This window comes from Centrocercus urophasianus, unplaced genomic scaffold, assembly GCF_019232065.1.
Source record: "Centrocercus urophasianus isolate 14NV4802_14NV808 unplaced genomic scaffold, USGS_Curo_1.0 seq_10, whole genome shotgun sequence".
NCBI classification, from domain to species: domain Eukaryota; kingdom Metazoa; phylum Chordata; class Aves; order Galliformes; family Phasianidae; genus Centrocercus; species Centrocercus urophasianus.
Genome location: NW_024884142.1, coordinates 32003481 through 32075569, shown reverse-complemented (window position 1 = coordinate 32075569; position 72089 = coordinate 32003481). Strand labels below are relative to the sequence as shown.

At 40.0% G+C, this 72089-nt stretch overlaps 2 protein-coding genes across 5 annotated transcripts; both read left to right on the top strand.

Moving 5' to 3' along the window:
* The first annotated feature begins 6689 nt into the window (after nucleotides 1-6689).
* NDUFAF4 (NADH:ubiquinone oxidoreductase complex assembly factor 4) lies at nucleotides 6690-11565 on the top strand. The gene is made up of 3 exons (XM_042825225.1): nucleotides 6690-6832; nucleotides 7248-7345; nucleotides 9528-11565. The coding sequence occupies exons 1-3, from the start codon at nucleotides 6706-6708 to the stop codon at nucleotides 9822-9824; spliced, it is 522 nt and encodes a 173-aa protein (XP_042681159.1). The 5' UTR covers nucleotides 6690-6705; the 3' UTR covers nucleotides 9825-11565.
* Nucleotides 11566-39534: 27969 nt separating this feature from the next.
* On the top strand, nucleotides 39535-67242 carry GPR63 (G protein-coupled receptor 63). Of its 4 annotated transcripts, none has more exons than XM_042825347.1 (3): nucleotides 39535-39553; nucleotides 56828-56944; nucleotides 61723-67242. In XM_042825347.1, exon 3 carries the CDS (start codon nucleotides 61867-61869, stop codon nucleotides 63124-63126), a length of 1260 nt encoding a protein of 419 aa, XP_042681281.1. In that variant the 5' UTR covers nucleotides 39535-39553; nucleotides 56828-56944; nucleotides 61723-61866; the 3' UTR covers nucleotides 63127-67242. The 4 variants fall into 4 exon arrangements, with proteins under 4 accessions (XP_042681281.1, XP_042681271.1, XP_042681290.1 ...); XM_042825337.1 differs by lacking the exon at nucleotides 39535-39553 and adding an exon at nucleotides 39746-39930; XM_042825356.1 differs by lacking the exon at nucleotides 39535-39553 and adding an exon at nucleotides 40327-40345.
* The last annotated feature ends 4847 nt before the right edge of the window (nucleotides 67243-72089 follow it).

Sequence of the window (72089 nt, the reverse complement as noted above, 5' to 3'; positions counted from 1 at the left end):
TGTGCCAACTATCTCTTCCTTTGTGGACTAGCCAGTCAAACCTCACCTTTTTTACTTACGTTAATGGGCACTGCTGCATCAGCTGTAGAACAAATCCTTTGTAGTGGGTATCACTGCTGTTAGAGCTGGAAAATTTCTGCAATATGTTGCAATAACTGACATTGTACTGCTCTTAAGTTAAAAAAATATATATACATATTTTTTTTTTTAAATCATCCTAGTGAATCAAGTGGAGAATAGTCAGGGGAAAGTCCATTTTTCCCTGACCATCAATATGAGTACATGTAGTCTCAATATCTCTGATAATGACTTGCACAAGATGTTTCAGATGAAGATGCAGAACAAACAAACAAACCAGCCCATACAGCAGATAACAGAAGATAGTAATGAGAATCTTTCCTCACAAGGATTTTCTTCCTCAGCCTCTTTGGATTACACCCTAAGCCTGAATTTTTGATCTGTTTCAAATATGTTTTTGTCTACAGCCTTGGTCTCCTTCCCATTCTTTTCATTCTTACTTATCTTGTTTTCTATTAATGTTAATGAAGTCAGTGGGGGTTTATGTATTAGTTTCTATCAGTTCAAGGTAGCCTCTAAACAGCTTATTACATAACATATGTTAGCAAGTGAACATAATGAAAATTTAAGATAAATGTTTGGGTTTGAATCAGCAAAACTTACCTTTTGTAATCCTAATGGTGGCTGCATATCTTAGAAAAGTTATATGATGGTTTGACATTTGTTTCAAACTAAACGCTACATTAATGTGACATATTTCCCAAATTGTGCACTGCATCTCACTTTCTGATAATGTAACACTACACATTCTGCTTTACTTTAAGGTTTTAACTTAAAGGTTTTATGTTGTGACCCTATCCATATTTTCTTTGTTCTGCAGTACCTTTTTATCTTTCTCTAATGAAAACTACTTCTACCATTAATGAGGATACACTTGCTTCTTGGAAAAAAAAGCATATATATTCTATACTTAGAAGTATAGAAATGGCTGGTGGAAGCACAGACGGAAAATACTTAAGTTAGTGATTTTAAAGAATGAATTACTGTTTAGCAAAAACTAAGATGGAGGGCATTGCACTGTTTGTTTTTTTTGTTGTTGTTGAATTTTATTATTTTTAATGTGCTTCTAGTTTAAGACAGCTGCATATCCTTGGTTTTTACCAGTTTATTTCAGAGTAGGTCTTTATAACATGAGCTTAGTCATAAAAGGTGTTTTTAGCATATGGAACTGAATCCTGTGAAGAAAAATGAAGACAGTGCTAGTCTAAGTCTCTCAAAAAATAACATGACAAAACACACATCTCACTGCTACAATAAATTCCAGTATAAGCATGCTTCATTTTCAAATATGCTATCTCCTACTCCACATTTCCAAGTCAAAGTAACCTGTTAATTGAGAGCATAATGATTAGATAGGAAAATTATAAAGGATGACATCAAGTATACAAAGCCAGTCAGTCAGGAGAGCATAAACGTAACATCTTTGAAATCAAAGTTATTTGACAAGAAACTAGTAACCTGTGTGGGTTGGTGTGTGAGCCTGTAAATGTGGGCTTACTATATTCTTCATAAGCTTCATCCAAGCAAGGACGGAAAAAATTCCTTTAAAGAAAGCACTGCAGCCATCTAGCCTTGAAAAGATGCAAGTGTTTAGTAGCTCTCTGATCATAGCGTGGAATTAAGGAAGAATCTCCCATACATTCATAGGTATTTCAGGACTCAGTCACAACTGGATCAGTTGAAGCCAAAAACATATAAGCAAACTGAATGCAGTAACACATCATCCAGAAATTACTTAAAGGCAACAGTGATCTAAAAGTTCATTTTTCTTGAGTTCTTCTTTACAAAACTGCAGGACATTTCTCCCTGGCTCATAACCAAGTCTTGCTAATGCTGTGTTCTCTAGTTATTCCTAATGCTGATGAGATAAGGAACAAACGGATCAATGCTCTCATTGTGTTTACTGGGAAACCAACAATCAGGACAGAGGACTGAATTCCCTGAATCGTAATTACACGTGAACTTGCTGAAGTATCCCTCTATGTTGCTCCAATTTTTATGAACAATCAGTAACAAAAACATGAGGAAAAAAACAAACAACAGTGTAAATTATAGAAAAAATGGACAGAAAATATGACAGCATACCATGAATGAATTCTAGCTGTCCCCTGCTTTGGCCTCTGGACATTCTCAGTTCATAAATCACATGTCAGATCTCACCTTCACTCCTCTCAAAAATTCTCATGTTTGGCATAACCAGGAAAAAAAAAATCTTATTTCACTGAGATTACCTGCCAACCTGAACTATTACCATGTATATTAAAGAAAGTTGAGAAACCTTGATATTACCTCACAGTAAAGTTAATACCAGGTATTCCTATTGTCCCTTATATGAAGGGAATTTGAAATAGATCCATCAGCCTTTTGATGCTAGTGAACTACTCAGCCATCCAGCTGCAAAACTGACTGAAAATGGAAACAAGAAAATATTTCATAAAAGGAAAACTAGGATGAAAAACTGAGACAAAAGGTTTAAAGAATGGTTTAAAGTATGCTTTATTTACCAGACATACAATAGTTTAGGAATTTCTTGCTTTGACATGTAAAAATGTTAAAAACGAGATCTAGTACAGCAGCCCATGACACATGCTTGTTGTGCAAATTCCTCTATTTTTCTCTGATATGTTTGATTGCTGTCCATTGTTGACAACAGACTTCTAGTACAAAGGAACTCAGTTTGGTAGCCTGTGTTGTTCCCCTTGGGCTGTTTTGCTAAAAAGAGATACTTGGGGACTGACTGAATTCTTTTGTTATTTTTAAATTCCCTGGGAAAATGCGGGCTCTCCGATCAGGAAAACACGTAACATTATGGAAGCTGAATGCAGGAAGTTCCTATGATTTAGGGAACTACACATTGTTTTTTTCAGTAATCACACTTTTGCAGATACATTACACAGAAAGAAATTTCAGGCTCTTGATTTCTGATAATTCTTTCAACATGGTAACACTGGTAAAAATAACAAATGATTTTAAAAAGTGTTGTTTAATCCCAATTTTTCTGCCTGCTGTATTATAAATGAAAGATTCTCCAGAATAAAAGTTTTGCACTTCAGATCCTTCCTTAGATATAAAAAAGAACAGCCTTGTGCCATCCTCAGTGATAGCAAGTGACAGGCTGAGAATGACATCACTCTTTATTTTTAACCGCCTGCCTTCTGGTGAATTTATTTCGCTGTCAAATATTACAACAGTGTTAGTCACATTCAGGCTTTACAGAAACAGAATCATTTGCTGGGTTTGACCCCAGAAGGCAGCAGTTCTTCCCTTTTGAAAGAGAGAATATTTATTTTCAAATTTGCAACAGCAGCTTGCCTCAGCAGCCGGATTACTAGGAATGTCTTAGAGAAATGCTAATATGTGTCAAAGGTCTACAACAACCAAAAGCATCCATGTGAATTTTGCCATTAGAGTTATGCTGAACATAGACTCAAAGAACAGGCTAATCACCTGCAAACATAGCAAACCCTGTGCTCAAGAACACAAGTCAGCAGCTAATTTGCTACAGGTATTTAATTAGACATGCCACAAGTTTGAGTCCAGCAGCTTTAACAGCTAGACTATACCTATTACCACTAATATCACTTATCCTCCTATTACTACATATCCAATGCCTAAAATAGGACTGGGTTAGTAAGTTCGTTGCCAGAGAATGCGAGTTAAAGATGTGCTTCCATCTTTGTACAGAGTGAAAGCCTTTAAGGTGAGGAAGCAGAGAAACTGCCCCAAGAGAGCAGAATCCAGTGCAGATCATGTTCATGCTACCTTTTCTCCACCACCTTTATAAATCTATTTGCTTTTTGTCATCCACTAGCATATCTTTTGAGTTCCCTCCAAGGGGAACACTGTCACTCATTATTCAAGCACATTGTGGCATTAATTACTATCACATCAGCAATGTTATTACTAAATAATGCTGCTACCAGTAGAAGTCCAAGTTTTGTATGAATTGCTCTCCTAAAAAATAGAACACAGAAGTTTGACCTCTGTCGTCCTTTCTAACACTCCCTCGCCAAATCACTCATTTCAGGCAACTGCTACCACACGTGAAGTCAGCAACAGCACGTACACAACTTAAAAGCACAGAACAATTATTGGTTAATTCACACAGGAGCTATTAGATTTTTAATACGCTTTTCTCCTTTAGAAAGTCGCCTGATGGGTCTTCAGTCAGTCATCGACCAGTAGAGAAGGGCTAGCCTTGTTTCCTGCTATAGACTAGCCCTTAGTCATGCTGTTTCTGTCCTTACTTTTCTCTCAGAAAATTAGTATCTTTCATGCTTACATTTTTTGTCATGAAACAATTTTATCTTTATTTCCAATTTTACCTTTCTTATCTTGTTTGCATAGTTCAATACTAAGTACTTTCTCACAACACTTTCTCACCATTTAGCAGATTTCTCAGAAGTCAGAACTGTTGTTCAGCTGAGCTGCGTAAAAACAAGGCTTGGAGTAACAGACAGGTAAGAGACTGCACTCACCATAGCTGAATAACATAGTTTGGCGTACAAATTCTGAACAGCACTTGTTCTCCTAGTTTCCATTTAGGGTATATGTTCTGGATGATATCTGCTTATAAATTACTCTGCTGACACTGAGAAAACCAGCAATATGCCTGTAAGGAAATACTCTTGTTGTGGTTTAACACCAGTGGTTAGCTCAGCAGCATCATGCTGCTCTCTTGCTCACTCTCCTCAAAAGGATAGGAAGAGAAAACACAATGAAAACAAAAACAGCTTATGGGTTAAGATAAGGAGAGGGAGATCACTCACCTATTACAGTTATGGACAAAACAGATTCAGCGTAGGGAGATTAATGCAATTCATTGCTAACTAATACTAAACTGGAACAGTGAGAACTGAAAGTAAACAGAAAGCACCTTTTCCCCATCCGCTCTCTTCTACCAAGTGGTGCTAGGGAATGGGTCATTCCATAACGCTTCGTATCCGTCGCGGTCACTCTGCCCCTACTCCACGCGGGTCCCTCTCACAACATCCTTCCTAACTGACCCCACGTGCCCTTCCCACACGCTGCAGCTCTCCCAGCACCACCCCAACAAGGCTCCGTAGCGCCGGGCCCACCCTTCGGGCACCGCTCCACTCGGGTCCCCACGGCCGCAGCTCCCCCGGCCCTCCCGCCCCAACGCGTGTACTGGGAGGGGACGACCCGCTCCTCCGTGGTCGCTCCATGAGCCCGGAGCTCCTGCCGCGCCGAACTCGGCTCCCGCGGGGCCGTTCTCTCCCATCTCGGCTCCCCTCTCCCGGCTGCTGTCGCACGGCGGTTCGTCCCTTCCTTCCGTCCGCTCTCGCAGAGCGCACCCGGCGTCGCTCACGGCTCAGCTCTGGCAGCGGCGGTCCCTCTGGAGCAGCTGGAGCTGGCTCTGCTCACACATGGGCAGCGCTGCTCACTGAGCACAACCCTGCAGCCCACCACTACCAAACCGTGACACGTAGGCTCAATACACATTAAGGACAGCATCCACAATTACTTCCATGTTGCCATTATTTGCCAGACCTGTTGAAGCAGGTCCAGAGGAGAACCAAAGATGATCAGAGGGCTGGAGAACATTTCCTATAGAGAAAGGCCCAGGGATTTGGGTTTATTTAGTTTGGAGGAGGCTATGGAGAGATCTCACTGTCGCCTTCCAGTACTTAAAGGAAGCTTATAAGCAGGAGGGAGGCTGACTTTATGTTAACATAGTCTGATAGCGATAGGGAAAAGCGGAATAGCTTTAAACTAAATGAGGAAAATTAGGTTCAGTGTAGGAAATATATTTTTACTCAGAGGACAGTGAGGCACTGGCACAGCTGCCCAGAGGAGCTGTGGTACCCCATCCGTGAAGGTGTTCATGCCAGGTTGGACAGGTCCTGGGCAGCTGAGTGAGGGGGCAGCCCTGCCCATAGCAGGGGTTTGGAATTAGATGGGCTTTAATGTCACTTCAAACACATATCATTCTATGATTCTATCATCTTTTAAGCCTGTGAATTCTGAAACGCAGCTTTTCAGTGTGGATAACATTAACCTACCCAATCCACATTTTCGCCTTGGGTTCCACTAGGGCTTCCTATATTTGTATCGAATATAACCCTGCTTGTAAATCAAGTGAATACAATTAGAAAATAGATACAAAGTCACCTATCAGCCAGCAATTCCTGTACCTCGCACCAAACGCTGCAGCGAGGGGCGCCCACGTTACCGAGGCTGCGTGCAGGAAACTCGGGACGAGCCTGCCACCTGGAGGACGCTCCTCGGCAGGAAGCAGCCGGCCCTGGCTGTCGCTCACACACACGCAGCCGAAGCCTTTGGCTCCGGAGGAGGCGAGCCCGCAACCACACGGCAAACAAGCGCCAGCCTCGCGCTGTGGGGCTGCCCCTGGCCGACGTGGCGGCGGGGCCGAGCTCCCCGGAGGCACCTAGCCAGCGCCAGAGAAAACGGTGCCGCAAAGAGCTGTGAAATAAACAGCAGGCTCGTCTTTCTGCGTTTATTTGTTAGCTGTCTCAGCCAGCACCAACCACAGAGTCAACCGCAACCAGCGCTGTCAGCTCACCCCACCCCGGCGTCGCGCCAGCGTTTTGCGCATGCGTCCCGCCGCTCTGCGCAGGCGCAGAGTGGGACGCGACAGCGGCGGCGATGGGCGGGAGGTTGGCGCGTGTATTCCGGACATTCAATGTGGAGAGCCGGGCCCGCCGCGAGATCAGCAAGGAGAAGCCCACCCCAGCGCCGCGCCACCCCACCAGCCGCTTAGACGAGCTGACCGGTGAGGGCCGGCTTCACCGGGGCGGCTGCAGCTAGGGGTGCCGCCCGCGGGAGAGCTGGGCCTGCGGTACAGGCTGCGCGGGAGGAGCGCCGCAGAGCGGGACCGGGCGGGAGAGGCGTGGGATCGGGGCCGCGCGGTGGGCTGAAGCGGCGCGGGGCCGTTGACATTGAGCGGGGTGGCGCGCGGGGCATGCCGGGAACGCGGAAGGCGGCGTTGGGCGGAGCCGTCGGTAGGGCAGTTGCTAGGGGACGCTCCGCTGTGTGTGTGGGGAACTGCGGGTAACGAGCTGTAACGGGGACGGGCTGGTGCTGGGGCACGGCTAACAGAAAGGGAAGTTTTGTGACTCGCCTCTCTGCTTTTTTTTTTTTGTTTGGTTGGTTTTTCTTTTTTTTGTTCTTTACCCCTTCACCTTCAGACCGCCCTGAGATACAGCAAGAAATTTCCAGGAAGGACGACAGGCTCCTCACCTTGTTAAAAGATGTTTATGTGGAGTCCAGAGACCCCCCGGCACAGGTGAGTGCTTATATGTCTGTAGGAGGCATACGAGCATTAGCTCTGTTGTTTTCAAGTCCAACACAAATTCTAAGGCATTTTTCTTTTTAAAGGGTAATGCTCTGTTAATGCCTAGAAGCTTTGCTGTTGGTAGATAAACGTGATGTTTTCAGTGCTCAGTTATACACCAGTGGCACAGATTGTGATCATGCAACCTATATGCTTACAGTCCTCCACTTTAACATAGCAGTGATCTTCTTTTGTTCTTCACTGAAGTTTCAGTTTCTGCTCCCTCAGATGCAGAGGGGCAGTTGGCCAACCCCTCTGAAAGATACTGTTTGCCAGAGATGTCCCATGTGGCTCTTAGAAGAAAAGAAGTTGGGACTGATGTTGAGGCATGATATGGTAGATAGCAAAGGCATTAAAAGATTTCTGATGTTAATGACATCTCATACAGAGCTTTTTCCTTATGTGGCTCAGGAAATGCCCGGGTTTGTTTATTCTTGTACAACCTTGTGGACTGTTTGGCCATCAGGTTACTCACTGCAACACTGCCGTCTTTGACTTGGAAAGCAAGGCATACCCCATCCAGTAACAGGATGTCTGGGGCGTAGTCTCCTTTTTTTTCACCTTCTTCCACCTTTTTACCTGTTGCATTATTGGACCATTTTATTCTAGCTCCTTCTTTCACTAGTAAAAGCTTTATACTCATCTAGCAATAACATTTCTAATTATTCCTAAGTATTTCTGATTTGCCACATCCACAGTACCATCCATTTAAGGCTAAAGTATTTTAAAAGACGCTCTTTCCTGAAGCTTCCAAATAATCTCTATCCTTAATTTTCGTAATAGAGGTTAGGACTCTTAATCTTGCAGAGCTGAAAGTTTAATTGCAGTATAGAATCATAGAATATCCCAAATTGGAAGGGACCCGTGAGGATCAACAAGTTCAACTTCTGGATCCAAACAGCACCACCCAAAAATCAGACCATCAGCATCAGCAGAAACCAGCATTGCAGCAATATCTTTAAACGTTTTCATTTGTAAGCCTGTCAGGAGTAGTTTCAGGAAAAGCCACAAGTGGAACAAATCTCAGTGCTTCATTCTGTGCCTCCTGCAAGACAGCTGCCACATAAGACTTGCAATTCTGGTGTGTCTGCCTGAAGTTGTTAGGAAAAGCATGGTTAATGTGTTAGCAGAGAGGCTTGTGAGCAAAAGTTTCTTTCTAAAAGCTTCCTTCTTGTCCTGATGTTTTTTTTCTGAACACTTCTTTCCTCTGAATACTTTGTGCAAAGTGTATACATATTTGGTGTGTCTGTGTTACATGAAAAAGTATCAGCTTTCAGTCCTGTAGTGACAGATACCTAAAGATAGGTCATTTTGTTAAGGCTTGAAAAGTTATTCATTATCTGAGCATAACAGGCAGTTACAGATGCTATAGCATCCACATTAGTTTTTTCAGCTTTGGGTTAATACAGTAGCTGCACACACTTTCCTTTAAAAGTATTTCTTAAGAAGGTTTCCATTGTTTCTTTTTTTGTAGTGTCATTCATCAGTGAAATCTTAATAAAAAGCAATATAGGGAAGGTAGAGCAGGTTTGGAAATGATTTAGAAAAGGAAATACAAAAGGACTTGAAAGAAGAGACTTTCTGTGTCTGAGTACTGCAGTGGTCTTGAGATTTAAATTGCACATGATGGTGCTAAAGTTTTTCTTTGTTCAGCAGAGCTTGTTCTAGAGACAGCATGAGAGGTGATAGCTTTCAGTTGCAAAACTGAAATACGAAAATGAAGGAGAATGAAAAGGATACCAGTTTTCAGTGTGATTTTTTTTTTTTTTTTTTTTTCCCTTCTCCTCCCCACTGGCGTGAATCAGCATCAAATATTAGGTCATCTGCATTTACATTTGGCTGCCAGATGGCTTGTATGAAGGCTGCTGGGTCTGTACAGCACTTCAACAGTACTGGATTGTAGCGTTTCATGATGCGGATAGGGAGTTGGCCCTCTATATGGAGTGGCTGTGCAACAACTAGCTGTAATGTCTTTGACATTAAGAAGTGAGGGTGGCTAAGCTAAACTTTTTATGGCTGTAAAAATGGGAAAAATTAATGGGCAATGCCATATTTAGAGAAATAGCTTAACTGTTACAGTATGCATAGTAAAAGGAACTGCTGTTAATCTCTTTGTTTTTCTTCCCACAATTAGGTAAAAGATGGAGGAGGTGAACATCTTCCGCGTAAACAGGTGGAAAAGAGATTGACAAAACTAGGTCACTTGGAAGAGCTAGATATTAAGAAAGTTCCCAAAGGCAAAATTTCTATTGTGGAGGCTTTGATGCTTCTTAATAATCATAGACTTCATCCTCACATATGGACTGCAGAGAAAATAGCAGCAGAATACAGTCTGGAACTGAATGAAGTCAACTCTCTTCTGGAATTCTTCATTCCTTTTTCCCTTCAAGAGTTTCCTAAAGAAACAAGAAAAGCTATAAAACCAACATAAGAATATTTACAAAAAACTTGTGTGATCTTGTTTGTGTCTTAATTATACTCCTGAATATATTCAGTGTCTGAAAAGTGCTGGTAATGTGTTATTCAGCAAGGTTGCTGTCTTGTACCAAAAAGATGTATTCAGGCAATTCCATTCAGTATTTGATAGCTTCAGTTAAATCTGGTAATTACAGGACAGAGTTTGTAAAACAGATTTTAACAACTGAGTTGTATGAGAGCCTGTCACAGGATTCTGATTGTTGCATTCACGTTTTTTTCATTCAGTTAAAATACTCAAGTTCTATTTAGAAATTTAACTTAAACAAACAAACAAAAAAACCCCAAACAGGTTGTCTTTCTTAACAGAGACTTCCTGGCCTCCAGCAAAATCAGTGCTCTGTGTGTATTAGCTTTGTAATTCATGTTGCAAGGACTTGCTCTCAAGGTGTGTGTATGTTAAAGCAGCTGTATTTCTACTGTATAAAAGTTTAATACTTATGCTTTATAAAGAGCGTTAGCCATAAGAAGATGTAGGATGCTCAGCTGTGTCAAAATACAAAGGTGAATAGCAGGAAGGCTTCTTCCTGATGACTAATGTGTGACCGCTCTTCTACTCCATTCTGATTTTGCTGAATTATCTGTAGCTCCCCAGGTTCTCTTCATCAGTCGCTGAATTTGTAGAGTAGAAATCTAGTACGGCAGTCTTTTGCAGCAGCCTGTGGCACTTGCTGTATGGGAAGTAATGGTTCACGTAGTAGGTAGCTGTTAAATGCAACTGTATCTACTGATTGGACCCATTAGTAGATCTTTTGTGAACGTCTACCTGTGCTGTTGTAATAAGCCTTTTTCCCCCACGGAGGCCTTCTCTGATTCATCCAAGTACAAGCTTAGATCAGCCTGTTCACTGATAAACAAGTTTTCCTCAGGCTACCACACTCAAGATAGACAGCATCCTTTAGTTTTTAGTAAAGAAAGTTAAACTGAGGAGATAACTGTAGCATTGATACTCTGGGTCTGTGTAGATAAGGAAGAAGTTTAGTGTTGCTGGCAAGTACTGATTAATGAAAACTGGTTCATGTTCTCCAGCTGACTTAGAAAAGAAAGCAGAGTTTATGTTTAAAATTACAGTATGATTGGTTTCATTTAAAAAATAATAGTGTTGAAATGTTTACACTGCAACGTGAATGTTTCTAATGCCCATCATCAAAAAAAGGTAAATGTAACTGCCTTTTTAATGACTTCTTTGTTAGGTCTTAGGATTCTGATTATGGTAAATATTTTACCAAGAACAACATCAGCTTTGCTATTTCATAGCAAGATTCTTACCGCTTCTCTGAGGTGAAACAAAGTGTTTAATTATAGTTTGCCACAGTGTATTCAAGGATTTTTTTAAAGTATGTATCATTATAGACTAGTGAAAGATTGTGTAAAAATTCTGATTGGTCTTGGATGTGGGTAACCTGTAACTTCATGGGGACAGACCTGAACTGAAAATAACAAATAATAATTCTGAGCTGTGAGCCACGTTATAATTTACTTGTTTTCCACAAAATACCCTTCTATGCTGTAACAGAAACACTGTATTTTTTCAGTACTGTTCATCCTAGTGTAATATTTAAGGTGGAATTCAGTTGTGGAATACATTTGGTACAGATACTTTATTTTTGTAGGATACTCTGTGATTTCCTCATTTGTAAATGGATCTTCAGTTATGCATTGGAGTTAATTAAAAACTTGCTTTACAATCAGCATTAGACAGTGGTTTAACCATGCCCCTTGATTCAGTACTTGCTTTGGTATTTCTTTTACACTTTTAACTTGGTTTTGTCTATTCCCTTTCCTGTGGCTGTTCAGCTGTTGGCATAAGAAGAAGGTGTTCTTCAAGCAAATGTTTTGAAGTGGTAATTATAGAGAATTTATGGGGATCTGCCATACAGGTTTATGGGAATCTTATGTGGTTAATTTCTCATGTTTCATTTCTATGAATGTGCTGTGCCAAATTTCAAATGTTTTTGACTGCTATGTAGAATTACTAGATTTGGTAAAGAACAATTTACACTGTTCTGTAGGAGTGTTCCAGCAGGTATTCAGGCTTTCAGTCTTGAATTTTCTCTGAGATGTCTCTAGGGGGAGTCTATTTGCTCACTTGTCTGTGTTTTCTGGGATGTTCTCACTTCAGTGCATCCGTTTCTCTAGCATTCTGTAAGTTTGTATTCCCAGTCTTCTCCAGCCAGTCTTCTCTGCCAGGTTGTATGAAAACTTTATGTAGCTGCACTTTTTGCTTTTTACTGACTCACAGGCAAATGTTGCTTATGTTCTGATATCACGGTATCAATGACCTGTTTTATTACAGCAGAGTGGTATCTTGCCTTCCAGGAGTAGCATATATGAGGAAAACGTGAGAGGATTGAGCAAATGTTCTGTTCTGGAGAACTCATGACAGATTTTCAAAAGGGATGCAGCTTTTCATACATCTTCAGCATTTGTCCTTTGAAGTATTTTAAACTAGAATAGATCTTGTGCTGCCTTTCTTTGTATTAATAGCGGCCAGGTTCTTGCAGTTTGATGCTGAGATAGCAGGTTCAGTGTTGTAAGGCAAGAAAGAGGTTTAACTCCACTTCTTGTGCAGTTCAGTGAGAGGGAACTTCAGTTTAAAAACCAAAAAAAAAAAAGCAATGTTTCTGTAGTTATCCAGCATATTCAACCAAACTGTCTTTTAAGCGACGTATTTTTACCCAAGAAGGAAAGAAAACAGTGCTCATAAGTTAGATATATGTACTAAACTTAAAGAATATCTTATTTCTGTGTTGGAAAATGGGATCAAACCTCAAGTAGTCGTAATACAGGATTGAAACCTCTGAAGTTTAAAAGGGTCTCTTTGTTTCAAAGGGCCTTTTTCATATAAGACTTTACTTTCTTGTTTGAAATTCCAGGAAGCTTCAGGTTTCATAGTTCCGTGCTGGAATGCTTTTAGAACAGGAGTTTTCTGGTTGTCATGTGGCAATGGTGTTGAATTCAGAGCGACAGCTATAGGGATCTGCTCAGTGCAGGCAGGCTTCAGTGCAAATGGCTTTTGGTACTTGAGACTGGAAGGGCAAGGAAGGTCTGTGCTGACTGACGTGCTATCAATGATCAAACCACTGCATTGGTGCCTGTCGTTACTGAATACATCTCAGTAATCTGTGAACCTAGTTAATTTTGTAACCTTCCATGATTTAGGTAGGTACTGCCACATTATTACTGGTGTTAAGTGTTTTCTGTTGAGGGCTTCCAGAGAAAGCTTTTGCAATAGAGAGAACAGCCCCTTAGAAGGTGATGACAAGCTATTTAGCCCGCATCAGTATTGGGTGTTGTAAGAGGGTGCAGTAGGACCATCCATGGTTTTTGGCCTCCTGACAAAGTGTGGCACTGCTGCATTAAAAGAGAAGAAATTGAAAGGGAGCTGTAGCAGAGTAGTCAGCTCCTATTATGGGGATGTAAGGCTTTTGTAGGAGTGAACCCCTGTGGCTAGGTGCTCTGGTGCACAGGAGCAGTCATACCTGTGAGTGGGGTTACCCTATAGAACGGAGTCCATTGATGCTGCTGGTTCCAGCCAGGCTTATTCCTGCCACAGGCTTTTGTAAGCAAAAGCATGGATGTAAAGTAACTGGTAGGTCTGCTTATGTGAGAGATGTTTGGAGAAAGAAAAGCAGCTCTGGCAACCTGCATGTGGCTGGGAATGCTGAGCTGGTGCTAACTGCCTGTCTTGGCAGAGAGAATTGAAAAAGAAAAAAAAAAAAAAAAAAAAAAAAAAAAGATGAAGGCATAGTCTCCAGAGTGCTTTCTCTGAACTAGAGGATGCCCTGTTCTTAATTGCACAGAGCTTTGTTCCCAGGGGGAAAAAAAAAAAAAAAAAAAAAAAAACAGGAAAACATGCTGCAGGTTGTGATTCAAGCAGTTCTGACTCGCCCCAGACCAGGTGCTGCCTGGGCCACAGTTGTGCTGCAGGGTTGAGGTGCTGGGCAGGAGGCTGTGTGCTGTCACTCTCAGTTGCCTTCAGTACTGGTCCTTGTGCTGGTAGCTCAGCATTGTACCCTAAAGCATGCTATGGGCCAGGCTGTAAGCTCCCTCCTGTTGAAGAGGAGAAGTGGGTTCGAGCTTATGTATTTAGAACTGAGAAGCAGTCTTTTACCCTTGTCCGCATCAGTTGCTATCTTTTGGTTGGATCAAACACATTTGTGTTACTTCTATTACCAACCATGTCCACAGGGGGGAAAAGTTACTAAAATTGGGCATAGTACCAAAATGTGCCTGAATTTTTTGAGTACACTATCTGCCAGTTCTTGATTTGGGACAGGAAAAGTTTATTGTAAAACCTATTTTTATAGTCTAGTAAAATATTTTTATGTTTGATATGAGATGTCGTTTATTGCTAAGAACAGTTCAAACAATGCAAAATATTTGGTTCAAAGATATCCCTCACTTTGCCATCTAATGGGAAATACTTTGTTATTGTTCTAGTCAATCTCAGAAACAAATGCTAAGACTTCTGATAAGCAGAAGTTCATCCCAACCTGGTTGCTACCATTCACTCCCTTGCCATGATCCCGTCCTCCCACTCTCCCTACTAATTTGTTGCTGGGTGCCATCTGGCAAGTCTCTAGCCCTGTGTCACAGATCTATAATTAACTAAAGCTACAGTGTACCTAAAGCTACAGTGAAACTGGAATAAATAGGAAGCAAGTGCATCGAGTAGCAGTGAATTAAAGCAAAGCAGGCTACTGAAGATGTCTTCAGGAAGAAATAATGCCACTTGTCTGGTTTTGTTCCTCCACAGGGGAAGAGATTGGGAATAAAATTCATATTGTATTCCTCCTTTCTCAACTAGCTGTCACCTGTTAAAGATTTCATGTGTGGGAACAAATTCATAGTTGTTGTCACTTAAAGATAAATTCTATCAGCTCACTTCTGCACATGCAGTACTTTAATATTAAACTGGAACTGTTTTTCCTGTGACTGGCATTTAATCACAGTTTCTTAATCTTTTTGGAAACAATACACTATGTTGTATATTTTTAATAAAGGTTATTTGAATTTTACCATGGCCACAGGTCGTGACTAAAAGCTCACAAGATGCAACTAAAAGCAAGTCTTGTTTCCACCAGTAACAAATATCCATTTGTAATGCATTGGTTCAATAACATAAATAGTTCTCTAGCCTTAAAAAGTAGTGGAAGAACAGTGTTTCTGAGAGATCCTAAGGAAAAAACATAGTTTTTATGACAGAGCGTTATAGGAAAACCTCGTTGGGCTTTTATACTCAAAATGTTGCATTTTCTGCAATTCTGCTGCTTTGGAACTTGTTACAGAATTGAACCCTTGCTTCAGCATTGTGCTTTACAATACAACATTCACTTCTTCCAAGATATGCAATTAATTCTCAGTCAGGACAAAGGCCTGAGCTGAGTGTAAGCCATACTACTCAAATCCTACTAAGATTGCTGCAACCTGCAATCATACTTTTCAGAAATATGAACCAATCCCATTGTGTTAGCTGCTAGCTACTTCTGAAAATGAAAAAGGAAAATCTAAATCTAGTTAAAATAGAAATGCAGAATATGATATTAATGTAAACAAATTACATAAAGCTTTTGACATGCTGTTGTTCCATTGTGTCTCGAATTTAACCTCTCTGTGGTAATTTCCCTTTTAAAAAGAAGTCATTTTTAACAGAGTATGAAAGGCCTCTCTTAAAATAATACTTTATCCTTGTTGAAGCAACAGCATCTTCTTTGCTATCTCCTGCACGTATCATCAGGACTTCTCAGAATGAGGAGGAAAATCAGCAGACAAATAGTGCCAGGCTAAAGAACGCCATGAAGGATTTTGATGTGCTTTGTCCTGTCTGTGCAGGGCACAGTTACATGGCGCTTGTGCAGTCTTGATCAAAGCTTTGTTTCAAGTTGAAGGCAACTTGAGTCTGAACTAACTTCACACACTGCTAGCTTCAAGTTATTTTTGTGATAAGGAAAAGTGATTACTTAAGAGATAAAAATGCAGGGTTTGTTTCAATTGGTCAAACCGTTTCTATGGTTGCAGAGTGGTATCTGAAGATTCAGCTGAAAAAATGTGTCTTAAAGATGAGAAAACAGCTTATCTGTTGCATCCCTGCACTACATTTGCTAGGCAGGAATGGAGTTCCAGGCTTGAGAGGAGATACAGCTTGATGGTTTTGTTACTGGATCCTTATAAGTAACCCCTTTTCCCCAAATAAAACTTTCTAAAAGCCAAGTCCATCTTAACTGCTGGTGGCTTCCTTTCTTTGTTTAATGCTGTTAACTAGGAAAGCTTTGAAGTGCCCCCAGAGATTTATCAGAATATCATGTGACCTTTTTTTTGAAGGGGGATTCAAGGGACCTGAATGCATCCTTTGGGAAGATGACCTTCCAGGATGCACCTAGATCTGAAATATGAAAGCAGATGCAGTGTTTTTTTTTGGCTGTGTTCTGCAAGGTCACTTCACCCCGTGGCTTTTAGGTAAGTCATCGCACAAAGAATTACTTAATTTGCTGCTACGTTTTTACTCTGACTTATCATTAGGAATAATATTGTCTGACATCACCTAGCAGCGGAGAAGAAATAAAAAGAAATATAAGAAATTAATGTTGAATTGTCATAGGCATGATTTTTTTTTAACATATGCATATTTTGCCTTTTCTACATTTAAATTTTAGGGAGGTTATATTTATTTTACCTATAAAATTGCAGGTCATTAGAAGCATCTGTAATTGCTGCAGCTCTCTCAGTGCTTGTCCTTAGTCTGTTAAGGTTATACAGTGCCAGTTGTACTGGATTAATAAGTGCTGGATTCTTACTGACATGCAGGAGCAGGATGACATAGCTTTAATAGGGGCTGAGCAACCTCTGTGGAAGTCAAGCGTAAGTAGCTACCTAGGTATCTGGGACCTAATCATTATGGTGTTGGGGAATTATCTTAGTGAAGGGAGAACTCAGCATCTCATATGGAAAAGAGGCAGATCATTTGCTACATCGAAAAGTTGGGTGCCATTTTGTAAGCAGTCGTGAATCCATAGAGTTGCAGCGTAATTTAGATTGTAAGGAAATAAACTATTGTGTGCAGTCAAGCTCTGGATGCTCCCATAGCTGAATACTGCACAACTTGGGCAACCACTTCCAGTCCCTAAGGATGGGGAAAATTGTTTCCTTATGTTGAAGCAAAATTCTCCCTGTTGCGACTTACCTGTTGCTGTTCTGCTGTGCGCTGCTGGGAAGGGTGATTTCACATTTCCTATGCTCTGCCAACATTAAGAGTTCTGAGAAAAGAAACTTGATTCTGTTCACCTCTGCCTTACTCCTCCACTTGGAATATCATTCTTCTTATTCCTGCTTCTTCCGGAGCTCACTTTTTTACCTCATCTGTGAGAGGAGAGGAAGGTGAAATACAACTTAGAAAATGAAAGGATCATTCAACAGAATGCAAATATGCAACGTAAGGATTAGTCCCACAGTTGTAGTAATGTTATTCTTTTTCCTGTTTTCTTGTGCATTTTCTTTGTACGTATTTCACATCAGGAAATGCAGTGATGTCTGAGAAGCACAAGCCAGGCTTCTGAGCAGAACAGGGATACATGAGTAAAAATCTGAACAACATAGCATTGCCTTAATTTATTTAATGAACAGTAGCGTAGAAAAATTGCATGTACACTCGCAACCTCTCCTCTTTCCCTAGCAATTTCTCTCTAGTAATGTTTTCCGATAATAAGGTTACAGAACCCACAGTACAGTCAGAGAGAGCATTTTATGAAAGGAATTGCTTCCACTTACTGCACACATTAAAGATTTTTAGTCATTACTCATTTTCAAAAGCCCCAAACTATACGAAATTGTTAGGAGCAAGCATGTTACAGATCAGCTTTAGAATTCACGTTGCTTTGATTCTGCATTTTGATATTTTATTGATCCATTGAGTAATTTGATATTTTGCTTGCATGTCTCCCATGTTTTTACAGAGATGCTTCACAAAAACTTGCATGCAATTTCTTTATGCTTCAAGTCTGCATCAGATACATGAAGAAATCTGGGGGTGAAGCCTGATGTTTCCATTCTTGAAAAGCAATTCCATAGGAACACACATCACATTTTTATTAATTGTATCTCTTGAATTACTCCAGGAATCCCAGAATGGCTGGAGTGAGAAGGGACTATCTGGCCCAACCCCTGCCCAAATTGGGACATCCAGAACAGGGCACCCAGGGTCATGGCCAGGCAGCTTCTGAAGATCACCAAGGAGAGGACCCACAGCCTCTCTGGGCAGTCTGTACCAGTGCTCTGTCTCATGCAGGGTGAAGTGCTGGCTGGTGTTCAGAGGGAACCTCCTGTCCTCCAATTTAATGCTATCTGTGTTTTAAGAAAACTAGTAGCTTAGCACCATGTGCACATTTGTCTCCATGGCGGGTGCTCACCTTAAGTTCAGGTTGGTAGTAAAGAAAACTCAGAAACCTCACTGCAAGAGGATGGTTATGGGAAACCTCATGCTCCAGTTGCAGGGGTATGACTGCTCTTGCTGAGTGAATGGAATAGGGTAGACTCTCAGGTCCCATGGATTATATGTGTGAATATTTATATACAAAAATGATCAGGTTCCCACTAACCGAAATGACTCATGAGATTGAAAATATGAGCAGTCAGGCCTTAAGATTAGCTCTGAGACTCCGGTAAATTTCTCAGAAATAAGGCTATTTCAGTTCACTTTTTTTCCTCTCAGGGATGAAAAACATTGAAATACTCTTCTGTGCAAGTGTGAAATGGCACTCTTGTGAGTACTTAAAGCTATGATAATGCTCTAGTCATGTGCTATTGATCTGACCATGGGAGAACACTTTTAAAGTAAAGATGATTGTAATAAATTCAATTAGTCTAACACTTTAGAGTTTTCCTTTTTACACACAGTGATAGAACATTATATTCATCGAATCATAGAATAATTCTAATATTTTATTATATTACAAAATCTCTGACACTAAATCCTGAGCCAGTAAATGACTGAACCTTGAACAGAGAAACAGGCTTTTTTGCTTATAAACAAATATGTATGCCTGTGTGTATACAAATACACAGACAAATAATGCCAATCATTCTACAGTTAGTGCGATAGCTTAGCTCTTGGGAGCAGTCTAAGCTTGCAAAGTGTGCAAAGTGCACATGTGTGCAAATTGGAAAGAGGTGATTTTTTTATCAACTTTCTCATTGCAGTGTTCAAGAGTGTGCTGTTCTCTGGACCACTCACTGCTGCTAATTCTGCCACATGGGTCAGCTGGATCCCAGGTCAGCATGAAGTCATTTCTCCTGCATGCAAAATGAAAGTCAGTCTATTTATGTGTACCATCAGCAGCTGGAAAGCATCAATGTTTTATCTCTTGTCACTTGTTACAAATAAATCGTATCCTTCTTCAAAATTGCCATGCAGAATAAATATCAAGGATTTGTATGATATTGTTCAGTGTTTAGAAAATATTTAATCATCACTGTAGGGTACAATTTGCATTATTCCCATTTTTCATGCCAACATGATTTGTATGGCAGCCAATGTATGCTAATTAGTCAAATTTCCCTAATTAATTTTTTGTCAATGCGTTGTCCTAACATGACTTGAAATGTACAGCTTATTGTATTAAATGTATTAAAACTGCTTCTGCTTTCCACTGTATACCAGGGAATAATTTGCTACCAACAGCATTTACAACAATTTTTAAACACACGTATTCTAATTAAAGTGAACATCCAACACATTGGCCAAGGGTGAGTCATACTTTAATAGCTCTATGGGGAAGAAGGTTGGAGTTATGTGTTCTTTCAAAGCAATGGCTGTGAGAATAAATTGTTTTCTTTTTATGAAGTACTTATTGTGCTGTTTGTTGCATGCCTAAAAGATGGATCAGTGAATATGGAAGTGTAAAGACTGGGCATGTGTCCTGCCTGGGACAAGAAAGGCAGCTGTGCTGCAAGACTACTTGAAAACTTTCTTGGTTTGCTTTTACTGCTAAGCTCAAAGCCCAATCTGTGCATTTTCATCACTGAGGAACAAGCAGATGCCACCCTTGTTACCATGGTTTCTGTCCAGTCACAGTGCCCTCTCAGAAAAACAAGAAGTTTAGTTTTGTATTTGATGCATACATTCCTTGGGTATCTTAAAACAGAACTGCAACTTGTATATCCATGGACACGTAGTCAGGGTTTGACTCTTGAATGGGGCACGTGCTTCCCTGGGCCTAAAATATTATTCTTGTGCCCCAGAGAGGGCTGAAAATAAATGCCACTACAGCAATGCCTTCTGCAAAGAGCGTTGGATGGTGTGCGAAGACCCTTTTGAAAACCACAAGTTATAGTGGAATATGTGCAAAGAAGAAAGACATGAAAGGAATCAGTGCTGTCGGAACAGTAGCCAATATTACCCATTTTTTAATGAATTTTTAGCTTTTTCTTGTAGTTATGGTTCTCAGAATATGATGAAGAAAGGGAGAAGAAGCTCTTCTTTAGGTAGCAAATTATGTGTGAAATGATATGACACGTGCCAAGACAGATGAGATAATCTTATTTTAAATGTGCCAGCTGAAACAAGTCAGAATGAAATCTCAGTACAGAGCTGATTCTAGGGGGCTTCAGAGATGTATCACAATCACTACCCAAAACTGTTTGTGATTTTCTGACCCGTTACCACTTCCAACTTTCAACGCATTCTAAAATACTTGTGAAGTGAGGCACGAATAGCACCTGTCACTAAAAAACTGTAAGGAAGATACCCTCTGCCCTAGCTTTTCCCTTCTCCCCCCTCCACAGTAGATGAGAGCCATGGTAAATCTGTAAACCAGTGAAAATGCTGACTGATTGATTGGGCTTATAATTGCAAAGGCAAGGAGACATTTCTGCAAGTGTTTAGATCAGCTTTGTCAGAAGTGAGTATGTTGCAACAACTGCACATTTAGTTCTACAAAGAACACATGGGGAATAAATCAACTGTTAGGCTTGAATTACAGTGCAGGAGGGATAATTACCATCACGGCAAATTTGCTTAGAAACAAAAACCTCTTGTAGTGCACAAACACCTGGAATAGAATTATGCTGAAAATTAATGCCAAGCATCCAATCAATATCCAATGGGAATATTGACTAGTTACACCAGTCAGAGCTATGAGAATTTGTATTCTCAGTGGGAATGAAGAAGGGCAGCATTTGAACAGACTTCCAAAAGATATTGAGTGATGCTGATGGCTCACGAGGATCCTTTTGTTCCCCAAAGCCCCAAGTATTGTGGAGCTATTTGTTCTGCAGACCCCGTGTGTTTGCCAGGGAAATCACCTAGATGTTCACTCTGGACAGCCTGCTCCAGCCCTATTAATTAGATGCTTGATTGAAAGTTGTATCAGAAACCTAAGATGAGCTTTAGGATCTGGAATGCTGGAATTAAGATGCTTTACACAACAGCCCTGAACCAAACTAAGCCAATTTTGCATTCAACTAAGTACAGATTTGTTCTTCCCTGCAATGTGCCTTCCCATCCCTGCTTTAAAACATAGTAATGATATATTATATGCTCATTAAATTGTATAAAGCATTCCAAGACTACCTAGGTAAAATCGTGCAGGTTACTGAGTTTTGCAAAATTTTGTCTGTTGTAAAACCTTGGTTTCCTTGTTATTGATGCCACTAACTGCTCCCAGTCATCTGACGTCCTCCAATCTGAACAAAATTTGTTGCAGTTATTTTGGAATGCGGAGTCAAGGCTATAACACAATCTAAGATCTTACGTTAAATAACTATAAAGAAGTAGTAATTACAATATTATCAGCCCTAAGCATATGAAGGTCTTCTGCCTCAGTTGCCAAGAATCATATTCCTCTGCCATTCATAGGGACCCAGACAAGTTTGAGAGTCGGGTTCATGCCAACCTCATAAAGTTCAAGTGCAAGGTCCTGAATCTGGGTTGGGGCAATTCCAAGTACAAACACAGGCTGGTCAGAGAATGGCTTGAGAGCAGCCCTGAGAAAAAAGATTTGGGGGTGTTGGTTGATTAAAATCTCAACATGAGCTGGTAATGTATGCTTGCAGTCCAGAAAACCACCTGTATTGTGGGTTACATCAAGAGAAGCGTGACCAGCAGGTTGAGAGAGGTGATTCTACTCTATGCTGCTCTCATGAGACTCCTCCTGGAGTACTGCATCCAGTTCTAGAGCCCCCAGCACAAGAAAGACATGGAGCTGTTGGAATAGGTTCGGAGAAGGGCCATAAAGATGATCAGAGGGCTGGAGCATGTGCCCTACTGGTACAAGCTGATAGAGCTGGGGCTCTTCAGCCTGGCGATGGGAAGGCTCCAGCAGGACCTTATAGCAGCATTCCATTACATGAAGGGGGCCTACAGGAAAGCTGGGGAAGGACTTTTTATAAGAGGACAAGGGGAAATAGCTTTAAATTGGAAGAAGGTAGATTTAGACGAGATGTTAGGAAGAAATTCTTTTCTGTGAATGTGGTGAAACACTGGAACAGGTTGCCCAGAAAGGTTGTGGATGCCCTCTCCCTGGAGGTGTTCAAGACCAGGCTGGATGGGGCTTTGAGCAAGCTGGTCTGGAGGGAGGTGTCCCTGCCTATAGCAGGGGTTGGAACTACATGATCTTAAAGGTCCCTTCCAACCTAAACAATTCTGTGATTCTATGATATTACTGCCCAGCCATCAGACAATTTGGAAAGAAATATGAGATTCACAGGGGTGATTTGATTTACAATTATTGAACCTTTGGTGCTGACTTTTAATCTTTTCTACACAATCATAAGGCTTAAAACTTTCATTAAAAAAGAGAGAAATAAAGCTTTTCACCTGCTAACAGGACTGAAGGAATTAAAACTTCATTTTGAGAGGGAAAAAAGTAATATATTTATCTCCGAGAAAAAGAATGGAAAAAGTAATGTAGAATAAATGATATCTTAATCGGATAATATGGTTTCGGTTTGGAGGAAGGTTTTCCAGTATATAATTAGGCATTTTCTTCAGCATTTATGTCTTCTCATTTCTCTTAAAAAAAGAAAACAGACAGCTCATGCTTTCTGCCTATAAATGGAATTATACCTCAGATACCCAGAACCTACACTGCTGATTTAGCATATGGTGTATTATGGTTGACAGAGAACAATCCCATTTTTTTTACTCAAGAAGAGATTGCATTTTAGAGATGCATGAAATAATCCTGTATGCCATCTCCATATCACTTTGGATTACCACAAAGAAAAGTAAGACGTAAATCAGCAATGGTGTTATTTGCTATCAAAAGCCCTCAGTGGGCTACCAAAGGAGGGTTTCTGTATAAATAAACTGATCTTTATTTCTGGTGGTTTATTCCAGAGCAAATTGTCTTTCAGTGGTTTATGGGTATTCTGGGTTTTTCCTCTATCCATGTTCTCATATTTCGTACAATCTTAGATGTGACTGCTGCTATGATTGAGTATGATCTAAAGCACAGTGACACAGTGTTTCTCTATTCTTTGAAACAGGAAACAAACTCTAGGGGGGAAAAAAACAAAGTCTTCTATTGATAAATAATTACCCAGGAGAAAAAAATCCTGCGTGATCCTTAGAAAATCACCATTCTGGTTTATTATCTTTATGACTCACAACAGGGCTCTACTTCTAGACTGACCATTTGTGTTAAACTTTCAGTTGTTTTGCGATTTTTTGTGCTGGCGTTTATTGTACTGAAAACAGATTGCAAACACAAACTGTGATTGAGGAGTACTGTGAAACATCATCTCTGTAACGTGTATGCAAGCAAACACAGTTGGTATTCATCTAACGTGTAGACAATAGGAAATACCTCTGGAAGAACAATTGTCAGGAAAATGACAGGCCTGGACAAAATACCAGCGATGCCCAAGGAGATGTGCAGGCAGCTCTAGTGTGATTCCTGCCCTATTCTTTGTGGAGGAGAGAGACCCTGGAGGCAGCAGAAGTCATTTTGATTTTGTTCCCTGCAGACTCATCAGAGGCAGGCTGCATCTCCTACGCATGCTGATGTCGTGCTGTGACCAAAACACATTTCTAATAAGGCTGGAGCTAGCACTAGCACAGCAGATCTTTTCCACTTCTGGCTTCTGTATGTGTCCCTGTTGGCTGCAACTCTGCAGAGAGCGTACAGAAATGGCAAGTGGCCTTCGAGGGACGCAGAGCTATGGCATGCAGACAGACCTGCAAGCCAGTGTGCAATTAAATTGCGGGACTCACTGTCATGAAATGTTGTAGAGGTCAAAAGTATAAGTGGATTTAAAAGAAAAAGTCAAACAACATACAGGCAATGAAGTGGAAGTCCATCTGTAGCTGTTAAACACAGCTGTTGGGATGTAACATCCGACTTAGGAAGAATAACTGCTTTAGGAGGTCCATAAGTCACTGACTGCTGGAAACCAGATGTAATCACTCAGTACATGGCTGTGCCTGCAAGTATCTATTGATCACTCTTGAAATGAATAGAATGGGTCAAATGGATCTTGGCTTTGGTCAGTTTTGTGTCCCAAAGGAAGCTTAAAATGGTGACAGCCTCATGATTGAATCCACATGGCAGTGTGCCAGCATGAGTGCTATCTTCGTCCTCTTACTTCTTCTCCTCCTCCTCCTGAATCCCGTCCCAGATGCTGTGTGTTGGACATTTTTGCTTCTGTGCTTCAGGAATTTCCCAGTGTGCCACAGGAATACAGCTGAGAATGCTTAAATCTGATGCCGAAGTATTTTCCTTCTGTCTACAAACAATGCAAGTTTAATGATTCAGAGGTCTTTGCCATGCGGATCCTATCACTCAGATGGCAGTAGAAGTAAGTGATTATTTTAATCAGACATAACAGTGGCTGCTGCTTCAGGTGATCACTGCAGACATGGCAGAAATGGCTGAAGCTGTTAAGGCAATTTCTCTCACATTTCATTGACCCTGCAGTCCAGCTGGTGGAACGGGCTCTGTGAGCACCCCAGTCTGCTCCTGCACAACTCAGTGGATGCACTTTGAGCTAATCTTGGCTGACCTTTTGCTGAAGCAAAGAAGAAACACTTGTATGAACCTTTCTGCCAACTCAGCTCTGCAGACAGTACCCTCCAGCAGAAAGGTAATCATGTCAAAACTTCTACAGATGCTTTCACAAAAGTTATTTAACACAACTCCACAGCCCAGCAAGAGCTCACTCCCTGTGTAGGCAATCCAGAATATAGATTTTTTTCCCTTTCATCCCTGAGACAGAGCTGGAGCAATGTTTCCACATAGGCAGCAGGTTGCTCAGACTGCAGAATTCTATTTCTTCAGTAGAAGGAAGAAAGACCCCACGCTGTGTTGTAGACTTCTGATTAAATTGGCAGAGTTGGAAATCATAGATGTCATCTTTGTACTGAAAAGAGCTCATTCCAACGTGACTTCTACAGAAAAGCTGTTCCAGAACTAGATTCTTCTGATGATTAGAGACGTTCAACATTTCAAACCTAAATTTATTCATTGCTCTTCTTCCTCTTTGATGATTGCTGTCTTACTGCCTGTGTATTTATAGGCATAAATCCTAATATTAGAAAAGACTTTATACAGAGCAATCAGGAGATCTATGATCTGAGACTGTAAAAAGGACGATTTCATTTTTCCAGTGATGTAAATTTAAATACATCTTTGCTGTACCCACATCCTCTCTGCACAAGAAAATCAGAACTGGCATCAGCTGGTTTATTTGAAGACAGAAAGGGAAAGGAGTATGCCGACCAATAGCAAAAGGTTGAATCTTCTAATGCTTACTTTTAATAACCCAAAATTATTTTAAAAGGGAATAGAACTTCTTCAGTAATAACTTTCTTCTCCCAAGTTGTCAGCATTCATAAAATAGAATAGTCTCAAACTATTCATTTAAAGACATAATTTGCTTGTTCCTGGATATTTTGTCACCATCCCACAAAACAATTACCAACAAAGCAGAAAAAAAAAAACCAACAAAACAAAACAGTGGGTAGAACTTCCTCTTATCTTCTAGAAAGGTGATTTAAAATGCTTGGATTTTTGAAATACAAAATTAATTAGCAAAGAGCATTATAAAGGAATAGCCTGTTATCTGTGTGATTGCCTTTATAGGTGCCTTACCTTATTGTTTCTGGTGAAAACCAAGTTAACAAGGAAAAATGCATCAAGCAAAATGTAATATCCATATCTTAATACAGTCCACAGGGATTCTCCCTTCTCCTTAAGTGTCAATATAGATGATGACAAGAAGTGATTTAAGAGCTTTTTTATTGCTTGGCAATCTCCATATGTTTGATACTCCTATAGTATTAGGAGTTAAAGAACGATGTTAATCTTTCTGTTCTTTCTCAGACTTCTGTCTGATCACTAGAAAGCTATTTGTTCTCTCTTTGTCTAAGTAAAATGGATAAGGAAAAAATATATTTCTTCAGCCTGTAGCTACCCATTTGAATTCCACTGAATGGTCTTCAAGTCAGGGGGCATATCATTTAAGAGGTATAGGCACACACATGAAAAGCTCAATGATAACAGCATCTGAAGTGCTCATTATTGGTATTTGTGCATCTAGAAAACTGTGATGAATTTAAGAGAAAAATTAAAAATCTATGGAGGTCACAATGATGTTCAAGGAATATCCATTCCCTCATTATTTTCTCAGCGTGGAGAGCCACAAGGAAAAGCTGACTTTTCTGTGCAGAACTCTGATGCTGCTACAAAGGTAACAAATTTTCTATCTCTCTCTTGTCTTCCTAACATGGACCTATAACTGCAGCATTTTCATCTCATCATTTATCTACCTCATACCAAAGGTAATGATTCTGAGCTTATTTAAGAAAGAATTCCACTTCACTCAATGTAGATCTGTTCAGCTGGAACACGCACAACACAGGGATGAATAAATATACTCATACCTACACAATAAATTGTTAGCATAATCATACAAAGGATTCAGAATGAAATTCCTGTGTTGGTTAACATTGCCTTTAAAAATTATCATCACTGCTTAACTGGCTAAATGAGTTGGCTTTCTTGGAAGCCCACAGATTGTTAGATAGCACTGCCAGATCTTACCAGCAGATAAAACACAGAAAAGATTTTGGAGTTGCTGGACAGCTCTCTGAAACCGTGAACTTGTAGCAGCACTTGAAAGGGGAGAGGAGGGAAAGGCTGTTGGCATCATCTGAAAGGAGAAAGACAAAGTAACATTTTGCCGTAACTCACGTTGCACACATTTTGAATGATTGACATAGTTCTATTCTTGGTAAATGGAAAAATAAATGATAGAGTTACAGAAGATGGGAGGCAGGAATATCATAGAATAACAGAATCATTAAGGTTGGAAAGATCACTAACGTCATCTAGTCCAACCATCAAGTGTCACCATCATACCCACTAAGCCACATCCCTCAGTGCCACATCTACCCTTTCCTTGAACACCTCTGGGGATGGTGGTTCCGTGAAGAAAGTAAAGGGATAATGAAAAAAAAATTACATCAAATACCAAGAAAAAGCAAGATGAGTTGGACAGCAAATGAAAGAAAGGGATGAGTTCAAGATTAAAAAAAATACAGAAGAATTGGAGGAGGACATAGAATAGAGAAACCCTGACATCACTCCTTGAAGAAATAAAAGACAAGTGGTTGCTGCCCAGAGATGCTCTGCCTGATGATGTGGGTGGATGATGGAATGAACACAAGTCCCACAGTCTGCAGAGATCCACATCACCTATCAGACTTCTTCGTCCTGGTGACATGAGTGACCAACAGTGCAGGGCCTGGAAGAGATTGACAAATAGCTCTTAGAACTTGGGACATGGTGAGAAGCAAAAGTGCATCTGACACTTCAGTCAGAGATTTGGGCGGAGTTGAAAGAAAGACCACAGCCTGGGCTATTTGACATACACTCAAAGTACCTGTCGTGTACCAGGACCTCTTTCCACTATCAGAGAAAAAGAGGATCCCTGGTCTAACCCAGAAGGATGTTTCCTGTGTTTGTGTACATTCTTAAACATTTAATTTCTGCCTAAGGATTATGAGTTGTGAAAGCCTCTACAGGTGGAAGTCATTTTTCAATTATTAACTGTGTTCTAAAAATTGCAAGGGACGTTTAGGACAAATGGAACTTAAAAAGAATTTGAAGAATGAGCTAAATTCGGTGTTATTAAAATAGAGGAGAGCAATATCATAGTGAAATTTTAATATTGTTATAAAACCCATTGAATGAAAAAGTTCGTTTTAAACTCCCTATTTTTCTACTGAAGTTTAATTTATAGAAGTCAAATCCATAAGTATATTCCAACTCAGATTTTTCTCAATTGTTGCTTGCCTTACTTTGATGCTCTTTCAATAAGAGAGATTTTTTTGCCATTCTTTTTATTTAGTTTGAGGATACTGTGAAGCATAAGTCATCGGTTAGCAGTTCAGAAATATTTTATTATAGAGGTCACCCTAAAAGACCAAGTTCATGGGGCCATTGATTCTGAATAAAAAATTAGATTATTTTTAATGAATAACATATATGATTTACTGCATCTGTTAAAAATAAAATTTGGTAGTGAACAAATGCCAAAAGTTTTAACATAATTCACAAAATTAGATTTTGTGATACAAAATTTGCCACACAAAAGAAGGTGTCTGGTAGTAGAAGTCCTGTTTTATTGTGTTTGTCCTATTATATTTTTCTGTGCAAAACACAGGGCATGTTCAGACACTGCACTATAGCTAGTTTCCCCCATTAAGGCATTTAAAAGTCATCCCAGCTAGTGTTACTAGAGTTCAGTTTAAGGACCTGTAAGGATTTGCTGAAAATAAAAACTATCATGTAAATTCTTATGTTATCAGTGAAAACAGTTATTTTAAATAAAGGTATCAATACAAACCATAGAGGTTCTACTGAAAACTGAATGAAATAACAAGAGTAGATATAAGTACATTCCGAATGTGACAAAATAGCAGGCAAGATACTTGAGTTATTCCTAGGAAGATGCATTTCCAAAAAGCTTTGGTGCATATAATAATAAAATTGTTATAACTTGTCACATACACATCTTGTTCTTACAGGAGTTGCACAAATTGTTAAGCAGTTCTGTGTAATTGGGATGAATTTGATAACTGAACTGCAGTGTTTAAAGGTTATCTGGTATTTCCAGTAGGAAGTAATCACAAGAACTCCAGTACCGACATACTCCTACTGCTGCTGAGGTTCTCCTTTTAATAAAGTAAAGTTTCTTTGAGTTGGCTTTTGCTGAGCTGAAGACAGAAAAGCAAGTTTATTAGCACAGAATTGAAGTTGAAGATAAACGTAGAAGCTTTGAACTAAATGAGGAGTTAAATATTGGGGGCTTGTTCAAGGTATCATGTAATTCTGACTTGAAACAGTTTCTCTTCCCTCTCTCACGCAACTTTACATGAAACATGTTACAGTATTTTTAAAATCTAATTAAATCCTTTTGCTACCTAAATACTAACTCATTCTGCTCTAACATGAGATCATGGTATTAAGGGAACTCCGTGCTTCCGCTGCTGTCTTCTGGGCTTTTTCTCATGCATAGTAAGCAGTGTTATTGGCACCACACAAATAGAAGAACACAAGTTGTGAGAATCATCTCATTTATGTCTTTGTAGCAGATCACCACCCATCATCTTCATAGAATCACTTGTATTGGAAAAGACCTTTAAGATTGTGAAGTCCAACCGTCACCTAACACCACCAAGTCTACCACTAAACCTTTTTCCTAATTGCTATATCCACAAGTCGCTGAAATGTCTCCAGGGACAGTGCTGCTGTCGCAGTCTGTTCCAATGCCTCACCACTCTTTCACTGAAGAAATTCTTCTTTAATTTCTTCCAAGGTGTAAGCAGTTTTCACATTTCACAGAACTATTGTGCCAGATTAGGCACGGTTTCGCAGTGAGCTGTGTTTGTTAGTTGGTCCAGCTAATGAAAAATCCTGACAAAATTTTAAATGTTTGAGTGGGTCAACCTTTCAGAGCTCGGTTCTGCAAGCAGCCTTGCAAACACCTACTTTGCAAAACTGGAACAGGGCCAGGATGTTTCCAGCCAATCCTGCTCTCAAAAAATAATCCATGCAATCACTGCCTCAATATCTCTGGAAACCAAAATGGCAGATTTTTTTTCCACCCGCTTCCTATTCACTTTTTACAAACTAAGGAGAAGGCAGAATCTGTGTATTTCCTTTTTAAGGCTAGGCCAATCTAACAGTAGAAAGGAGTGGCTCTTTTTCACTCCTAATTTTACCCTCCAACTTTTCTTGCATTCTAGAGATTTAGTAATGGTGAGTGTATGGGGTGTGTTTATTCAACTGGTTGATTCAGCAAAATGGCTTTACTTAAGGGTGGGACATAAATTTTTCTTTGGGATCAGCCAGCTGCCCCATTCACCTGCCTGCCCACTGTAAGACACAGCATTACTGGGACTGGTGGCAAAGGGGCAGGGAGGCAGGGAGGATAGGGAGTGAGTGAGTGAGTGAGTGAGGACTAGAATGGGGATGAAACATTCCTACATTTCCAACTGTCCTGTGGGGAAGAAAGTGTTCAGCTATCACTAGTTTCTCTGTCTTGGGCATTGGCAGCCAGCATTCAGCTTAGTTTAGCTGTAAGCCAGTTTCTGGTTTCTAAGGAGATTTCTTAAGGACTGCAATCTAATTTAGGGCTTGTGAAGTCCTGGCTTTTCCCTTTTAGTTGCACTGACACATGGGTCATCAAGGAGGGATACAGCTGAGATTGCTGAGCCAGCAGGCAACAAGCCAAAAAGAGGGTTTTTTTCTTTTTTTCTTGAGGGACCAGCTCCCTTTGTGCTTTTGGCTGAACAAGGAATGTGAATGTACAGCAGGGAGTGGGATTAAAGGATAGCAAGCATGAAGTACAATTGCTAGCCTAAGTATGATCTACTGCTGAAAGGACACATACTTGCCCTTTACTCAGTCTTGAGCACACATGTCCAAACTTCTTCCTGTATGCTCAGATCATAGTGATGGATAGTGAGCAATCTCAGAGGAAAACTAACATGCTACTCTTTCCTTGTCCCGTGTCAGCTGCCTTCTGCAAGATTAGTGATAAGACCAAATCATGGGGAAATAATATGAATGTTAGTGCTTGGTCCTTGCCAAGAACGCTGAAGTGGGTGGCTGGAAGCCTTTTTTGGCCCTCAGCAATAGGTTATGAGGTATCCCATCCCAGTGTCAACTTGTAGTCATCCATACACCTCACTTTTCAATTTGCACTTTCACAAGCTATTTAAAATCACCCTCCCCTGCAAAAAAAAAGAAAAAAAAAAAAAGAAAAAGAAAGAAATGCCTTTGTGTGATCAAAGTCCTTAATACAGAAAACATAGCATTCCTCTGGATTCTTCTGTTTGCTTAGCAGTCTCCGGGTGAAGCACTCAGTGAAGAATTTTTAAAGCAAACGACGAGGTGAAATGCTTCCTCTTTGGATCTGCACTGTTCTCCTTAAACTGGGATTTATGAGTTTAGTAAGTTGTGGATGGCTAAACTCAGTCAAGGATAGTGGGTACTCCACACCTCCAAAAAATCAAAGCATAAAATCAAGATCACTGCTACTGCACTGCTGGCATCACACTGGCCTCACATTTCAGAGATTCACTTGAGAGAAGCTTTGTTTTCCTGTTCTTTCCTGTTTCAAGTTTACTGCCAGTACTGGACATTAAATCAAGGCTGTTGTGAAAATGCCTGTTAAGCAAATGACAAAATAACCTTGACAAAAGATAATTCATGACTCAGATTTGTACTTAAAACACTTGTTTCTAACCAAGAAGTCCAACTGTTGCCCACAGGAATGGCATAGTTGCTAGTAAATTTGGAATGGACAGCATGCTGTCAGTCAGTAGGTTCTGATTCCTAATCAGTGATGAGAAGAACCGTGTGTTCTAACAATCAAGAACATACTGTTTTTCCAAGTTTAAAGAAAATGCTGCATCCTTTTCTGTTCTTTTTCAGAATACATGGTGCCAAACTCACTTCTTCCTGTGTGAACTCCTAATGAAACCAAAAATCTGCTTCAACCAGAATTTAATCCTGCTAGAAAGTATAATAATACTCTCTCTTCTGCATTTCAGTATTATGTAGCACTTTACTGTTCTATTTTTCATTTCTGAGTTATCAGAAACAGTAGGAGCTCCTCTAAAATTATCCTATATTTGGTAGCACTGAGACAACGTTTTACTCATAGGGTGAAGCTAGCGTTTAAAGAGGGCCTTAGCATAAGAGATTATATTTAGTACTGGGGAAGCATATTCTAATAAATATTTGCCAGTTGGCTTAGTAAGTGAAAGTATGTTTTCAGGCTTTCTGAATTTTACATTCTTCTCTCATTTCTGTGATGTACAGTGGCAAAGCGGAACTCCAAAAAAAGGACGATAGCCATCCAATTTTCAAGTGGCTTTATGATCCAGAGCAAACAAAGAACATCCATTGCAGGTTAACCAGAAATTCATCTGCCCAAGTCTCTGTCCCTTGCAAAAGATGACAGAAGTCAGATCAATTGGGCTGTGGAAAGCCAGGTAGTAAGGCTGGAGAAAATGCCAAGTCTCACTTTTCCTGTGTTAGGCTCAAAGTCTCTGTTGTTCAATATGCACCTGCCCCTTTGAAGCAACAAAATGAAGAGAGCTGGTAGACAGCTTTCATGCTGCAGGCACTTGATAGCTAAGATTCTCAAGCTATCTAGGAATATGATTTCCAAGATCCTCCTCCTCTACCAACATCTCACCATCTGCAATGAGAAGGACCTGAACAAGCTGCTAAGAAAACCCATAACAGATTCCCAGTATTCATGTTGAACTGCTGCACAGGACAGTCAGCACTGGCAAAGCTAAGAGCAAGCAATTTAAGAAAGGACAAGTGGGAGACTACAGTCTTAAGGTAAAAGGAAGCTGAATGAGATAAGCATGCACTCATGCCTCCTATGTACAGGAACATCCTCCCAGGATGCTAGCTCATGTTGTCTCTAAGAGCCAGCAAAGGGTTCCTCTTCCACAAGTTTCTCTAAAACTCTTCTAAAACCAAGCACTTTAGAGAAATGTAACATCCTTCAGCAAGATGTTCCAAAGGTCAACTAGGCTTTGCTGACATCTTCTCTTATCAGCTGTTGCTGTTCTGAATGAGGCCGATAGTCATGTTAGGTAGCAGTGCATTTTCTTCCTGTTCAGAGCCTTACGAAGATTGGAGTTCCTGACACCATGGTCTATAACATGGTTCAAACATTACTCTGGACAGCCAATGCTTAAATATGGAAAACAAGTAGGCTCTATATCTCATTCCTTTCTCCCCTCAGCATCCCCAAGTCTAGAAATTCCTACTGAAGGGAAGAATAACCAGTTTCCTTTCTTTCATTTCTGAAAAAAGTGCATGGTCTTACTTAAAAAATGGGAGTTGATACCCCGCAACTATTTCTATTACAGCCTGGTGGTCAGAGTAGTTCAGATGTGGAGGAGCCCAACATAAAATCCCACCTCTGTTAAAAATATTTGAGTCAATTGATCTGAGATGATGAGTTGAACTGCCAGCTCTCAAACTGTCAGGCTACATTTGCTCGGCACAGGATTCAGAATTCAACAATCCTATGGGACCAATGCTGGTGCCATTTTTGAGATTGCCTCCTCTCTCATAAAGTGCCAGTCGTCTTAAGAACCAGGTGTTCAGTCCCACCAGCCCCATGGCATTTTGAGGCTCACACAACACCTCAGGGGCAAGAGGAATCCAGGATCTCCCATTTGCAATTCTGAAATTCCAACACAAAAACAGACACAGCTGGAAGCTGTGTGACGGCCATGACTACACTTCTATTACTGTGGAAGGAAAGGACAGAGTTGGGAAAAACGTTTATAGTATAGTTCCTAGAACTCTAGGAAGTCTATCTGTCTAGATTTTTTGCCTCTGGTTCTGATTTAAAGAAGAAAATAAAAACAACATTACGAAGAATATACTGACTTCTACATCTATCGCTTCCATGTCAATATCTGAAATAACAGTATGAGCAGACTGAGTACAAGGGAAAGTTCTTACTGGAGACTATAAATTAAGAGAAGTGCTGAGAGTCTTTTCTTAAAATTGGGAGCAGGGATGAAGACAGACATATACAGAGCTGAGTTCAATGGGAAAGTGGGAGCACTTTCAAGACTATTCCAAGCCCTGTCGTTAGCCTCCATAAGCTTCAGAAGTAATTGCTAACGGACGGAGTCACAGTCCAGACACTTCAGAGCCTTGTAGATCAGAAGCAGAATGCTGAATTTTTCCAAAACATTTTTTTTTTTTTGAGGCAATGTGTTTGGTGCACAAATGCAATAGAGCCTTGGTCTACCCTGCTTCAAAGATAAATAGTAGCAACTGCAGCAGCAAGTGGCCTTTGAGAGGAAGGTGAATTTATGATGTCTGTTGATCAGCTTTTATTTTTTGCTATTAGAAATAAAAAAATGAATTCAGTAATAGTAAAATTAGAGAATAGAGAAGTCAGAAGAGAATACAAGACACTGAATGCATGAGTGTACCTGAAATTACATAATAAAAGTAACGACAAACTATAACTTATGTTCAAATGCTTTCACTTCCCCTCAGAATAAAAACATGACAGAAGACAAAATACTGAGGCTGTAAGGACACGTCTAGTTGATATTTGCTCTACGGCAAAAGAAGTTGTAGAGGATCTTATATCTATAGAGAGATGGTAGAAGTATTTTCATGCCACACTTCAAACTCAGCTCCAGTTCACAAGCCTTTTGCATTAGTTCACAGATAAACATCATAAATTTCCATTTCAAAATGGCAGTCTGTTTTTTCACCATAATCCTCACTCATCCAGACTTTCTTCACTCACTCCAGTTATTGCGGTGAGTTTGCTTACATTCCACATATGGTCAGAACAAGACACTTGTGTGAGTTCAAACACGTGAAGAACTGCACTAAGGACAAATTTTGGTTCTATCCCTTTGTCATTCTGCTATACTGTGTTTTTTCCTGTCTTCAAATTCATTGCACTGCAATGGAAAAAAAGTTAAGAATTGTAAGGTTTTTGGATGTATCAGAAAACAGTTTTGAAGCCTTCCTTTTCTTCAGGGTACAGAGTTCAGAAGAAGCCTTGAAAGTCTGGGATCTTTTGGGGAGGTAGGCAGATTATATCTAACTGATTAATAAAATAAGTGCAAAAAAATCTCTCAATGCTCGATTTTTTATTTTTATTTTTTCTGTTTATCTGCATGATTTCTTGCTACTGTTACAGAACAAATCTAACTGCATTTTCAATAGAAAATCCACGTTTGATGTTTCTAAAAAGTGGACTTTTTCTTTTGGGAAAATAACCTTTGTCCCCCACATATCATTACACTTCAGCTTATTCTGCATGGAAAAAAAAAATATTATGTGTGAGTTTGGCTTTTAGTAAAAGGTGAAAAACAGCTATGCTACAGCCTGATTTCTCTTCAAAGAATGCTGCTGGCTTCATAAAAAGGCCAGACCATATTCTCTGAGGTTTAATGTTTTGCACTGGAAATGATCACTCAGTAAAGTATCATAAATATGAATAGAGTAATCAGAAGAAATCTAAATAATGCTGAAATACTCATGTAAGATGCTTTCAAGTGACAAATGAAGAATTCTGACAGTGGCATGTAAAGTACATTAGCATAAGCATTATGTTACTTATATTGTAATAATAATAACAATTTAATGTAATCGGTACAGCAATGAAGTGATGACTCATTGCTCTAGGAAAATGACCAAGAAGCCACCAAAAGCCTAATAAACACAGTAATCAACATAGACTCCCTGCCTTTGGTGTTCTCTGGAATTAATGAGACCTTTCTCCACCATTATAATAGCAGACAGAAAGAGACATCCTACCTTCACAGCCTGGGTTGCACTGAGGCATTACTCAAAAGAGATCAATTTTACCCTGCCAGGCTTAGCAAGTTGGGAGCAGAAAAGTGTACCAGCAGTCAGAAGTTTGACCACTGTGCTGCCAAGTCCCTTTATGCTAAAAGAAACAAAAAATAGTAGCATTAAGATTGGCATTGCTATTCCACACTGCGTCATGGGCAGAGGTATGTGTATTAGTGTTAGTACAACAGAGGGCAGAGCTCTGAAAAAAGTCATGGTTCTCTTTTGCATATTAAATTTAACCTCAATGTGGAGCCTGTTTCTGGGGTGAGGTAACTCATAGAACCCTCATTTGTACAACAGTTTCCTCTTGACTTCTACCTGCACTAGACCCGTTTTTCTTGCCTTTTTGGGTCTGGATGACTAAGCTTTTCTGCAGTCCTTTCTCAAGATTACCTTTTTTCTTCCCTACAAAGAACAGCTGGAATAACTAGGCCTTTATATTTTAAGTTATTCATTAAAGTTAAACGGCTTTCTCTTCAAGCTTGTCCTAGGGCAACTATTATAAGGTTAACCTTTCTATAGCTGTGAATCCAGATAAGTTGCTCAATTTTCTTTACACCCAGCCAGACACAAATATGTATGAATATGCCTTTTCCATGGTTCATAGCTGTTGCCTCAATACGTATTCCGATTTCCCAAAGCAGCACTGAACATCAAGAGAAAAAAAGGTCAAAAGCCATGAAATGCAGTTTTGAGAAGGCCAGTGAGCACCTCATTGTTTGTTTGTTATTTTTGTAAGACAGCTGGTGATCCTCAGTACAATCTCCTAAACATAGCCAGGGTATTTCACTTATTACAGGATAAACAAACAAGTATCCCTACAAAGCAATTGTGCTTAATGGAGCTTTTACCACAGCCACGTATCCACACAGAGCGCTGCTCAACCTTGCTGTTCTTTTCAATAGGCTTCTTCAGTCTTACAAATGAGTCACCGAAATTTTGGGGACTCCTTGGTAGCCTCACCTCAAAAACATGTTCTTTTCTGCTTTGGCTCTCCTATTCAGATTGCACCCTTTAATACTTCCCTAAAATTCCTTCCTAAAACAAAGAATAAAGAGATCTGAAGCTCATACCTAAATCCAAGAACATGTGCACAGATCCATTGGGTACAATGAGGCAGACTGAGAATTAAAGAGCCCAGGCAAGATACAGCATTTCCTAAGGGACAAAATTTATCTCTCCACACTACTGTTTTTGTTTTGGTTTCAACTGAACACTATACACAGGCTGCATAGTACTGTATGCAGAGTGCTGGGGGAGCACTAATCTCCACAGCGGCGAGTCAAAGCACAAACAAACAGTAGGATATAAAATTTGTCAATGGGATAATAAGTTCTGAAGAGATGTTTTAAGGCTGTCAAGGAAGCTCACTGCCTCTGAACAGCAAATCATTCTTACTATGTCCTTCTTGTACCTGCAGATATTTGTAGTTCCTTGAGTTGGCACTGAGAACCAGACATTGTTAGGTTTAATTACTCAAAAAAAAAAAAGCAAAACAAAAAAACCCAAAAACACCGCAGGATCATTTTATATATGTTGGCTGCCTCTTCCACAAGATGGAGTGTAGTGATAGTATCTGAGGATTTTCAAATTGAATCAATAGATTACATCTTCCCTATCCTAGGAAAAGACTTTAAAGACTTCAGTCAACTACAGCAAAGCAAATCAGAGGCTCCTGTGGGGCAGTTGCTCACCGTTTAGTTATGCTTGTTTTAGATGGGAGGAGCTCAGATGCATCCCTAAAAACATATGGAGCTCACAGCTATTGCATTTTTTGTTTATTTGTTTTGTTTTAAACTGTCCAAAACAAGCAGTAGAACTTGGCAGCATTTTTTTTCTCATGAAGAACTAAAGAAAAAAATAGCAAACTCATGCTCCTAGCCACTTGTTAAATACGCTCAAATAATAAATGTAATTTTACTTGGTTAAGAATTATTAACACCAGATTTCTTCCTTTGGCTTTGTGTTGAGGTTCTCAGCTCAGTCAGATAAGAATGGTACTTCTTAAAAACCAAAGCAAGAGCAGTGGATGGAGCTGCCGGTGTTCTGCTGGTACATCAGCCTCATGTTCAAGAGACCCATTCGGAAGAACAGAAGCTTCCTTTTCCTCCCTCTCATGTTCTGAGCTCATTGCAGGTGGCTGTGATCTGATACAGGGATCTGTTATTGGCTGACAGTCAGGTAAATGCAGCTTGAATAGGGAAAAGGATTGTGAAAGATTCTCCCTGACTCAAGCATCAAGCAGTTCTATGATATAATAGAACGCAAGAGAGCTCATCTCAATTTGTGGTGTTCTAAATCTATTTAATATGATACAGCAGGTCTTGCCAAAAGATATGTATTTTAATTTTGACAATAAAACTAGTAGTTAAATTGTGTTCCAAGCACAGGAACATGCTTCCTCATGGGTTGGCTGATGTCCCATGCCTGGTAGTGTTCAAAAGGCATTTGGACAATGCTGTCAGTAATGTGCTTAACTTTTCAACAGCCCTGAGGAGGTCAGGCAGTTGGACTGGATGATCTTTGTCTGTCCCTTCCAAATGTGTTATAATGTTCTGTTCTAATTCTGTTCTAGTCTATCCTATCCTATCCTACTCTGTTTAATTGTAACCGTGGATCACAAAGACCTCAGCCACAAATTACAAGCTATAACCTTGCAATTCTCACCATCAGGAGTCCCCCAGCTCAGGTTGAGGTTGATATGGTTTTGGCCAAATCTTCCTCCTCAGAGAGCAATGTGGGTTGTTCATCCATTCATGCGCGTCACTAATTAGATGACGAGGCATTTGGCTACCTTAACAGAGTCATATGCATAAAGGCATACAGGCTTATCTTAGTCCTCAGATATTAGTCAGTGTACACATAGTGATTGTCCCACTCTGCTCTGCACTAGTGTGGTGTTACCTGGAGCACTGTGTGCAGCTTTGGGTACCACCATGTATGTGGACATAAAACTATTAGAGACCATCTGAGGGAGGGCCACAAGGATGGCACATATGCGGAGCGGCTGAGGTCCCTTGGTTTGTTCAGCTCAGAACTGAGGAGCAGAGGGGAGACTGATGGCTCTTCATGAGGGGAGTAGAGGTGCTGTGCTGAGCTCTGTTCTCTGGTGACAGCAACAGGATCAGAGGGAGTGGCATGGAGCTGTGCTGAGGAAAGGGCAGCGTGGAGGTTAGGGAAAGGTTCTGCACCAGAGGGTGGTGGGCATGGAACTGGACGTCCAGAGCAGTGTCATGGCCCCAAGCTGCCAGAGTTCAAGATGCACAGGGACAACACTCAGCCACAGGATTTGAATTTTGGGTGGTGCTGTGTGTAGCCTGGGGATCGACTCAGTGATGCTTGTGGATCCCTTCCAACTCGGGATATTCTAAGATTCTATGATTTTATCATTATTTCTTCCTTTACATATGGAAGAGCTGCAACATCACACCACAACACACATGTTGCATTTACATCCCTGCCAGATAGGAGGTTGGAATTACTACCTCTGCCTTCAGCACCTCTCTAACCCGGCTTTCTAAGAGCGCTGTCTCCGACTCAGCAGCAGCGCACAACACGCTCAGAGGTGGGCAGTGACCGCAGACTCGCTTGGCACTGGGCTGGGGCGCACCAGACGGGTTCGAGGACGGGAACCGGGCAGCTCGGTAGAAGATCGCAAACCACCTCCGCCGGCAGCTGCAACTCCGCCGAGCCGGAGCGTGCGCGCGCCCCCGGGAGGCGGAGCCCCGTGCGGATGGGCGGGACCTGGCGGCGCTGCGGCGAGCGGGACGGGCGGCCGCGGGGTGGCTGCCGCGGGCGGTCGGTCGGTCGGTCGGTCGGTCGGTCAGTCAGTCAGGCAGGCAGGCGGACGGGCGGGAGGCAGGGGGGGAGAAGAGGCGCTGGCTCGCCGCCTGCTCGCTTCTTGTCCGGCGGTTCCGTGGCGCTGCCCGTGCAGCTCAGCCGGCGCCGGAGCGCATGGGGAGGCGGCGCTGAGCGGGCTGCGCTCCGCGGGGCCGTTGGGCACGGGCAGCGGCGCCGCGGGAGAGCGATGCTCCTCACTTTCTTGCCTGCGCTGCCGTTCCTCCTCCTCTTCTACCCTTTGAAGCTTTTGTTTTCCGCGGCCGCCTCGACGGCAGGAAACTTCCCGGAGGGATGGGCTTCGTCCGGGCTCGCGCCGCGCGGGGCTCTGCAGGGCGCCGGCCACGCTGCGAGGTGAGGCGAGGCGTCGTTCGGCGGCCGGGCTGCCCCTGCCCGGGATGCTCCGAGCGACGAGAGCGGACGCGGTTCCCCGCGGGCACCGTACGGCTATGCCGGCTGCCCGCTCCGGCCGGGGGTACTGCGAGCTGCGCTAGGCCGTCCCGGGTTGGGAGCTCCGAGGGAGCTGCTCGGGCTCGGGGCGGCCGGGAGGCGGCGGGACCGAACGGCCGCGGGGTCCTGCCGCCACGGCTGGGCGCTGCCCTGCGCTGCGGGGGTTCCTCCGAAGGCGGCGGGCGGGGGGGCGGCGCTTCCGGCGCGCTGCTTGGCCCCGGGGCCGGGCTCGCTCCGCGGGGCGAGCGAGGCGGCGTTGTGTCGGCATGTGGGCGTGCGGGAGGGTTGGCTGGGGACCGACTGCTGCTGGTGCTGGCAGGTACGGGGTGCTGCGGGGGCACTCCCGGAAAATAGGAGTGCCTCGCTGAATAACATCGGTTGTTCTTTCGTCTTTTCTAAACGCCTGCTCTTTTCCTTTGGATATGCAGCGTGGTCTCGCGTGTGCTTGGCTTTTAAAACTCAGTAATACAGAGCAGGCTACTGTAGCTCACAGGGCACGTCGTAAAGTTCACCTCGCAGAGCAGCCCGAAGCTTTCAAGAGACGGGCTGCGCGTAAGGATGCGACAGGAGCGGGCACGGTTCTGATGGCTGGGGCTGGGTACGGCTGGCACTTTCCCAGTCGTGCTCAGAGGGATTATTAACCAAAACTGTGTGTTCGTACCGGATTGGTTTACAAAAGGGACAGTTCTGTGTAGGTTACGTAGACTCTTCCTGGATGTGTGAAGTTATGAAGGGATCTCAAAGAGTACTGCTTAATCCGCGATGTACTGACAGCTCTCCGATGTCTTTTTATGGATGTTTTTGTGGTTACCTGTTGTGAAAATTTGTTTGCCAGCATTGCTCTAGCCAAGTTTCCAGGATAACATCATAGATTCACTCATATTTTTAGTCTGTAAAAGCAGACTTAATAATTCTACTTATTGCAAGCCATTACCATTTCTAAATAACTTTCAATTGAAATGTCTACTGCCAGATGATCGTCCCTCAGAAACCTGGCTCCTTACACTGTTGTTGCATGACTCACTTATTAGGCAGTGGCCTCGCTGTAAGAAGGCATGTCAAATGCATGTAGAACTTTTTTAAACTAAAGAAATTAAAATTGGACAGTGGGTGTCGTTAGACCATGTGTGAAGTCTGCCTGCTCCGATGGAGCAGGAACACGCCAAGATGATCTCTACTCATTTCTAGTTTTCTTCTTATATTATACAAGGTGTAGGTAATTTTTGTGTGTTTCATGGTATTTGGCGTTTAAAATCTTCCTGTAAGAGTAACAACAGATAAAGCCTGGGGATGCTGGGTCTTCTACCTGTTAGTTAAATATCTCAAGATCGTTCTCTCGCCCTAAAGCCTGTTGGCATGGATTAGCCCTTGTCTGTGTTGCTGACCTTCATAGAGAGGGGAGCTGTGTAAGAGCAACTTGCTGGGACTGTTTCCTGGCTCCTGCTGCATCCAAATCATGCTCAAGAGTTGTGTGGGAGAGCTGTAGTGGGCCGGGATGTGAAGCACGCTGTGCTGGTCTGCAGCGGGTTGGCAGTCTGTGTCATCAAGTGAGCTCTATCACCCGGGAGTAGTTCCTGGTGTTGTTTGGTGCACTGATGCAGGTATAGTCTATCAGTAACACTCTAAGTAGTCTTTCTTAAGCCTGTGCTCAGTCACAGTGATCTAATTTGCCTGCATCAAGGAGCACAGGCATTGCAAAATACTGTTTTTCTTCGTCAGCTGCTGATACCTGCCAGGGCTGCTACTTTCTCCTTGTGCAGGTGGGTGCAGAGGGGGCAAGTGGAGCCTTGGTGGCTTTCCTGCTTGCCTATAAAGGAGACTAAGAGATCCAGAAGACGGCACAACTTTCATCTGCCTTCAGGGAGCGTGCTTCCAATGCACTGCATATCCCAGTGGCTAGATGTGAACCCATCCATGGCCTGTGTTCTGATGTTGTTTTGATATCTTCCGAATTGTTTTGCTAACAGTACTGAGCTGGGCAGAGTAACTTTCAAAAAATTCTCTAGCGAAGATTATTTACGCTTAGATGCCAGTAGATATTACTACACTGTTAAAATTATTAGAGTAGATATTTAAAATAAATCTTGTGAGCCTTGGTCATTCTTGCAGTCTTTCTTTTTGACACTGAAATTGGTGCACAGTTCTGCAGTATCTTACAGATTGTTTCAGTAATGAAATGCTGTGAATGTTACACTTTTTGCTGTGCTTGCTTTTTGGATATGGATATATCTAGGCTATCTCACATAATAGTCTCATAAATAATTTTCAAAGCAATTCTCAAGGATATCAGATTTAATTGTTACAAATGAGAGAAGTGAGGCAAGAAGAAGCGTGGCCATTTTTCTGAGGAATCTCAGTTGTAGAATCCAGAAATAGAGTCTCAGATTGAAAATTGATCTGTCAGGTCACACTGCCTCTTGTAGACAAAGAAAATGCTTGAACAGAATGGTGTATTTTATCCCTGTACTTGCTAACAGCCATTATTTTGCTAACCTGGCTAGTGGTGTAGTTTGAACTTGAGGAAAATTGTTTAGTTGCTGCATTTTCAGCTGAGGATAGCTTATTTAAATCTTATGTGTGTTGTGGGACTTGATAAGTGCTTTAAGTGCTTTCCTGAACAGGCAGTTTAAGCGGAGGTCTCTGAAATTCCATTCAATTTCATTTGAATGAAACATTAGAAAATATTAATCTCAACATGCACTTTAGGAGAAAGGTGAGCAGTCCTTTCCTTCTCCTTTTGTGCAGAAGCGCTATTTCTGTAGGTTGTTTGCACTTGGGCATATGCTGAAGTGTTGAAGAAGTCCTATTGGTTTGAACGGCACTTAGAGAAATCTCTTGCATAACTGTAACCTAATTTACCTCAATCTAGATGGAGATTATACAAAAGCTGTGTTTGAAAGAATGTTGTTCAGGCCACATAAGCACAGAAGTGTTTGAAAATTTAAAGCTATGAAGTGTTGGATAAGGCCTTTGGGAGCCCTGCTTTATACGATGTAGGATCCATTTTATTTTTTTTTTTTCCAGAGCATTTAGTGTCTAAAAACAAGCAGCCAAAATTAGTGGATGCTTTTTGCATCCCTTCCCTGATTTTCTCCTTCTTGGAGTTACTGAAATGGAGTCTGGCTTGTGTTGATTAAATATGATGTAGTAGTACACAGTAATTATAGGGAGAAGGAGTGCTGGGCCTTCTAAAGGAAGTTGGATTCCATGTCGATAAATAGTATTTAGTCACATAATTAAAGATTGTGTCATAGTATTTAATTGGATTTCTGTAACTGTTAGTCCTCAAGTCTTGTGAGCCTGACTTTCAAACTTTAGTAGCATTTACTTTTTAACATTAAAAAGTAAATAAGAGTGTGTAGTTTTCACAATTTTTTTCCCCCCTCCCTAAAACAAGTAATTATTTTGTGGAGTGGAAGATCCCTTCCCTTGTCTTAGCAAAGTTAGAACCTGTAGATGCTGGTTTGGACTTTAGCTACTTGACCCTGTAGCCACAAGTTGTGATTCATATGTGGATAGACAAGGAAGGAAAGTAGCATGACTTATATATGGAATGTGAAGATGATTATCTCAATTTTCCCTTGTTATCTGTCAGTTTCAATGTAATATAATGTAGCTGACTTAAGAAGGATGACAAAATGCTGGGGCTTGGTTTCCATTCCGTTATCTACATGGCAATGCTGTCTGGTGAATTTACTGTTTTCTCCACAATATTTTCTCCTTACTGCCCTATTTCTTCTGGGCTGTCTTGTTGGCCAGCTGCTTTCTGTGTTTTTCTGCCAGAACCTTCCCTTGGTTGATCTTGTGTAATTTCTAATTACTGGTCATTTTTAATTGGGCAGTTAGAATATTTTATCTTGATCTAATCTGCAGCTATCTAGTCTCTTTGAAGTTTCTATTTTTTCTCTCACATGATAATGCATTATGTTTTCCAGTAGGTGCCTGTATTATTATGGTTGCTGGTTTAAGAGGTAAATCTAAGCCTTCAGCCTGATGATCTGAAAGCTAGCTATCCTGTTTTGGTTTTCAGCATCATTAGGTCTATGGACCCCTGTCTGGCAAATTGAACCCCACAGACAACAGGCTTCCTTTCAGGGATCTGTTAGAAATTAGCTATGCAGTGTGGTAACACTGCTGTATTCTCAGCTGCCCTTCCAGGTACTTGTACAGTTAGTGGAGAAAAATAAGCTTGTTCAGAAAGTGGTTTATCCCAGCTGTGATTGGATTGCTGTCTGTGCCTCTGCTCTTTGTGGTGAGAACCCTGATGCTTCTATTAGCCTTGCTATCCACCTATTAGGACAGCTAATATTAGGGAAATTAATTCTTAGTGAGCACCTTTGCAAACTTCTATTTTATTGTTGTTATTCAGTATATGGTCGCGTTCCTTATTTAAAACCCGCTCTAAAGGAGCAAAAGTTCATTTTGATGTGTGCTTCTCAATGTTGTTTATCCCTGTAGTATCTCAGTTCTTCAGGAGCATCATGTTATTCATTACTTCACTGTCTCATGCAAGCTTTCTCTTCAAAAACATTTACGTAATAGACACAGATTTACAGGAAAAAGTTCACAGACAGAAGGTCTTCCATTTGAGTTTTGGAAATGAGGGGAAAATTGCAACAAATGAGGAGGAAGTGTAAATTTTAAATACAAATAGAAAAAAATAATACTCCTATCTTTCTAAAGCTATAAAGAACTCAGTACTTGATACTTCCTGAAATGATTACTGATGCACGTTTTCTGCGTCAGTGTAACTCGCTGAATTACTCCTTACAGAGTATTGTACAAGGTTCGTTGTGTGTAATGATAGAAAAGGTATGTGAAAAACAGATGACTTTTTCTTTGTCAAATGTGAAAAGTAATTTCAAAACACACAATATTATATGTTGATTCAAATCTTCTATGGATAGTTTATACTCCAGCAAGCCTTCTATTACTTGATCACTTTGATTTAGAATCTTCTGTCTGTTGTCATTTCTAAGTTTTCTCAAGACTTTTCTTTCTGGAATTGTACATGCTTTTTGTGGATGCGTTTAGAAATGCATGCACATAATGCATTCATGATATTTTTATTTCTGCACCTCTAAGTGTATGTGTATGTATTCTATATATACATAAACTCTAAACTGAAATAATTATTTCAAGCTGTATTCCCATCCAAATTTCTTGTTCTTCCTCTTACTATCAAAATCATTTTAAGAAACAAACTAAGAATCTCTGAACTGAACTCTAACCTTTGTACATCTAGCTACATGAAGCATCCAAAGAATGTGTGCAGTATGTTGGTAGTTAAATTCCTCTAAAGTGCTCACTGGTACCTCAGAACTTTGTGTGCATGTATTGAGTACTCTGGACAAATTTGTGTGTGGCGTGGAGAGGAATTACCACATTTGGTGCCAAACCAACTGGCTAGCAGTGGACCTTCCCACCTCTTGCCTTATCTCTGATTTGAAATGTGCATGAGTTGGTAGAGCTGAAAAATTAATTCCATCCTTCACACTCCCAGATCTTCAGCATGTCTGCTCAAGCGCCCAGTGTGTCATTTATGATAAAGAGGTGACATTTAAAAGAAATTTAGCAATATTTAATGCTGACTCTCAAAGGCATGTTCAGAGTATTTATAACAGGGAGAGGTTGTGCTATGCCTTACTACTATTGGGACATCTGCGTCTGCCATAAGAAATTTTCATTGAATTTATAATGAGGATAGAGATGGGGCTAACCTAAATTAAAAACCTTTTCCCTCTTCATTCCCCCCCTTTTTTTTTTTTTTTTTTTTTTTTTTTTTTTTTTGTAAGATAAGGCAGATTCAGACTGCAGGCATCTTTCCTAGAAATATCAAATCAAAGCATAACATTTCAGGTAATAGCACTTAGGCTGTTAGACTGCTAGATCCAAATGAGCTGGATTACATCCGTGTTTTCAAGGCCACCACAAATAATAGACTTGAAAAAACATCTCCACAGTACACTGGCAATACAGTGATGTGCTCCTAGCTGTTGTCAGCAAGGCTGAAATCAGTCCTCATATATTCTGTCAGGTTTCCCTGCTGTTTTCAAGTCTGTCTCTGGTCCTGGGTGGGACACACCTATGAAGCATTATGCAGCTGTAACATAGAAATATATCACTGAACCATTTGTTTAGACAGTTCAGAGGCATACAGGCAGATGTAGTTACTTAGATAAGTAGAAATCATATGCTGTACTGTTAAGAAACAAGGTAACTGTTTCAGGTATCTGTTTTAGCTTAGATTACTTTTGCTTTCCAGAAATAATAATGTCTGACCACTGACCAAGCTGACTACTTCAGTTCTCTGTTGAAATTAGCTGAGATCAGTCTCAGCCTTAGTAGGAAGGATATGGCTGGTGGGGAACAACAAAACATTATTAAAGGAAAAAATCTGTTGTCATATCTTAAGATGGGGTTTCTTATTGATGAGTGCTTCATGTAGTTTGTGAGATGTTGTCCAGAGGGCTTCTCAGTTTGCTGCTCAGTGTGGGAAGTGGCAACAGATCTGGGTCCAAAGAGCTGTCATCTACACAGCAAAGAGATTACGTGCGTTTTGAAAATGATTTCAAAAAGCAAGTTTAATCAACTATATTCATTAGTTAATCTGTGATTGATAGATAACATTCTGAGATCTTGCTGTGGTCACTGATACAATGTAGAAGTTGTTACATACAAATTATTCTTTATTAATATTTGTGAATTCGGTTGTGAATTGAATTCGGTGAATTGTGAATTAGGTTGGAACTGAATTTCGTTTGCTGGTTGGAGTTGCCAAATTTATGCAAAATGATGTATGTGCGAGATGCATTCTGCTATTTTAAGTTGTATCTGTTCTTCCTGGTAGGAGATGTCCTGGTGGCATTCACTGTTTCATCTTAACTTGGCTGCATCACTGCAGAATTGCTTGTCATCCTCCAGTCTCAAAACTGATTTTCCTGACTATTTTAGCTCTTACCTAAAGTTTTTGGGTGAGTACAGTAACAAATTACTTCAGCAAGTGGCTGAAAAATATTGTGATAAAGACTGTTGCCTTGAGTCACAAATTAGGGTTGAGCTGGATCCACACAAGGTTCAAACTGTTCTGTGGGCTAGCCTGAAGTTGTGGCATGCATGGTCACAGTTGGACAGTGCTCTCTAATGTGGGACATCATCTCTGACATAAAGTTGGTGTGCATAATCTCTCCTTCAGCGCGAGGGATCAGGGTCTTCAGCAGCTTTGCTTAGGACCGCGATGTCGAGGAATTGATGCTGTTGTAACATCACTTTCAACTTGGAAGTCAAAAGACTGCATGCTGTTTGCAGTACGTGAACCACTGATTCAAGTGATGGGGAATTTGCATCTCTGTGTGTTCTTTAAGAACGTTATTGCCTTTTGGATTCATTTATGTGCTTGCTAATCACAGTGACTAGATGCTGTTCAAAATATAAATGTTTTTGAGGCTATTTCCGGTGTACAGGAGGATATGGTTTAGGAATTTAGCTTTCTGCAGCCAGATGGATTATAGCGTTGCTAAGGAAACAGACTATAAATGAAGTGGCAGCTGAGTGTCCCTAGACCATCAGACTGCTTGAAGCTGGTATTTTAAACTCTTTTAGGTGTGTAGATAAATTGATGATGCGATGAGAAGTTAATTTCCTGCATTTTACACTTCATTAATTTTCATTGCTTTGTTAGTATTTACAAAAGATACCTTAAATTCCCACACAGCCATCCTGGTGTGTGGGTCACTGAATAAAAAATTGCTGTTAAAATTAGAAAGCGGACAAAAACTTTACAGTAAAGCGGATCCTAAAGTAGACATTAAAACTACAGGACAGCAGGTAGATAATGGTTTAGAAAAGGCCTCGCAGCCTTACGGTCCTACTGAAAACCCAAGACTATGAAATAAGCTGGTATTGTTTCAACTTTGTGGGAAAGAGTAAAAGCTACTCTGGACCTGATGAAGTCATAAATCTGGAGCTTCATGTATAAGCTATAAAACACGTGTATTTTACTTGGCTGCTGCCATTGACTGAACAAGGAGAAGGCAGGAACCTGAGCTGTGAGTAGCCCAAATATTTACAAACCTTCAAAAAGGGCATGTAGGTGGGTTGTAGGTGCTCCCCTTCCCACTTAACCAAAGTGGTAATTTAAGAGGTAGTAAACCACATGCTTGTTTCACAATTTCTTGCTTTGCTCCTAAGTGCCTTGTCTTCCTGCAGTTAAAGTCCTTTCCTTGCAAGCTGGGTGGGGTTGGAAACACTGACTGACTAGAATAACTGGTGCTATTCATTTTCTCAGCATTGTGTGAGTTGTGGCTTAATGCATGAAGAATAAGTGGTCTGTATCCAATAGGAAACATTTAGGATTACACTCGCTTTCAAACAAAAGCCTCAAAGTGACAGTAGAAGATAGGCAGTGAAGGGCAGCACAAAAACAGGGGAGTCTGCTCTGCTGTTTTGAAATTGTATCCTGTGCATACATGGGTGTAAATTACAGTGTATGAGCAAGTGCTTATAATTTTATTTGAACATTTTATGGGGAATGCTTACTCAAAATGGAACAATATGCAAGAATTTCATGAGTAATTTTTGCTTAAGAAAAGAAATTAGACATCTGCAATGAGATCAGGCACAGGTTGAGTCTGTAGCGCTTCAGAAACTTCAGTACTTCTATAATGAAAAGAGGATATCTGAGAAGCTCATTGTAAAAATAAAAGGTATATGAACTTACCAAGCAAAGATAGTTTATGCTATAAATAGGAAATGGGAGGCTGAGGAAGGATTTGAAGTATGTACAGGTGGTTGTTAGAATTGCCATTCTATGTTTGCTGAATTGAAATGAAATTTTCAATAAAATACTTTCTGGTGTTCAGTATTAAACCTCTTCAATGTGCAGCATTAGAACTGCTATTCGGAGTACATTGGAAGAAAGAATTTCTGGCCTTTTCAGCCACGTAGTCAATAGGGGTCACTGGAGGAGATGACATTAAGTGCACTAGAGCCTTTCCCTACCTTTGTCATATGGCTGGCTTTGTTACATTGATAGGGGGTACTGTTAGCCTGTAGATCTATCAGCACCTGCCACTGTCATATCACTTGGAAATAGCCAGGAACACGGTCGAGCTGTTAAAGGATATAAATCATGATCTATATTTGCTCTTGAAGTACCCCTTTTCCAAGAAATTTTAGGATTGAGACATACTAATTGTTCAGGTGGCTATTTCCTTCCAGAAAGATCCATTACATCTTTCCTGAAAGTCTCTCTCCTCTCTTGTATGTCTGTTGGGTACATAGGGAGTGGCTGGAAACTATAGGAAAGCCATCAAGGAGGAGTTTGCTGGTGGATCACATTAACTGCTGTTGCAGAGTGCCCTTAGGAAATAAGGTAGCAGGGAGAAGTCAGAAAGCGAGATAAAACTTTTGTGAAGGATGAACTGTGGCTCTTAGACTGCTGGTTTAACCTGGATGAGAGCCGTACTTTAGTAAGGGATGCTGGAATGAGTCTTGTTGAAATGATCTTTTCTCTTGTAAATGAAATAATGATGTGTAACAGTGTTGGCTTTTATTGGAGACATTATAGAGAAATACATTGTTAAAATTTTTAAATAGAAAAAAACCACCAATCTTTGTTAGTCAAAGGCTTCTGTTATTTTGAATCACCTTAGAGTGCATGAGAGCTGCTAACAGAAGCTTGACTGGAGTAGGAAAGTGTTTTCAATAGAACTAAAGAGAAAATAACTAGATCAGGCAAAATTACTTAATGTATCCTAGAGAAAGGCAGGAAAGATACATTTTAGTTGACAGTTTAACAAGTACTTTAAAATCAACATTTTAATCTTCGAAATATAGGAGGAGCATCACTTCTGGTTTGATATGTATCCTTTTCTAGATCTTGTAATAAATAATGTTAATTCCAACACAAAGAATATTTTAGGGATTATAAAGAGATTTTTATAAAGTACACTGGCAAGGGTTTCATTGCCTGGTTTCTTCTGATGGACCTTGTTACTGTTTTTTTTACCCCCTATACATCTTGCCTGTAACTTTGTTACTGACTTTGTCAGTGTGCTTCTCTTTCAGAAATCTATGAGTTGAATTTTTTCAGCAATTTCTGAGTAGTTGAAATCAAATTAGAAATTGTGTGTTAGGCTTATTACCCTGTTCAAAGTACTTATGAGGGGAAAAGCAAGGAGAAGGAGACTGAGAGGGGTGGTGAGGAGAAAGAGAGAGAGAAAGAAAACCATCACCAGTCCAGGTTCCAGTGTTGACCCAGCCAATGGACGGGAAGGTTACTTGATCTGTGAGAATGCTCATCCAGAGGTTCTGAAGCCCCTGAAGTATCAAAGACTTCAAGACCTCTCCCCTTAAGCTTCTCTCAGGCATTCTTTTTGTGCCTGCCATGTTTACAGTGTTTACCATCAACAGGTTTGTTATCAGCAAGTCTGCAGTCAAAACATAAAAGTAAACAGAAGTTTTGGGCCAAGCAAGATTGCCTGCACAGGATTCCCTTGTCTGACCATGTCTTCAGCATTTAGCGTGTTGTCATGGCAGTGGTCTGTCTTGCAAGTGTTTGAGACTACTCCAGATATACCACAGAAAAAGTGTTTGAAAGAATGAGGAGAAAGGATAAAAGAGATGGAGATGGATTCTGGAGATCATAACTTACAAGAATTCTATGTTAATAACTAAAATCAGAATTTGAATAATTTGCAAGCCGTTTTCCCCACCCCATGAATCTTAAAAAGCTTAAAAGGGGATCAGATCAATCCAGCTTTCAAGAGATCTCCTCAACAGTCACATAGTTTGAAACAATCCTCGGTCGTTTCAGTGATTTTTTTCATTGTTGCACAGGCCTCCACACCATGACTCAGACATCTTACAATTTGTCTTTGATGTTGATTTGTACATAATACACGAAAAAATAGAAAAAAAAACAAGCAAGCATAGGCTTTACACGTGATAATGCAATATAAAATAAAAGCAACATAATGATTACGTTTCCTGTTTGTAGAAGTGATACTAATCATCCTTTGAGTGAAAGTCCAACAAGTAAGATTTTAACTAGCCACCCTCCACTGTCACTCTGCTGCAGATATTGAATAATGTCTTAAATTTAATTAAGGTAATTTTTGATGGCAGTTGATTCATTAAATATGTTAAAATGCAGCTTTTCTAATGCCACTGTAGGCAGGCCTTCTATCACATCTCAAGGGAACCCTTTCTTGATACCTTCAGCCCATAATATACTTCTTGCTCCAGGGGGATGGCGATTTCCTTGCTGTTCCATTCTCCTAATGGCAGGCTTAGATTTAACAATATTCCCCCTGAGTTCCCACCCTTCTGAGCTATTTCTCTCCGGGCCATGGGCTCTCTTTGATTTCCCTGCCTTGTCTGATTCATGGAGCCAACACATCATGCAAACAATCTTGTAACTTAACTGCATGGAGATTCAAAGAGTCTGTCAGACCCCTGGATCAGGGAAGTCTCTATTAGAGTTGGCTACTAATAACTAGTAGAGTGCTGCTCCTGAATTAATTGCCTATTATGCATCACTTGGAGACAAACATCCTTTTGCATGCTTTCTGACCAATGATTTACAATTGGGGTTTCAGTACACACTAAGTCTCTTGTTTCTCCAAGAGAACCAAGTTAACCAGCCCAGTATGCAGCTCTTTACAGACCAGTATTCTGCTCAATCACTGGTAGTTAAGAAAATTCCAGGCCCATAATATCCCCATTCCTCATCTTCTGATAACAAGACTTGGTCTCCACCTGTCAGAGATATGTCCCGTACATTTTTTTTTGCCCTTCTGTTTGTCTGTTGAAATACCTATCTTTTTGAGCTGCCATCAACACTACTCATAATACAGCATGCATCATGGTGTTTTTTTGCTCTACAGCAAGGATTGTAATCCTTTCCTCTGCAGGATTGGGATCGTGCTAGTTGTTCTGAGCCTAAGCCATTCCCTTTGGTGGAGTGCATACATTATGCCTTTTCAACTTCTTGGTTACAGGGAAGCAATCCAGCTCTGGCATTTCGTGGGCAGCCATGGCTTGCCACTGCACATAGCCTCTCCTGGCTTACAGCCATCCTGGCCTATAGCTAAGAAGTCACTTCCCAGCACTCCTGCCCCCAGGTGCACTGTCAGTATCCCTCATACCTCTCCTGTCTTATGGCATATAGCTACAGGGTAATCTCCAGAACTTCCTGTAGTGAGAGGATCCTGCTGACTATGCCAAATTAAGATGTTGTGTCCTGTTAGGTTTGTGGACTGGGAATGCCGTAACTGTATCCTGGGAGACAACTGATCTGGTGTACAGTTTGTTTAATAGTTTCTAAGTAGCAATACCACAGAGTATTGCAAAAGCCACTCAATTAGCTATAAAATTATTTGCGGCAGCAAATTATAAGGTGCTTACAAATATCAGTCCTACAAGGGATTTGAATTGTTTGATTGGTATTTGTTTTCTTTGCATTATTTAAAAAAAAAAAAATAAAAAAAATCAAAGAATTAAATAGTGTTATCTCTCGTATTACATTAAAACAAAACAGCATGCTTTAAAAATCATCAGATTGGTTCATTTAAATATTTTTGACTTACAAATATCTTTTATTAAAAAAAAAAAAAAAATGGTTCACGATTTATGGAACATTTCCAAGCCTTGCCAGTCACACCTGTATAGAAATTGTTTCTGATTGTATTGCACAGGATCTGCATGTCTGTGGTATGTCATCTCACCCTGAGCTGTCCAAATGAGAACTCTTCAATTTAACAATTTTTCTAATTCTAAAGCAAATTCTAAATGTTGTACGAACAGGATTGATTTCTAACTAGGATTGTTTCTCAGAGGTGAATTTGCTGTCTTCAGACAGCGTTATGCCAATTAACTGGCATGAGACAAAAATTAGTCTGAAGCCATAGATGACATGGCTTAAAATAGTTAAGTTAGCCTCTTTCCATATTATGAAAAATAAGATAATAGTCTAATGTGTAACTATTAGTCTGAGTTAGACTATCACAACAAATTTAGGGTAAATCTGGAAAAGAACACAAGCCACTGTTGTACTATTTTGTTGTGTTATGCATTTCTGGTTTTGGCTGATTAGAGATGGCAGTAACTATCAAAGATGCATGCACACATATATACACACGTGCATATTTAAAATAGTAAATCTTTATGTACTTACAGCTAAATCTGATCTAGACAGCATTTAAGAGCTCTCAGAGCAGGATGCCACAAGAAGCTGCATTTCTGTTGCTGAAACACTGTCAACTCATTTAACTTGTTATGGGCATGTCTGCTCTGTAAGCCAAGTAAGAGCTATGCAGAGAAGGTGGATGAGACCAGGCTCTTCTCGGTGATATGCAGCAGTAAGGAGCAATGGCCTAAAACTTGAACACAGGAAGTTCCATACGAACATGCAGAAGACCTTCTTTACAGTAAGAGTGACAGAGCAGTGGAGCAGGTTGCCTAGAGAGGTTGTGGACTTTCCTGTGGAGACATTCAAGACCTGTCCAGATGCCTACCTGTGCAACCTATTATGGGGAATCTGCTTGATCATGGAGACTGGACTCAATCATCTCTTAAGCTCCCTTCCAACCTCTGCAATTCCGTGATTCTGTGACATGCCAAGGAGCAAGATCCATATCACCTGCAGGGCATCAGCAGGCTCTTGGGCAGAAGAAGAATTTGATGGTAGCATGAGCTGAATTTCTATGAGAGAAGCATAATCAGGACCCTTTTGCTCTAGGAACTCACCCGCATCTTAGGAACCCAGTGTGGGCTTCACAATTTGAAGAGAGTACTAATTCAGTGATTTTGTGTGTGTATGTCAATCTAATATAATTGTAGGAGTTGGAAGGGACCTCCAGAGACCATTTAGTCCAACCCCTGCTAGAGCAGGTTCCTTACAGTTGATAGCACAGAAGGGCATCCAAGTCTTGAATACGTTCAGAGAAGGAGACTCCACTACCTCTCTGGGCAGCCTGTTCCAGTGGTCTGTTACCGTCACTGTAAAGTTTTTCCTTATGCTTGTATGGAACTTCTGATGTTCCTGTATGTTCCCTATGTCTCTTGTCTTATCACTAGACATCACCAAAAAAAGCCTTGACTCCAGCATTTGGATATTCATAAGCATTGATAAGATCACATCTCAGTCTTCTTCAGGCTGAGCAGTCCGAAGTCTCTCAGCTTTTCCTCATAAGGAAACGTGTCAGGCCCCTAAACATCTTTGTAGCTGTCTGCTGGACTCTCACTAGTAATTCCCTGTCTTTCCTAAACTGAGGAGCCCAGAACTGGACCCAGTATTCAGAATGAGGCCTCACTGGGGCGGAATAGAAGGGGTCACAGCTGATCACGCTGTTTTTAGTGCACCTCAGAATACCGCTGGCCTTCTTAGCCACAGTGGCACGCTGTTGGCTCATCACTTGTCAGTGGCTAATCACTTATCCATTAGTGTCTCTGCATCTTTCTGTAAAAAAGATGAGTTTTCATTACATTGATTTCAGTTCAAAATCAGGTTTATTCTTATAGGAGAGACAGCTTAATAAATTCCATCAATATAATACACCGTTGATGATAATGTTACTCATTTTTAAAAGTTGATTTTTTTAAACCCTTTGTATTTGGGAAAATTTTTATGTTAATATGAAAACAAACCAGAAAATGCATTTTCCCTTATTAGAAGAAGACAGTGCAGTAGTGTGCTGAGTGTGCTGCAGCACTACAAAGGAGGAATGGGCAATTTAATACAGGGAACCTGTAGGTCTCTACTTGTGGTATATGAAGATGAAATACCAATTTTCCATTCAATCAGAGAATGTACTGGAGAAATTGCTCTATATGAAAAACTAAAAAAGTCTTAGGACAGATGTTAAAAGTTTGTGACTCAAAGCAGATTTTTTTTTTTTACTTGCCTGTAATCTTTTCATAGTCTGATTAATTATTTATTTTTAATGGAGAAAGGAAGATTTCAATATTAGGTACATTTAAGATTTTGGAGTACATTTTGAAATGTCAGGAATACATTAAGAAAAATATTTAAAAAGTGACCAAGGACTAAGTGCAACTAAACGTAGAGAAATGCCAGTAAAGTACTTGACAAAAGTTACACCTCATTTGAAAGGCAATAGTATACAGGAGGCATAACGTTTTTGAGGCCTTATATAACCTGTTGCTAAGTCTTTAGGGCAGTCCAAATGCTGTGGGAAATGTTTTAAAATTTAATGATTTCTTAGATTCTGCTCTTTCAGGTCTTTGTAAATGACAGTTCCTGGCTTGAGGAGGTTGAATTAGACCTGATAAGATGCGAACTCCTCTAAGATTATCAGTTTTTTACAAGTTTTGCACAGCATTGTCTTGAATGTGATCTATATTAAGTACCTCATAGCATACTGAGGCCAGGTCTGAGACATGCTCTTATGCTTTGATCTGCGTATGCCAGCAGTTTCAGGCCAGTGTGAAGCTGTTAACTTGGTTTGCCAGGTTCTGTTGTAATCCAGATCAGTCCTCCTGCTACAGGACTGGGGAATTTCTCTCAGGAAGGCTTTGTGGTGGAACTGGAATGCTCACATTTAAAATTCATTGCAGAACTGTGTAGGATTACAGAGCTTTTCCCCTCTGTTCACATTATCAAACAGATAAACAAACAAAAAGCCCAACAAATCACTTATAGTGGGGGAGAAAAAAGGAACGTCATTTGGAAAATGTTAACCTCTGGTTGCCAACACAAAACTACCTAAATAGGTTTGTTCTTTAGAAGGCACATTTCTCAGTAAGTGCCTGTCTGGCAAACCAGGCCTTGCATTTTGAATGTTTGAAGTCCCTGTTAAGTTGGTTGCATGTACAGAAAATCAGCACTGCAGTGGCTGAAGGAATCAGGATGTTATGAGTGGTCTTGAAGTATGAATTGTTCTTAGTGCTTCCCTCCTAGGAGATCACTGTTTTATATTAAAACAATATTTAGAAATAAGTCAGGTCATTGGCATCCTTTGGTATAACACACACTCAGCTTTCAAGGCTCGTAGAAATTTTATCGCTTCCTTCTGAGTGTATGTGGGGAAACTACACAAATTTGGTATCTCAATTAACAACGTGTATGTCATGAATGAATATGCAGCATTTAGCTGTGGTTGGCCCTTTTTGCAAAAATCATTTTAGCTACTTGAGACGTAACAACCTTGATGATAGCTGATGGTTGACTGGTACTGGAGCATATAGTGGAAATGCTAAGATCCTGTTTGTTCCTGTTCTTTGCTCTTGCTTGTTCTTCCTCTCCAGACCTGCTTTCTTGCCTTTTGTTTTGCCAGAACCGTTACTCTGATATTTTTGCTTCTTGGGAAATGCTTACTCAGCTTATCCTGTGAGGCATTTCTTCTGAGAGGCTTTTGAGGTTTCAACCTCAGGTTTCTCATGTTTGGATTAAATGTGTAGTTTAACAGATTGAATAAGACTTGTGGCAACCAATTTTGGTACACTTGTTGCCAAACAAGTAATTATACATATGGATGAAATTAAAACAGGATGCAGCACTAGTCCTGGAATATCTCAGTATTAAATGTTGAGATTTTAATGTTCCATGGCTGAGACCCGAGGATCAATTTGGCTTAATGAAACTGTACTGCATAAGATCTGTACCTTCTGCAAAATACAGAGCTGTGATCTGTGTTTTGTCAGGATACACAGTGTATTCTACCTTTCCCAATAAAAAAATAAAGTTTTATTACAGGAAAAATTGTAGCAGTTCTGTTCTTATTCTTTGTGTAAGTATGTCAACAATACATATATATATTTATTTATTTATTTTGGACAGGTTATTTGGAAAAGGAATGATTTGCTGAGCAGAGCAGCACAAGATGACTTATGATTCCTGTTCTTCATGGAAGCCTGTCTGGATTCATATGCTTCTTTTCCTCCGTTGTCAAAATTGGTATGTAGTGACTGCATGTATGATCCAAAATTCCACTTAAAATTTAGGAAGCAAAGTTTTTAGGAAGCTTCTAACTTGATAGTTTTATATTAATAACTAGACAGAGATAGAAGTGAAGATCATGTTTTCAATAATATTTTCAGCATTTACTGTTCACTTTGCTCTTCAAGTGTATTCACTTCAGTACTCAACTTACAGATGGTTAATATGGCTGTTGAATTTGTGGGAAAAGCTGAGAACAGGAAAGAATCTAGGACTAGAAATGAATTTAAAACTATGTAAGGCCTTTCTTATGAGCTACAAATTGAGAACATGATTTTTCTCAAGAGAATATAAAATTATTGATTACATTTTGCATGTTTGTGGTTTAGAATAGTAGTAATGATTTGCATGGTTGGCATTTCTTGACAGTTGATGGCTCTCTGAACTAAGGATAGAAATAAATATCCTCAAGAGGTCAATTATTTGTACCTAATGACCCCAAACAGAGGTGGCTCTTCCCCTACTGTACTTCCCTTTGAAAATTGCTGCAGTAATATTTATAGAATGGAAAAGAGGAAAACTTTCTAAATTAAACTAATGCTTCTTGTGAGTAGTTTTGTGCATTACAGTTGATTAGTTTCAATTTAGGACATGTAAATAGTTATTACAACTGAAAGCTGCTAGTTCCTTTCAGGGGGTTCAAGTAAGTAAGAGAACATTGTCCCTGCTGATTTGTGCTTTGATTCACCCTTTGCACTGGCTTTTGTAAAAGGCATTCCACTGCAATGTGTCTGCTTATTCTTAATGACATGAGAAACAGCGTTCAACTCATATTGAAATGGCGTTTTAGTTTTCTTTGTTCAGTAATGGTGCATGACAAAACATATGCTTCAGTATTTTCTGTCTATGTGTGTATATATATATACATACATATATATATATTTTTTTTTTTAACAAAATAAGCCGGTGACCCTTCTACTTGATTTAATTAATTGTCTCCTAATATTTTACTTTTTTATGGTTGTCTTGATGATTTGTTCTTGCCACATTTAACTTCAAAATTTTAGCAGCTGTAAAAAGATGCAGCGGGTTCCCTTTTGTGATTATGTAACACATTAACAAGAAATAGTGTACTCTACCAGGCACCTGTGAGCTTGAAGTTTCTGAAGAAAGATGACTTCTGTATGCTGAAAGAAATCTAAGAAATCTTGGATCTGGGCAATACTGGAAATATGCTTACTTTTAGCAGATAAATTTAATAAATCATTGAACATTCTGGCAGCACACCATAGCATGTTCTGATCTACATTAAACATAGCTGTTATTGTGATACTGTTTTTACAAGTAGAAAATTTGCTGTTTTGGCTGCGTTGGAGTTACTGGGTTTGTTTGATGTCTATGCATGTAAGATACAATCTTTTATTTCTGGTTGAGCATGCTACCCAGATTTTGAACAGAAATGTATTTACCTTTAAGTTTCTAAAACTGTTAAAAACAGACACCATAATTCTAGCAATAATTATATTTGATGAATAGAATTTGTATGGTATTTAGCTTTAAGTGTGTACTTCATTGAAATAATTCTCTCTATTATGGTCTATAAAAAGAAAGTTGCATATGAGTGAGAACCTTGCTTTAAAGGAAATGTGCATACCCAGTAATTTTCAGCACAGAAATGGAAAAAAGTGATTGTGTGAAGCTTTTTTGAATCTGAAAAGAATTGGTGATGTACACGGTCCAAAAATGAGAATGCTGTGACAAAAAGATATCTGCGTCTTGCTTGAGTACTTTCATCATCAAAAAGCATACCTATTTAAATTACCAAAGCACGGTGATCTTTCACAAGCTGTGCAGTTACCATTCAGCAATGACTCTGGCTTTGAAATTACAGGATCTCTCTTTTTCAAAAAGCAGGTGAGGACTGGAATGAAATGCCTATGAAGTTGTGTTATTGGTCCCTTTCTTTCATTCGCTATTTTTGTCCTTATGCAATTTTTGATATGTTGAGGGGATAGGAAGATACATGGGAAAGGAAAAATATGAGGTGCATGTTTAATAATTGCGTGAATGCTCATGACAGAAGTCCTGTGAATACAATATGTGTATGTGACTGCTACAGAAGAGATCCTTTTGAACTTGCTGTCTGAATGCTAACCACTTTTATGAAGTGTAATACCCAAGAAAGAACATTTGCCTGAAGTGGTCACACAGCCTTTGCAGTCAGGTGAGGAAAGCAGGATGATTCACCTCTTTCAGGTATAAGCATCCATACTAAGATTATGTGAATTATCTCTTAAATTGCCTTCTGAACTCGCGGAAGTTCTACGGCATCCACAGAATCCCATGGCTAATATTTTCACGATTTTAGGATAATTGTTTCCTTTGGCTTCTCCTTACTATGTGGCAGCAATCATTCACTTTTTCTGTGCCACTAACAATTCTGTAATGATCCTGTGGTACCTTTTTTCAGTCACTTTTGAATGGAGATCAGACAAAGCAGAATTGAACTGAAGATAAGTGGTGCCATGAATGTGTATTGTAGCAGGTAGTGTATCTAAATATATATTGTACACGGATAGCTCCTTTCTCCTTTCATTTGCGCCCAGTGTTGGTACCAAACAGAACATGAATGGATACTGTGAGTAGGGTTTGTGTTATCAAGTACAGGCATCTCAAATTAGTAACACAAATTTATCACAGTGTTCAGAGATGGAGAACATTGATTGCCCTCCATCACGAGAACAGCCTGAAAGTGACTGCTGCTATTGTCCAGATTGAATGAGAGGAATCCCACTTTGTCTTTCTGGCTGTAGTGATTTTTATTTTTTTAAAAAGACATATAATGCTTCTGGTTTCCAGCTTGTTTAGATGCCAGAGTACTCTGTGAGTCCAAGATAGAGAGGAGTTCTGTAAAGAGCTCCTGAGGAGCTCTCAGCTCTTTTGCATTTTATTTGTCTGTGAAAACAGTGAATATTTGATAAATACATAGGACAGTACCTGTAAATTCTAAAAGGAACTGTTGCACTGTATCAGCATAATAATGAGGGAGGGAGATCAGCATAATGTCTGAGAGTTAAATTTACAGGGAAAAAAGAGAATGTACAGTTAAACATAACATAAAGTTTGCTGCAGGGGAGGAGGGTTGTAGCAACTAAAGAATTAGTTTCCTATACATTGATGTGAGTCAGTCACTAAGTGAAACAAATTGAGCAATACTTTAATTCTGTGGATGAGTTACTTGATAACGAACAGCAGGTTAGGATGTTTTACCTGTTTCTTCCTGAGGCATTTGATGCTGTTGACTGACTTGAAACAAGGGATTATGTAATATGTAGGGAAGCTCAGATGAGTTCACTTTTCAGTGCCTAGCAAACAGGCAGATAGGTGATAGTGGATTATGTAAGTTGTTTGGAAATATTACTAATGCTTCAAGCTGTAGGTGATTTCAAAGCAAAATCTTGAAGTTATGAAATTATTTAAATACTAGAGAATCCAGGTAATTACAGGCTTGGTAGTCTGACCTCAGTTCCTGGGAACATTGTGGAGCATTTCATCTTAAATGTCATCATACAGCATAAACGAGTGATTGTAAGCAGCCAACACGAGTTATGAAGAGCAGATCCTGCCTGGCTACCCTGATCTCTTTCAATGACAAGATGACCCACTTAGTAGATGATGGAAAAGCTGTAGATGTTGTTTACCTGAAACTTTAGTAAAGCACTTTACCATTTGGTACCATTTGTCACAGCATTCTCATGGAGAAACTGGCTGTTCTTATTTTGGACAAGAGGTGAGTTTTGCAGGGTGAAGGACTAGCTGGATGGCTGGACTCATGGTCACAGTGAATGGAGTTCAGTTGGTGGTCAGTCACCAGTGGTGATCCCCAGGGCTCACTAATGTGGCTAGTTTTGTTTAATATTTTTTTCAACAATCTTGATGAGAGGATTGAGCACATCCTTAGTGAGTACACTTATTTTCTTACTTTCGAGCACAGGGCTTTGGATAGGCTAGATCGATGGGCTGATTCTTTTCGCATGACATGCAATAAGACCAAGTGGTGGGTCCTGTACTTGGGTCATAAGAACCCAATGGAATGATACAGTTTTGGGGGAGAGTGACTGGAAAGCTGCCTGACAGCAGAAGACCTGAGGGCGCTAGCTGACAGCCAGCTGAACATGAGCCAGCAATGTGCCCATATTGCAATGAGGGCCAATGGAATCCTGGCTTGCATCAGAAATAGCATGATCAGCAGAACCAGGGAAGTGATTGTCCCCTTGTACATGGGACTGGTGAGAGTTATAACTCATGTACTGTGCTCAGTTTAGGGCTCCTCACTACAAGAACTATGCTGAGTTGCTAGAGCATTAGTAGAGAAGAGCAACAAAGCTGGTAAATGAACTAGAAAATAAGAGTTATGAGGAGCCAGTAAGGGAACTGGAGTTGTTTAATCTGGACATTATGGAAATGAGGGAAGACCTCACTGCTCTCCACAACTACCTGGAAGGAGGTCACAGAAAAGAGGCTGTTGATCTCTTTTTCTTTGGTGACAAATGATAGACATGAGGGAATGGTCTCGTGTTGTCCCAGGGGTTGTTTAAATTGCACATTAGGAAGAATAAGGAAGACCAAATATTACTAGACTCCTCTCATGTGTGCTTAAGTAAAGGGTGTCAATCGAAAGTGTAAAGATGTGTTAGGATTACTTTTGTCATTAAGGAAAGCAAGTACTCATTTGGTTCCCAATGATTTTAGAGAATCTTATTTGTTTGTTTTTTTTCCTAATTCTTCTTTTTCAGATGGAAGTACAGACATGGATTTAAGAGCTTTGATACTTTTGGATGTTTAATTCAGATTTGGTAAATGACATGGAATAAGATACTGCCTGAACAAGATGAAATGCCTTGAAGACCTTTGGTTCTGCTTTCATTCTTCCTGAAGCAATGGTTTTCTCAGCAATGTTGACACCAACCAATTCTGGGACCTCAAATGCTACTTTTATTGTTTATGAAAATTCTTACACGAATTTTACTACTCCCCAGGTCTTACTTCGTAGTGGCACAACACAGCCACTGAGATATAGTTCAGGTGCTGTGCTCACCACTGAGAGAAGTACTTTTCTGGTACACACTACAGCTGTCCTGCCATCACAAGAAGTTTTCAGGAGCTTGAGTTTGCCACTCCAGATCATACTTTCTGCTGCTATGATATTTATTGTGTTGGTTTCTTTCCTTGGAAACTTTGTTGTATGCCTCATGGTCTACCAGAAGGCAGCTATGCGATCTGCAATTAACATTCTCTTAGCAAGCCTGGCTTTTGCAGACATGCTGCTGGCAGTGCTGAACATGCCTTTTGCTCTGATAACAATCATTACCACTCACTGGATTTTTGGGGATATCTTCTGCAGAGTCTCTGCCATGTTTTTTTGGCTTTTTGTCATAGAGGGGGTAGCAATTCTTCTTATCATTAGCATCGACCGATTTCTTATTATAGTTCAGAGACAGGATAAACTGACACCTTACCGTGCGAAGATTCTCATTGTGATTTCCTGGGCAGCATCCTTTGTTGTTGCTTTTCCGTTATCAGTAGGGAATCCTAATCTGCAGATACCCTCGAGAGCACCTCAGTGTGTTTTTGGCTACTCTACTAGCCCCGGTTACCAAGCATACGTGATAATTATCTTGCTAATTTCTTTTTTTATTCCATTCTTGGTAATGCTATATTCTTTTATGGGCATACTCAACACCGTCCGCCACAATGCAGTTCGTATCCATAGCCACCCTGACAGCATATGCCTCAGCCAGGCCAGCAAACTTGGTCTCATGAGCTTACAGAGACCTTTTCAGATGAACATTGATATGAGCTTTAAAACTCGTGCCTTCACCACCATCTTGATTTTGTTCCTTGTCTTCATAGTGTGTTGGGCACCCTTCACCACTTACAGCCTTATTGCCACATTCAACAGCCACTTCTACTACAAGCACAACTTTTTTGAGATAAGCACTTGGCTCCTCTGGCTCTGCTACCTCAAGTCTGCACTGAACCCACTGATTTACTACTGGAGAATTAAGAAGTTTCATGATGCATGCTTAGACTTGATGCCTAAATACTTCAAGTTTTTGCCACAGCTACCTGGCCATACAAGGCGGCGCATTCGACCCAGTGCCATCTATGTATGTGGAGAACATCGGTCAGTAGTGTAAGGCTGCTGTTGTATGACAGTGATTGTTACTGTTTGGGATAATTTGTTTTCAGGCTTTTTGTTTTGTTCTATATGGCTTCTTCAGTGTGGCCATATCTTATAACTTGATAAAATTTTCCAGTACTCTGTGCAATTTTGGGAGAAAAAACGGAAGGAAGGTAATTGGTTATAGGTGGGTTTACTACCAGAATACAATGTAAAGAAAATAACAAATGTTACCTCTGGGATTCCATGGAAATCCATTCTTTTAAACAAAAATTGCATTTGTAACATTTTGTCAGGCCGATGCTTACTAGGCCTGCAGTTGCATCTAATTGTAGGGATTTTTTATGCTGCTAAGATACAGTATATTTAGTTGGTGTAATTTTTCTGAAAAAATGTTGCTGCTGTCTGCCAATATATCAGAGCCAAAAAGTCTCATTAGATAACTTCTATTTAATTTTAACAATATTTCAGAAGTTTTGATTGTGATGTTGTAAGACAGGTTTTTTTTTTTTAATATTTCCATTAATATTTTTGTGCACTTTAAAAAAAAAAAAAAGCTATAGATTTTTTTCATTGGAATATTTTGTTCTATACTGAAGGGGCGTTATTGTTATTATTTGTTATATTGGTGAATTTCAGTGAAAGTCCCATGTAAGCTCTAGGAGGGCAATTTATGTTGTAGCTACAATTACAGTCATAAATCTGCTTTTTTTTCTAACAATTGTTCAAAAGTAACAACTGTGCAGTTCTTGGGGGAGCTGGGAGGAAATAACAGGAGAGAGAAGGAGAGAAAGGAGTGGAAAAATCATATCCTGAGGTCTAGGCTAACACGAGATTTTGAAAAAAAAGGAGTTCATTTGAAAATTGTCTGGGGGGAAAGAGGTAGCTGTAGTTACTTTGAGTTGTTAGAAGCTACACAAACCTAATGATACTGTTGAAAAGCTATCAGGAGTTGACTTTGTGCTTGCAGTTCACACTGTGTTGAAATAGCAGTTTCTGCGTGAAACTCATACAGGGCTAGGAATGCTCCATTCGGCTGAAATCGTGCTGTCAGGTTATACAGATGGAGTTAGGGATAGCAGAAACCATACCTGAGGCTAGGACCTAGTCTATATAGAAGGGAAGAAAGTCCTCATTGCTTGTTTTTCAGTTTAAGTATTGAACTGAATCCTAATAATAATGAATAACTGTTGGCCAGCAAATTTTGCTAGGGCTAGAGTTAAATTCCCATTTTCCCATTGAGGATACTTTACGTTGTTTTTTTTCTTTTCCCCTTTCCCTCCATAGTGCCTGCTGCCTCAAGAGTTTACTGTATTGTTCTCATGCGTTAGGCGTCGGGTTCTCTCCCTGAAATGCCAAACCATGATTCTGATTAATGTCAGGTTACCGTGGTACCTGCCTGGAAAGTAGGAAGACAAATGTTTTCCTTGGTGATAGCAGTCTAGGCTCACACTTTTTTTTTTAATCAACTATATTTCATATATAATCAAATACATATTTCATGAGAGGCAAGTAAAATCAAGGCTTAGATTTGGGCTTTGAAGAGAGATCTGCCAGTTGCTTTGAGTCTAGGAGTGGATGCTTGAAGATTTGAGGAGCAAATAGCAATTTTATCTGTTGTTGCCTAAGTATTGAACTAATTGTATGAACAAAATGCCTTGTACAGTGTGGATATCCAGGGACTGCTTGCTTCCAGAGGCTAGCTAAACATTTATAGCAGAGGTTTTGTTTTTCTTCAGTCAAGAACTAATTTAACAATGGTCTCCATTCCCCTCATTGACAATTATTGGCAAAACTGGTGGCAGTTTTTACATTTTAGGAGAATAAAAGGAATCATTCTGAATTCTAGTTTTTTGTTTGTTTGTTTTTCTCATTAAAAATCCAGTTAATGTACCACAAGTGGAGGTTGTGGATTGTAAAGAAATCCAGGTGGCTGTTATTGATGTCCGCTTTGTATTTTTTGTCAGCTAACTAATGATACAGATTTTTCTGCTCAAAATGATAGTAAAGGATTTCCACTGTAGAACTGTGGAAGAATGTTTTATTATATCTGCATTATAGCTTTTATTTCTCAATTACATTTACATTGATAGCAAAAGTTTATGACCTAGGTTGTATGAGTTTTCTCTTTCAGAGCTGCCATCCCTGTTATCTCTGTAAGCAGCAAAACTGTGCTTAGAGCTAGTGTAATACAGTGAGAGTATACGCTATCTAAGATGGCAGGGACAAATATTTTTTGCTGTCTTCCAGAGCTTATAATGTGGGGCTTGAATGAATGTTGTAAAATATAGTAGTTCAAGAACGAAACAGGATTGAGTAATACAGGAAAGTTAGTGAAAGTACTTTCTTGAAGGAAAAGAGGAAAACATTGTGGTGAGATTTCGTGATCTCTAAGTGCTTGCTGTGAATTAGAAATTTCAAACATCAAAAGATGTTAATTTGTTTGACCTACTGTTTGTTTATTCCTGCTGTGCCAGGGTTTCTGCTCAGAGCTGGGTCTGCTGATACTTGAAGAAAAGAAGCCCTGATAGTGTAGCCCAAATTCAAATATGACTGAAGTGGTGATGCAGTATCCACACTTAGTAGACTTTAGAGATGATCAGAGCATCCAATAAACCGAAGGGTGTTCAAGAAAAGAAGCAGCGTGGTAGAGAAGTATCCCCAGAGTAATTATGTTTACAGAATCATTTGGCCTATTGTGTCTAATGGTCTTCAGAGCAGTGCCTTGACAATTACAGCTAAAGTCCTAGGACCGAGTTAAACACCACTTAAACTGCTCAGTCTTATTGTCTGTGATCTTGCCAAGATAAGTCCAATTTTGCTGGTGTCTGTAATGTTAAAACACATATGTGCTTGCATGATCAGGTCGGTTGAGGCATTTTGGTGGACTTGATCAAGAAGGGATTTTAAAAACTGAAATTGAAACTTCTTGATTCTACTGGGAAATTACAGCCTTCTTCTCCGAAAGTGATGCTTATTACTGAACTCTATTCTCATGTTACATTTTCAGAAATATTTGGTATGGAGGATTGGAATGAATGCATTTTCAGTTATGTTTCAGTTTAATTAATTCTGCCAAAGCATGCTGCTTACATGAGACTCATTTGTTGAAATCTGTTGCTAAAATGATTCTTTTGTACTCAGTTGTGTATTTTTGACATTTGTTACTCATGTAAGAATATGTATATAGAGAAGAAAATTGTTTCGCCTCTTACTGCTTTCTGTTATTTTCTTATTTTGTATGCCAAATGCTTTTATCTTTTAAATTTCGGCATATGCATAGACATCTGCAAGATTTCAGTGGTCTTTCTGTAACCAACTGAGACTTTTAATTCTCAAACCATTCTCAGTACCCTCCTTGAAAGAGATTTGGAATTATTTTTAAGTGAAAAATAAACATTAAGAGCACAAGCTTGTTGCGGCTGGAATGGTGAAGAATTTCTTAGGTCCAGTTTTCTAGGAACCACTACCTTGCCATTATGAACTGGTTTGATCTTTTTTTGAGTAGTCATTTTCTGATATGAAGAAACCTTGAATTACTGTAACGAACCTGTTAAATGGAATGGTGTTGTCTTTTCTGTACATACTACACCTGTGAACATACCTGAAGGAGAAAAAAAAATAAAAAGAAACAAATATGAACATTCAAAAAAAAAAAAATGTGGCAAAAGTCTATACAATTGCTGTGAATTTGTGCATTCACAGGCTAAGCAAAAGTTGCCTTCAGTTTAATGCCCAGCTTTCTAGATTCAAACACCTTATTTTGTTTGTAAGCTAAATCACAGTATAAGCTTGCTTTTCTGAATTTTGTTTTAAAACAAAAGGTTTTTTGTGTGTGTGTATAAAAAAAATAAGTTACAGAACGTTCTCTTATAAGAGAGTGGAGATGTCAATATATCCGAAATAATTGAAGTACTGTAGAGCAAAAGAGAAGCTGAAGATATAAGAAGAAAATAACCTTCCAAAAGATACTGACTGAACTGGGTATGCTACCATATAGCTTGGATGAAGTAATAAAAATTATCTCATTTTGCAATAAATGAAACAAACAGTGATACTGCATGGCATGATTCATTTCAATACAAGACAGTGACCTTTATGATTCAAGTGCTGCGTGTTTGTAGGTGATGGATTATTTCTCATTTTTAGTAGAATGAAAAATGCTCAGCATGTTGTCTGTTTTGGGGAAAATTTTCAGCTCACAAACAATTTAGCAGAAATTCTACAGCACTAATGATATGTCATGATATAGTATCAAGGCATATCCCTAAAGAACCCCTGCAGGGAGTGGATATTCCTGATGCAAAGGGAAGCATGTTCAAGCTGCAGCCTGACATGGCTGGCAATGCAGCCTCCCCCTGCCCCACGCCATCATTGTGGCAGCTCTTCCCAGTTGAGTGGCCCTGGGCACACACCCATTGCTCAACCACTCTCAAACAGTCAGTGTACTATTAACACTGTTTTGAATGAAACCAGGGCAGGGGGAAGGCATGCTGACTCAAATGATGGCAAATAATTCTATGCACTTTGACACGTTGGCTAAACACAGCACTCTGAACGGCAAAGAATACACCGCCATGCTTTCCGTTTTGGTAAAGGAATTTCAGGCACCTCTTCCAGTTGATACAAATACATTACCTGCAGATTTTCAAGTGGAATGTATCAGGTATCAGGTATTCAACTCAAAAATCCGATCATGTCTGTTTACCAAACTTTCATAAGACCTCTCTTAAGAGAGGGAAATGTCCTTCGCTTCACTGTCAAACCTTATTGATGCCATCACTTTGTGGCGTATGTACATTTGTGAACAATTGTCAAGGATGAAGCACAGGATGAGTAAAATTTCATCAGAAATCTCTGGTGAACACTTTGAGAGCTCAGTAAGAGTTGCAACTACTGCAATCCAACCAGCCTGATGCGTTAGTTTCAGAACAAGGTCACGCATCTCACTGGTTTTATGTTTTTGTTCCTCTCTATTTTTTTAAAATGTTTTAAGAAAAACCATTAAAAATTTAAATGTTTTGTTACTTATATATTACGATTTTGTATGTTTTGTAAGAGCTGCTGCAGAAGCAATTCATCCTGTTTTATTTTGTTGGTGCACAACGTCAGAGGCAGGTGTTTGTGGTGTGGCAATAGAGGTTGAACCTTCCCAGTAGTGTACCTTTTGGCATTCATTGTTGCTTGCTGAATGTTTATGGAGACCATACAAGGGATATGAGTACAGTGAGGTGGTAGATGGCGCATTCCAACAGCTGTGACAGTGGGGCACCTCCACTGGTACAGATTTTTGTGAGCATGGCATGCAGGCTCTTTGTCATTACTGACAAAAAATGCATAGTTAATTGTGGTGGCAGTGTGGAAAAACGGTGTTTTATAGCTGAGACTTTGCCCTATTAAATAGTGTTATTGTGCTCTGTGTATCTCTTTTAGTTTCCCTTGAAATAAATACAAGACATTACTTTTGGAGCAACTTATGTATATGTGGCCCAAGACAATTCCTGTTCACCCAATGAGGCCCAGGCAAGCCAAGTGCTTGGATGTTCACATGCTAGGGAATGGCCTTGCTCAGCTGGCCATATGCCCAATTTCAATATTCCTTCCCCTTACTTCTGAGTAACCCCACCTTGAGTATGGTTGGAAGCATCCATCATAGGCTTAGAACATTTCACCAACTTTGGCTATAAGATTAGAGCTGTCTGGGAGAAGCTGTTACGGCAGCATATATATTGAAACAGAGCTACAACAGTCTACAGCCAGCTCATCACTGAATTTGTCCCTCTGTCTTTTTGAGTACATCAGGTACAGAATCTGACAATGAGTATTTAACAGAATCGAAGTTCCTACTGCTTGCTCTTGAAAAAAGTGGGACCAATGAAGACAATCAGAGCTCTGCTCTGACAGAAGGAGTGAAGATCCTTGTCAGTGACTGCACTGCGTGATGGAGGAAAATGTGACTTTAATAGGTGATTATTCTCAGGTGTCCCTTACAGGGCTGATTTTTGTTTTTAAAGGGGTAGTTAGGGATACCTTAAGCACAGAATGTGTCGTGTTATTTTGCTTTATTGTGCAGCAGTGAGTGCAGCTTGATATAAAACCACTAACAGTGCTGTAGGTAAGTGGCATAGTATTCTTAAATATCGAAGTAGAACTTGTTCCTGTTTTATTATCCTGTGTAGATAACCAGCTTTGCTGGTGTGTGGGAGCAGAACATATCAATAGTGAGACAGACTCCTTGCTTAATTGGTGCTCTGCCTTAAATAGATGACTGCAATTCAAACCTCTGTGTTTGACCTGAAATAAAGCTAAGCCAGTTCATGGGTAGGAATTCCACTAATGCTGTCCCTTCTGCTGAGAGAAAAGTTCTAGTAATATAAATGGCCATAGTTTCTCCAGGAGCGAATTAATCTTATCTCCAAAGGGGCTGTAATCACTGGTTTGGTATACATTAGTGCCTTAGATTTAAGGGACCTAGGCCCTGTGTCAAAGACATGGGGGAGATGTTGGTGGCTGACAATAGTGCATAAATAGCTGGAATGGCAGGAGAGCCACTATTGCTGCACAGGAAGATCTCAGTACTGGAACAATTTAAATCCTGCTGTTTTTTGTGTCGGTGCTGCCTCTCTGAAAAAATCATTTCTGTCAGAGGAAGAAAGTGACCTGTCTTCTGTCCTCTCTTGTCTGATACTGCAGTGCTGAGAGCAGTCATTTAGAATTTGTTTCCTTGGACTTAGATGTCCCTCTCTTCCTACAGCCTGTAAAATGCAGTATGTCCTAGGGGGCTTGGGAGATGGTGACAGTGCCTCGCTGCCTTTCTCAGTGCAAATTTAGTTTTTCTATTTGTGGTAGCACAGCTCTTATAGGAAGCAGTGAGAATGCCCTTTCTGTTCTTGTTTCACATTAAGTAAGAATCCACTGACTTTTTAATTTAGTTTAGTTTTATTTTACTTTATTTTATTTTACTTTATTTTATTTTACTTTATTTTATTTTACTTTATTTTATTTTACTTTATTTTATTTTATTTTATTTTATTTTATTTTTCTGTCTCAGCTGTAGAAGGAGCTCTGAAAATGCCTGTGGATGGAGCTTCTCCTGCGATGTAGGTAAGATAAAGTCCACTTTGTCAATCCTGGTGCTCCAGGGACAGACACTGCACTGTTCTGCGCAGGTGCAGAGGCATATGGATATGATGGGATTGATCTGTGTTACTTTATCTATCTGTACCAGAGACTCCAGTAATCACTTGAGGCTCCCTTGCAGTTAGTGAAGATGAGTGGATACTTTTAGCTGTGATTTCTAGAAGCTACTTTGGAAGTTTACCTTAGGGTAAGAGAAACAGAGCCTGGAAAAGCTGGAGTTTCTCCAGTGACTCTGAAGGAGACCTGCTCATTTAGAGGTATATGTTTGCAGTTGGTCAGATCAGTCTTGCCCAAAAGCATTTAAGGAATGTAAGTGTGGGAAGCTTAGGCACCTATGAACTTCAGGACAAAATGCAGATGAACGCTGCTTTAAATGTTAAATTTAAATTTCCTGAGTCTGAATCTACCTTTTATTCTTTTTAAATTGATATATACAATATATTCTATATATTCTAATATATTCTATTTCTGGTGATAACTGCACTGTAATGAGAACTGTGCGTTTTAGAACTTAAGATGAACTTTCTGCAGTGCTCCTTTGTAGACTAGAGGCATGAGGCATCAGCAATTTTTCTGTGGTTTGGATTTTTCCTGCAGGAGGAAATTGGCCTTAGTTTGGTCCAGTTTTCTGAAGGAGTCAGACAACTTCTTGGTGAGAGCATCTACATAGGGATTTAACTTTATTTACCTAGAATGCATTACCATTGTACCTTTAATTACTTGGTTTCAGTTCTTCATGTTTCAGTGTAGGTGAGTCTTTATAAAGTAAATTCTAAAGTTATTCAGACTTCCAGCGTATTTTTTTCAAGTTTTGGCAACTCTCATGCTCTTATTTCCAATTAGAAATACAGAAGGCATAATTCCATAGACTGAGCTGTTCTTCTGCCAGTTTTATTAAATTAGATAGAGGGTTTGATGCAAAATTTATAAATTATAAATAAAAAAGAAAGTGAAGGAGCAGGGAGACTTCATGTAGGAGCATCACTCCACAGCCTACTAATCTGGACAAGCCATAAACCTTGAAGAACATCCTAACTGCATAGTTTGTTTCAGTTTTTATTCAATGATTCTCTAATGTGAAATGGTTTCATAATCCACATAACAGGTTGTATTTACTTATTTTAAAACTATAGTGGGTCTCTAAGGGGGAAGAAAAAAAATCGAAAAGCATTTTATATTCCGTATTTTTTAGAGATTCTTGTATTAGGACAATAATTCATTCACGTAGTTTGTACAGGAGGCCAGGCTATATGACCACAGTAATTCTTTCTGACTTCATTTGGTGTCAGAAGCTGATTTCACTTACGTAAGACTTAACTTTATTAGTGCCATTGTTAGGGTGAGGTTGACAATTGCTAGGAAGAATCTTGAATATAATTTAAGGGATACAAAGAAGTGGCCCTTTCAAGAGAGTTGCTAACCCTTGTAATTCGTCTTGGGTCGACACTGATGGCACTTGACTCTGGAAGGTTAGCTTTTCTAATCAACTTTCTCATGGGAATTCATTATTTTAAAACCTGTGACTAATGAAAGATGTTTTGTTCTTTTGAAGTTCGAGTTAATTTCCTTGAAGGTTACTATTACTAAGCAGCAGATTCTGGTGAGTGTCTCTTGAGGGACTGAAGCCACAGTACATACAGAAATAAAGTAAAACGCAATGAAAATATGTTGAAACAATAGCCCAGATAGAGTGGCCACATTTCCAGGAGTTTTCTTGAAAGCTGCTGTTTGATTAGTGGAAGAACTTCCACGGGAGCTAAAGACATCATAAGTCATACCACCATATACTGCAGATGTAAAGCAAGATTCAACCTCTCCTCAAATGTAAATGCATGACAG

Excerpts from the sequence above, each read along its gene's own strand:
- NDUFAF4 (XM_042825225.1), top strand. The coding sequence starts at position 6,706 with ATGGGCGGGAGGTTGGCGCGTGTATTCCGGACATTCAATGTGGAGAGC. Across the intron at positions 6,833-7,247 it reads CCGCTTAGACGAGCTGACCG|ACCGCCCTGAGATACAGCAA; the intron begins GTGAGGGCCGGC and ends CTTCACCTTCAG. Across the intron at positions 7,346-9,527 it reads CCAGAGACCCCCCGGCACAG|GTAAAAGATGGAGGAGGTGA; the intron begins GTGAGTGCTTAT and ends TCCCACAATTAG.
- GPR63 (XM_042825347.1), top strand. The coding sequence starts at position 61,867 with ATGGTTTTCTCAGCAATGTTGACACCAACCAATTCTGGGACCTCAAAT.